Source organism: Triticum aestivum, chromosome 7D (genome assembly GCF_018294505.1).
Source record: "Triticum aestivum cultivar Chinese Spring chromosome 7D, IWGSC CS RefSeq v2.1, whole genome shotgun sequence".
Taxonomy (NCBI): domain Eukaryota; kingdom Viridiplantae; phylum Streptophyta; class Magnoliopsida; order Poales; family Poaceae; genus Triticum; species Triticum aestivum.
Window position 1 is genome coordinate 331546204 of NC_057814.1, and position 72089 is coordinate 331618292.

Sequence of the window (72089 nt, forward strand, 5' to 3'; positions counted from 1 at the left end):
GTTATACCGGGATTATGTTCCTTGAGTTTGCGTTCCTTACGCGGTTGGGTGATTTATGGGACCCCCTTGACAGTCCGCCTTGAATAAAACTCCTCCAGCAAGGCCCAACCTTGGTTTTACCATTTCCCACCTAAGCCTTTCCCCCGGGTTTTTGCGAGCTCGAGGGTCATCTTATTTTAACCCCCCCCCCCCCGGGCCAGTGCTCCTTCGAGTGTTGGTCCGAACTGAGTAGACTGCGGGGCCCCCTCTTGGAAACTCGAGGTCTGGTTTTACTCGTAGGATGTCTCATCCGGTGTTGCCCTGAGAACGAGATATGTGCAGCTCCTATCGGGATTTGTCGGCACATCGGGCAGCTTTGCTGGTCTTGTTTTACCATTGTCGAAATGTCTTGTAAACCGGGATTCCGAGACTGATCGGGTCTTTCCGGGAGAAGGTTTATCCTTCGTTGACCGTGAGAGCTTATGATGGGCTAAGTTGGGACACCCCTGCAGGGTATTATCTTTCGAAAGTCGTGCGCGCGGTTATGAGGCAGATGGGAATTTGTTAATGTCCGGTTGTAGAGAACTTGTCACTTGACCTAGTTAAAATACATCAACTGCGTGTGTAGCCGTGATGGTCTCTTCTCGGCGGAGTCCGGGAAGTGAACACGGTTTGAGTTATGAATGACGTAAGTAGGAGTTCAGGATCACTTCTTGGTCATTGCTAGATGACGACCGTTCCGTTGCTTCTCTTCTCGCTCTCTTTTGCGTATGTTAGCCACCATATATGCTTATTGCCGCTGCAGTTCCACCTCATTACACCTTCCTTTCCTATGAGCTTAAATAGTCTTGATTTCGCGGGTGTGAGATTGCTGAGTCCTCGTGACTCACAGATTCTACCAAAACAGTTGCAGGTGCCGATGATACCAGTGCAGATGATGGGGTCGATCTCAAGTGGGAGTTCGACGAGGAACGTGGTCGTTACTATGTGTCTTTTCCTGATGATCGGTAGTGGAGCCCAGTTGGGACGATCGGGGATCTAGCATTTGGGGTTGTCTTATTTTCATCTGGATTTTGACCGTAGTCGGTCTATGTGTGTATTTTGGATGATGTATGATTTATATTTATGTATTGTGTGAAGTGGCGATTGTAAGCCAACTCTTTATCCCATTCTTATTCATTACATGGGATTGTGTGAAGATGACCCTTCTTGCGACAAAACCACTATGCGGTTATGCCTCTAAGTCGTGCCTCGACACGTGGGAGATATAGCCGCATAGTGGGCGTTACACGGCCATCGCCCTCTCTTTGGAGAGGTTGTGTTGCGTGTTTAGTCCTTGTTGCCTCTTGCCTCCCTTTCTTCATGTCGAGCTTGTGTGTGTTGTCTCATGGGTTAGCTCTTTGGTGTGTCCGTTCGCTTGAAGGTTGCTTTGCAAAGGCCCTTTTCTTCTCTGTTTTTGAAACTTGCATTTTCCCGGGCCCACGGTACTACCGCGGCTTGCCACGGTACTCCCGCAGGAGCTGCGCATGGTACTACCGCACCCAGCACGGCAGTAATTTTTTACTACCGCCCACGGTGCGGTACTTCCGCCCGGACGGTACTACCACGATGACACGCGGTACTACCGCGTAGTCACGAGCGTGTGGGGGTTAAGAGCGGGCAGGGGAGCTCCAACTCCCCCATACCCATTCAACTCTTTTTTCCCCACGTCGTCTCTCTCTCCTACCCAAGAACGGCGCCGGAGAACCTCGCCGGATCTCCGTCTCCGGCCGCTCTCCTCGCATTCCGTCCGGTGGGATCATTCCCCACCACATCCTCTTGCCATGGAACAACGTTTCTCCCGAAATCCCTCTCTCTTTTGTTCGTTCTTTCTCTTCTAGGTTTTTGGGGAGATGCATGTTGTTCTTGAGATTTTAGGCCAAATCTTTGCAAGAGTAGGATGTAGGAGAGTAGTGATGCATAGAGATGGTACTTGGTATGTTGCCCCTTGGTAGATTTGATCAACCGTAGTACCGCTTCATTGTCACGGTTGTGCTCAGATCCGTTTGTGGTTCGGATCTGGCCCCGTGCGGTACTACCGCACCACTCGTGCGGTACTACCGCTCCTGAGAGGAGCGGTACTACCGCGCGAGGCGCGGCACTAAAATTTTACTTCCGCTCCAAGGCGCGGTACTACCGTGCCATCCTGGCGCGGTACTATCGTGACTAGGAGCGGTACTAAAATTTTAGTTCCGCGCATACATGCGGTACTACCGTTGGTGTCAAATCTCTCACGTGGCAATTACGCAATGCTAGTTCTACTTGTTTCACCTGTTTTGCTGTGGTCTTTGCATTGATCCTTCTCGCTTCTCTTGCGTGGTTTTGTGTTTTTGTGTCGTAGGTGGTGGCTCCGGTGCCCATGCACGCCATTCCAATCCTAGCCGTGACACGGGCTCCAAGCGTTTGCGCAACAAAGATGAAGCTCCAGAGGGCTCCAATGCCCCCCAACGCAGGACCAAGACCACCGCCACCAAGAACAAGGAACCCTCCATGGGCATGGATGAGATACCACTTGCGGAGTTTGTCACTCGAAGGAAGATCAACCCCTATGTGAATCCTCGTGCCAACTTCAGAGGGAATGATCTGTTCTGGACCAAGCAGCAGAATCTCATTTATCTGGATGTGATCAAGGCCAAGCAGAACATATATGTGGACGTGCACTGGATTGACATGAATCATATGAGGCAGGATAAGCATCGTGCCTATATTGGTGAGGCTTTGGATCTGGTGGAGCAGTTTGGCATTGAGGATGTGATCTCTTTCCACCTGGACTTTAACCCTGAGATTGTGGCTCAGTTCTTTGCTTCGGTACACTTTCATCCTGTTGAGGAATGGACAATGACCTGGATGACCAACGGACAGCGGATGACTGCTACATGGAAGGACTTCATGGATTTGCTTCAGGTTCCTGATGAGGGGCTCAACACGCCCGTTGGTGTACGCCCTCATGCCAATCCCGAGTCAGCCAACAAGAACAAGCTTCAACCCTACTATGTTGAGAAGTTGCTTCCCAGTGGCAAGAAGGCATGGGTGCTGAACTCATTCCTTGACATCATGTATCGCATCTTCTGCAACTCCCTCTTGCCATGCATTGGTGACAAGGACAAGGTGCATGCCTATCTTGTGGATATGATGCTCATTTGTGAGGAGGCGCGCCATTCTCAGACGCAACCACTTGATGTCTCACATATCATGTGGTGCGAGCTTCAGTTTGCGGTGTTCAACCGTAAGGTACCCATCTATGGACCTTACCTGTTTCTGTTGATCTCGAAGACTTGGGAGAAGTTGTATCCCGATGATGAGTTTCTTGCCCCTGACTGGACTCGTCATGAGCCCATCAAGCTCCGTGTCAAGACCCAGTGGGCCAGCACTACTACCCGTGCTGAGGCAGCGGCTGCTCAGATGGATGTGGATAAGGATGAGATTGAGGAGGAGGACGCTGAAAAGGACAGCTCTGTTGGCTACTCGCCTTCATCTTCTGAGCCTTCTTGGGCTAAGAAGTTGAAGAACAAGATGAAGGCTTTGTTCTGCATGCAGGCCAAGGGCCAGTACCGGTCTCATGTTGCTCAGAAGGAGAGTCGCCGTCGCGACAAGAGGATCTTGAGGACGTTTGGCAAGGAGGCATCCAGCGGGTCAGAGAAGCATATCACTCCAGAGGCAGCTTGGATGGCCAAGCAGGGCTACAAGTGGACTGATTCTGAGGAGGAGCAGGAGGAGACCATTCCCACTGCCGAGACCGACGAGGAGCGCGACGAGTGATCGTCTCAGCCTGAGCTACCACCTGTGTCATAGGTGTCTGTAACACCCACGATGCGGCTATATCTCCCACGTGTCGAGGCACGACTTAGAGGCATAACCGCATTGTGGTTTAGTCGCAAGAAGGGTCATCTTCACACAATCCCATGTAATGAACAAGAATGGGATAAAGAGTTGGCTTACAATCGCCACTTCACACAATACATAAATAAATCATACATCAATCAGAGTACACACATAGGTCCGACTACAGAACCAAAAGAAAAGAAGACAACCCCAAATGCTAGATCCCTGATCGTCCCAACTGGGCTCCACTACTGATCAACAGGAAACGAAACATAGTAACGACCAAGGTCCTCGTCGAACTCCCACTTGAGCTCAGTTGCGTCACCTGCACTGGTATCGTCGGTACCTGCAACTGTTTTGGTATAATCTGTGAGTCACGAGGACTCAGCAATCTCACACCCGCAAGATCAAGACTATTTAAGCTTATGGGTAGGAAAGCGTAGTGAGGTGGAGCTGCAGCAAGCAATAAGCATGTATGGTGGCTAACATACGCAAATAAGAGTGAGAAGAGGAGCAACGGAACGGTCGTCAACTAGTAATGATCAAGAAGTGATCCTGAACTCCTACTTACGTCAAACATAACCCCAAAAGCCGTGTTCACTTGCCGAACTCCGCCGAAAAGAGACCATCACGGCTACACACGCGGTTGATGCGTTTTACTTAAGTCAAGTGTCAAGTTCTCCACGACTCCCAAGGGAAAAGAAATAGGTGATAGGCAAATGGTAAAACCAAGGTTGGGCCTTGCTGGAGGAGTTTTATTCAAAGCGAACTGTCAAGGGGGTCCCATAAATCACCCAACCGCGTAAGGGACGCAAAATCAAGGAACATAACACCGGTATGACGGAAACTAGGGCGGCAAGAGTGGAACAAAACACCAGGCATAAGGCCGAGCCTTCCACCCTTTACCAAGTATATAGATGCATTAATTAAATAAGAGATATTATGATATCCCAACATATCCATGTTCCAACATGGGACAAACTTCATCTTCACCTGCAACTAGCAACGCTATAAGAGGGGCTGAGCAAAAGCAGTAACATAGCCAAACAACGGTTTGCTAGGAAAGGTGGGTTAGAGGCTTGACATGGCAATATGGGAGGCATGATATAACAAGTGGTAGGTAGCGCAACATAGCGATAGAGCGAACAACTAGCAAGCAAAGATAGAAGTGATTTCGAGGGTATGGTCATGTTGCCTGAGATCCCGCTAGGAAGAAGAACGAGTCCATGAAGAAGACAAACGGATGTAGTCGAACGAATCCTCACAACTCCGGAACGAAACCGAAGGTAACGAGAGAAGCAACCCGGAAAGAAACAAACAACATAGTAAACAACCACCACATACACATGGCATGATGCACAAACAAGTATGATGCATGTCCGGTTTAATGAGGCATGGCATGGCAAAGTGCAACAAACAACACTACAAATTAAGTGGAGCTCAATATGCAACGAGTTGCATATTGACGAAACACCACATCAATTATTTAGTTCTCTCTCGGTTATGTACCCAACAATATTAAATGTTGATTAACATGGCAAGAGGTGAGGCATAATAAAACTACCTATCTAGGCAAGTTTAAATGAGGCCGGAACAACAAACAACAATTCCGGAAAATCCCCACATGCATATTTTAGATTTGGTACTGTTCTGCCATAACACAATTTTAATGTTGTTAAACAGCAAAATAAAGTGCACCAAGTTAATCTATGCATTTTTCTACCCCATTTACATACAAAGTTTATTAAATTCCGAGTTACGGTTATTAAGCTATGAAATAAATCATTTTAACATGGCATTCGAGCAAATTTAAACAAACAGCATTATAAACATGGATGAGAGTGGAATATTATGAAACTAGATGAAATTCTAAGCATTTTACATATATAAATCATTTTAATCCGATGCACGGTTGATGAGTTATTATATGCATGAAGACTAGGGACTTTTGTGCAAATCTATAAATCCTGGATAATTACTAAATTCGCGGAGACAAGAAAAAAAACATCACCCATGGGCTCGGCCCAGGTCGGTGGAGAGGGAGGCCTGCAAGGGCACGCTGGGCCGCGGTCAACGGGCGAAGGCGAGATGAAGGGCGAGCTGGGCCTTGGCGCTTCTCTACGCTGGCGCCAGATCGGGTCAATGACGGGGAGGCCCTCGTTCTGTCGCTCGAAGCAGAGGAAGCCAGCAGGCGCGGGACTTGCGGTCGAGACGAACAGGAGGGGCGGCGAGGACGACGCTGTTCACCGGCGGGACAACGGCGAGGGCGGAGCAAGGAGGCGGCGACAGGGCGATGCAGGCGCGGCAACAGGGCGATGCATGGGAGCGGCAACGTCAAGCCTCCTGGATCCGCGCAACGAGGAGGAAGACTGGGCGCGGGCGAGCTCGTGCCCGAGCGCCTGCAGATGGCGCGGCGGCGGAGCTTGCTACAGGGTCGGCCATGGTGACGAGCAGCGATGGGGTTCGTGCGGGGAGGGTCGAGGAGGAGGCCTCGGGCGCTCGCTGCTGGAGAAACTCCTTCTCATGTTCGAGCAAACAGAGAGGGAGAGATGTGAGGTGAGGGAGAAAGACAGGGAAGGAGAGGAGCTGGACGAGGCCGGTCCTTGCCGTGGTCGATGGAGGGCGAGGTCGCCAGCAGCAGGTCGAGCTCCTGCTTGAGGAAGGAGGCGCGCGAGGTGGTGCTTCGGCACGGGAGTTCGAGGCAGCGGGGTCGACGTGCTCGGGAACGAGGGCGCCATGGGAGGAGCACGAGAGGAACTCGGGGTAGGAGGCGCGTTGGAGCAAGGGCTGGAGGGCTCCTGGTGCTCCGGTGGCTTGTGGTGACAGGGGGAATCGGGCGAGCGGTGCTGGTAGGATGGATCGAGGGAGGAGGCTACATGGTGGAGGCCGAGAGGAATTTTGGATTGGGGGCTCGGGCATCTGGAACGAGGAGGAGGGAGAGCGCTGGTTGGGTGAATCGGGCAAGGGAGATCCCGAGGGGGATTCGGTGGAGTGGCGGCGGCGAGGAGGATCCCTAGAAATCAGGGATTTGGTCTCGGGTTAGACTAATATATATAGCAGATGAATGTAGGTTAGGGGATATTTGGTCCCTCCGATTTAAATCGGACGGTCAAGAAAAATAAGCTAGGAGAGTCCAACGAAGAAAACGATGATGTTTTATAGATGTTAGGGGATGATCCGGACCCATCGGTAACAACAACCCGGGTCGGGTTCGGGACAATTTTCGGACGCGCGCGAGGGGTGGTCTGAGAGGGGTCGACAAAGACAAAGTGTCTGACAAAAGGCCCCGAAGAAGACAAGAGAGAAAACAAGGAGCAACGTTGCAAGTGTGGTTGGTCTCGAAACGGTCAACGATAGCAAGGGGGGACGCGGCAACTATGAGCGGATGCAAGTTTTAAAAACAATGACGGCAACGATGCAATGCGAATGATGCTATGATGAATGAAACAAACAAAAATAACAAGCGGCAACAATGCAAAACATGGAAAGCGTCTGGAGCGTCGGTCTCGGGGCGTTACAGTGTCCTCTCTGCCTTTTTGGTGTCTCGATGTCAAAGGGGGAGAGAGTGTAGGATTTGCGCGTCGGGTGTCGTGTCGTCTTGTTGCTTTGCTTTCATTTTGTTCCGTTTGAACCGCGTTTGCTTTGGTTTGGTTTGTGCTTGTGAGACCTTTCTATCATATGGTGTAAGACATATGCACTCTAGCATACCTTCTTGAGCCTGTGCTATCTTGTGCCTCTTTACTTTATGCTCGTAGTTATTATCTTGCTTAGTGTTAGCTTTATCTTTACAAGATATGCCTTGACTATAAAATATAGGGGGAGTGTTGATCCTAGTATGTGTGTCGTGCAGTCCAAAGCACTTCTCTATATATAACACATCTAGGGGGAGTCCGTCTATATTTTATAGTTGTGGGGTTTTCCCATGTTCTTTTTATCTCCCTTTGTGCAAATCCCGTATTGTCATCAATCCACCAAAAAAGGGGGAGATTGTAAGGGCATATTTATCCCTTAGTTGTTTTGGTGATTGATGACAATGCTTTTGCGGACTAATCGTGTGCATTGAGTATTTCAAACATATCTTGACTAGGCACAAGACGATTTGATGCCCCTCGAAGACTATTGAAGACGGCGTTTCTCTACGTTTCTTTTCGGTGGATTTGAGTCGTAGGAAAGCCGTACTATTAAGAGGGGGTCCGCTTTGGAAAGGTTTGGGTGGAATCATCACGTACACGTTACTCCTTTTGCACCCCCTTTCCTTTGGCTCTTTGGAGCATCCTCCGTCTCTCCGTGTCTTTGCAAAATGAAGGACTTCTAGTGTTGCTGTTCTGAGGCACGCCGTAGTACTGCTCCTCGGAGCGGTAGTACCGCGGGGCCTTGCGGTAGTACCGGCTGTAGGCGCGGTAGTACCGCAGGTACTCACGGTAGTACCGCTCCTTGGGAGCGGTAGTACCGTGTCCTCTAGCCAGGCTCAGCCGCTTGAGCGGCTTTAGGGGCGGATGTAATTTTTTACATCCGCGCCCTACGCGGTAGTACCGCCCCATGGGTGCGGTAGTACCATGAGCCCTGGCCTGGCACAGCAACATGAGCGGAAGTAGGGGCGGATGTAATTTTTTACATCCGCGCCCTACGCAGTAGTACCACTCCAGGCATGCGGTACTACCGTGTCGGATTTTTGCACAGATCCCAACTCAGCGGAAGTTGCCACGGATGTATTTTTATATGTCTGTGCCTTCCCAAATCTGGACTATCCCTGCCTTGCGGTAGTACCGCAAGGGGGAGCGGTAGTACCGCGCTAGCGGTTCTACCGCCCTCTGCTTCATCGCATCAGGGCTTCTTTGGAGTCTACTGCATGGGCGGTAGTACCGCAATGTCTTGCGGTAGTACCGTGTGCCCTAGCGGTAGTACCGCGTCTCCGGTGCGGTAGTACCGCGCTTTTCAGGCTAAGTTGGTGGATAACGGTTGGATTTGTTCTTCCACTATATAAAGGGAGTCTTCTTCTCCGAGTTGACCACCTCTTCCACCCCCAAGCTTCATTGTTGCTCCAAGCTCCATTTTCGCCCGATCTCTCTCCCTAGCCAATCAAACTTGTTGATTCTTTAGGGATTGGTTGAGAAGGCCTCGATCTACACTTCCACCAAGAGAAATTTGATTCCCCCCACTAATCCTTTGCGGATCTTGTTACTCTTGGGTGTTTGAGCACCCTAGACGGTTGAGGTCACCGTGGAGCCACATTCCATTGTGGTGAAACTTTGTGGTGTCGTTGGGAGCCTCCAATTAAGTTGTGGAGATTTCCCCAACCTTGTTTGTAAAGGTCCGGTTGCTGCCTCCAAGGGCACCAATAGTGGAATCACGGCATCTCGCATTGTGTGAGGGCGTGAGGAGAATACGGTGGCCCTAGTGGCTTCTTGGGGAGCATTGTGTCTCCACACCGCTCCAAAGGAGACGTACTTCCCCTCAAAAGGAAGGCGGTAACACATCTGCGTCTTCACCGGCTCCACTCTTGGTTATCTCGTGCATTTACTTGTGCAAGCTTGTTTGTGTTACATTCCTTGCTTGCTTGTGTGCTTGTTGTTGTTGCATCATATAGGTTGCTCACCTAGTTGCATATCTAGACAACCTACTTTAATGCAAAGTTTAAATTGGTAAAGAAAAGCTAAAAATTGTTAGTTGCCTATTCACGCCCCCCCCCCTCCTAGTCAACTATATCGATCCTTTCATCAGTGATGGGCATTTATGTCTTATCATGTCGGACTGCTCCCTAGGCTATAAATAGCCGCCCCCTACAACCACTAGTTGGTTGGCTGCTCCGAGAGAAACTGACACTTGTCATTGAGAGTATCCCATCCTCCGAGGACTTTGAGCGAAAATCATCAAGTGAGGAAAACCCAAACCCAAACACTAACAAACCCAAAGTGATTGAGCATCACTGAAGAGATTGTTCCTATGTGGAACCGACGCTTGTTACCTTAGAGGATTGTGCATCCTCTAGACGGTTAGGTGTCATGGTCTAGAGCATCCAAGAGGAAATTGTGGATCGCGGAGTGACCGAGTTTGTGAAGGTTTGGAAGTCACCTGAAGACTTACCACGAGTGATTGGGCGAGGTCTGTGTGACCTTAGATCAAGGAGAATACGGTGAGGACTGTGTGTCCTCGGGTTTAAATACCTAACCGCTCCAACCAGACATACGACTGTCATAGCAGTTGGAACTGGTCTACCAAATCATTGTCTTCACCGAGCTACTGGTTCTATTTCCTCAACCCTTTCATTTCCTCATTCAGATACTGTTGTACTTGATTGTTACTGTTTTAAGACTTTGACTGAAGACTTTCACAATTTCCTCAATCCTATTTCTTCAGTCAGTTTGTCTTCAGCCTGCTTATCCTGTGTTTACGCTACTTGTACTCTGTGTTTGTTTTCATTTCATCATGATGATTGTGCTACTGCTCTGGTATGCCTACATCTGAGTACTTATTCCGCTCCTAGTTGTTCGTGACTTAGAAATTTCCTCACCCTGAAATTCCTCAGTGACGAATTTGTAAAAATCGCCTATTCACCCCCCTCTAGTCGATATAACGCACTTTCAGGAGTGGCGCTAGATGCACTTACACAGTCATCTTCCAGAATATAGCTAATCTGCCACTACTACCATCACTTCCCTTTGCCAACATATGCGGCATGCTCAACATCATCCTAAACTTTTCCGTTCTCTTCTTATCGAGCTTGGCCTCCGACAAAAATAAAATATCAGGGTCCTCCTTATGGAGATCCAGAAGACCATGAAAAGTCGGCCTATTCCCCATTCCCTCGCAGTTCCAAGCTACAATCTTCATTGGGGATTGCATGGCCGACTCAGCAGCCTTGCTTTAGCGTCATTAGTTGAGTTTCCGAATCCCTCCGTCACTGCCCCACTATTCTTCACCTCTGTTGAGTGCACAATATCCACTCCATTAAGTTTATCTTCCCCTCTCATCCCGTCCCACGACAAATCACTCAGTTCTGATTTCTCCAACTCATCCCCTATTATCCCCTTATTCTTTTCTTCCACGTGCCTTGTCCAGACTCGTTTCCCCCCAAGTCCAATTGTTTACGTGCCCCCTCGTCATTGCTCAGTTCATTTCTATCTTTACCATTATCTAACTTCAGAGGGCTGGTAACCGCAAGATCATCACCACAAGTGGCTTGCTTGTTCACACTGGCACCCAAACCATTTTCTCTGTGCCATGAGAGACTAGCTTCCACTGTCCGACGAACTCCCATCAAAGCCCAACTTGTAATTATGAGTACCTCGACCTCCCAGACTATAGATCCAGCTACTACTCTTCCACTCGTAACCTCCTGACCAACCATCATCTTCAAAGCTTCTCTGCATTACTGGAACAAACTTTAGCCATGGTCCAAATTCCTGATCTTCTCTCTTGAGCACTACAACACATGCCTTTTCCGCATAACTGGTGCGGCCACATGTCTAGCGGAAAGCATGTAAAACCTTTTATTCGAAGGCACACCATTTTCCTTCATACCCTCATTTTTCCTTCTTATTCCTCTTTGCAGATCTCCTTTTACTATATTATCCTTGTGTGTCACCATGTCCCAAACAATGCAATTACCATGTGCCACATTCTCCTCATCGGTTATGCATTTGTGTAATACTGAGCCTCCTCCAAGTGATCTCCTAGAATCCTCTTTGAAACCTAACAATGAACTGATGTGCCTCACGCAAAGTATCATTTGAAAGCCATCAATTCACACCTCCCTTCCACAAAGGGGAATACCAACCTCCGGAATCGAAGAGTACGCCACACCCTTTTTCATGTACAATGTCATAATTCGTTAGACACAGTTGATCCAAACTCAGGATTCAAGAAAAGAACTCCCCTAGCAAAAATGAAGAACAGCCCCCACTAATACATCGCCTAGCACACGTCCTACCATCAAATGTGACACAAGATTCAAACTCCATGAATCTCATCTGGGGCCTGTACACACCACGATACACTCATTTCAGTTTTCATTACCATATCTTCAGTCGAGGCCACCTTAACGAGAATAGGTAGCGATCCCCCAATCATGGCTACCGTTGGAAGAGGGGCCGAGTATCTTGGCCAGGAACCAAAATCATGTTTCCCGTCCTTGCCCTTCACAAATTTCTCCTCATAGGCCACCCGCTGGTCATTGGAAGTATGGACAATTTGCCGAGCCCTCGCCTTCAAACTATCCATCACCCGTCAGATACATACCAACGCTCCCGAACACTATACCTTAACGAAGAGCAAGCTCTCAAGTCCCTTGAGGCCACCATTGCCGATACAACCTCCGCCCATCACCACCGCCTCCGCTTCCACCTCCACCCAAGCCCCTCACCCAACACGCTTGGCTAAGTATTTGGATTTCTGAAGGAATTGAAGGGAAATAAGTGATATGGAAAGAAATTTGGAAAGAGACACTACTAGGGAAAACCCTAGTAGTAGCGCAGGTTTAATGCCCACTAGTAGCGCGGGCAGTCGCGCTACCAATAAGGTGCTACAGCTATTACTTAGGAGTAGCGCGTGCGACAAGCGCTACTGCTAAGACACATAGCGGCAGCGCTTGTTCTGTCCCGCGGTGCTACTAATCTAGCTAGTTGTAGCGTGTTTACTATCCATCTCTACTAGTACTCTTTTTTTCATTTTTAGTGTATTTATACGCCGTTATACAAATTTTGGTATAATACCAATTATGAGGTTTATATCATTATGTCCATAACAGTGTGTCAAATGAAGGTGGAGTAGGTTCAAGTGGAGGCAATATGTGGTGCATGTCAAAAGTATACTACTAATCCAAACTTGATCTAGTTTGGACTAGTACTACTTTCGATGTGCACCACATGTTGCCTCCACTTGAATCTAATCCGCCAGCACAAGCTATTTAATCATCATCATAGTCATTACCACCAACAGTATTTATTTAATCACCATAGTCATAGTGTAGCACATCATCATCTTCAAACTCATTCTAGCTAGCTAATCACCACCAACACTAGATGCGGTAGCTATCTAATCACCACCAACACTAGCTAATAATAATCATCATAGTCATTACCACCAACACTAGCTATTTAATCATCATACTCATAGTGTAGCACATCATCATCTTCAAACTCATTTCTAGCTAGCTAATCACTCCTGCTGCTCTCTTTCAGGTAAAATAACATAAAACATGTGTAGCTCTCCTCCTTCATCAAGTTGGAGCATGCAGATGAACCTGTCTCCTAATCGTGGGCTGCGCTTCTCATTGCTACCCCTAGTACTTCTCTGTGCTCCTCCATCACAAATTTGGTCCAGTCTTTCACTATTAAGACTTCCTCGCTCTTAGAAATCCTGAATGCACTAAAGTGCATTGTAGGATATCTTGGCCGTAAGCTAACAATACTCATGGTACCATTAGTCTCGATCCCATGAGGCACAACATTCATCGGGAGTCCCTGTTAAAGAACATCGTATAGTAACATACTTAGCAATGAAGTTTAGCTTAAAAAATAATGTATGCAAAAGATGCACTGAGGACAAATAGTAAAAATCTTACCATCTTTCCTAAATAGATGTGACCGTAGTTCATTACGAACACTATTGGTCGCACGTTTTCAGTACTAACATTTCTAAGTGCAAGAAGAAAATTTGTCTTGACAGTATCAAGATCCTCAAGCCATGAAACATAATGACTTAGCTCCTCGCAGTTTAGTTCAGCCCCGGGACAGTAGTAGGTCCTGTCTACCAAGCGCTGGACATGTTTGCTTGAACCGAAATAAGCTGACAATAGAAATTAGTTGTCAACTATTTTTGAATAAACAATATCAAAGACATAAATATGGTTGAGAAACTCACATAATGGTATAACTGGAGGCGTCTGCACATCGACCCAGATGTCGGTATTACCTTCAATATCATCTTCCGGACGAATATCAAAGGTGATAACCATATCAGGCTCAAATGCATAAGTCCTGCATAGTGCTCGTCAAGTTTTGCATCCAAAATAGGTGTAGTCGTCTGCGTTGTATAATTTTGCGTGGAAAATATAACCATGCTCAGTCTTCAAGTAAACTTTCTTTACCTCCATAGTACGACTGAAACCTATCTTATCCAAGACAAAAACTCTTGCATGGCAGGGGATACGCTAGTAGAATAGTAAAAAAATTAAATTATAAGTTGAAGGAAATGAAGCAGATGTCATGCTTAATTACGAAAAAAGATTTGTCGTTGACTTACTGTATCCACTTCGAAGTTCACGTCCAGCTTGATGCTGAAGCGCCTATCATCATCTAGGAAGATTCTGTCGCACAGGCCGCGCTCGTCTTCGCAGTATTTGCAAATACCGAAATCATTTTCGTTGTCAGACATTTCCTATGTTCATAGTTGAAACATTAATTGAAAATCGATCGAAGACAACTCCAGGATACTCAAAATATTTTATAGGATCATATTGACATGAGCATTCAATAAGCAAAACCAAATCATAAAATAAATAAGTATTCAAATTAGCATGCATTCAATAAGCAAAAGTAAATCATCTCATGCGTCCGTACATCGTCGAAATTATCACTAATACATCTCGAATAGTATCATACATATAACATCACTAATACAACTAAAACCCTAGCGCACGACGGGTATCGGCACGGGCGGTGGACACCCAAAAAGAAGGAACCATCACAGGATCATAGCTCCAGTGAGATCCCTGGAGAACCTGCCAGGTATTGGAGAACTTGTGCTCCAACGCAAACAAGTAGCGACGGACGTGCGCGTCCTCCTCACTGACACGGTGACGCACCACCTCCGCTGGGTCCTCGAGCCTCTAGACCGTCACTGACCCACGCGACCGCCACCAAAGAAGGTTTGGGTCAACGACAGGCTGGCTCCTCACCAACCTGCGCCCCCCGGTAGGTAGCGCCTCCCAGTACCACCCCGGCGGAGCCTAGTCCCGGACATGGCCCATCTGGTGACGCAGGTGTCCTCCGTCGACTCGACGACGAGGATGCGGGATAGGCATCGTCGACGTCGATGCGCGAAAAATTGCTTTAACTAAAAAAATAACAACAAATGTGACATGTTCAACTAGTTCTATTAATTTAACTAGTTCTTACGATTAAATCTAGTCAATTAATTCTATACCTAATAAAATGAATAATGACATAAAAAAGGCCTATGCTTTGCAGGAACGTTGACTCCTTCCCGGTGCGGCAAATTCCGGGCACTCGATATGTCCTAGTTTGTAGCACAAGTCATGCCGAAATTCACGGAAAATTTCGGCATGACTTTTGCTAAAAAGTGGACAAATCGAGAATCTGAAATTTACCGGAACGGAAATGAATCAACATTCCGGCAAAACATAGGCCACTCGGCTTCATTTCCTGGAAACAACAAAGCCACTTGGGCACAATCGAACCACTTCAATAATGGAATATGCAAATGAACATCAATGACATATATCATATAACATATGCAAATGAAATTACTGTTTAGGCATTTTCATAAAAATTTGCCCTAGCTAATTTCCTAAAAAAATTGCTAATCATTTTTCCTAAATGCTAAAAAATGCCTACTGCCTTAAACAAATCTAGGGTTCATATGAACACCTAGGGTTCATATGAACATCAACACAGCATCAACACATATATAAATTGCCCTAGCAGAGAGAGAGAGGAGGGTAGGGGAGAGGAGAGGCACAGCCTTACGGTGACTGCGGCGAGGGAGGGGTAGGCGGCGTCGAGGTCGGGGTCGGGGGCGGCGTCGAATCCGGGGTCGGGGGCTGCGTTGAGGCGGGAGAGCGCGCGGCGGCCAACGGGCGACGGCGGCGGCGACAGCGAAGGAGTTGTGATTCGGAAGAAGTGGCCGTTGGGGAAAACGAATCAAGCGGTTTAGTCAGAAGTAGCAGTAGCGCGTTTCAGGAAGTGCGCTACTGCTAACATAGCTACAGCGCGTTCCTGGATACGCGCTACTGCTATACCATTCTCTTTTTTCCACTTTTTCATTTATTTTTCTTTACATTTTATTTTTTTCCTTTCATCTTTTTGTATTTCTTTCATTTTCATTTACTTTTCTATTTGATTTCTATTTAATTTTATTTTTACTTTAGCAGTAGCACCTCTCAGCGTAAACGCACTGCTACAAAGCAAATAGCGGTAGCGCGGTTTAGCGAAGATCGCTACTACTATGTGCAGCCTATCGGCTAAGCCGTGGGAATTTTAGTAGTAGCGCTTTTGTACTCGGGCGCGCTACTACTATAACTGTATCTGTAGCGCGGTTTACAACACCGCGCTGCTGCTAATTAGCATCAGCGTGCGTTTTTAGCCCGCGCTGCTGCTAATCTACTGCTATAACTATATCTGTAACACGGTTTACAACACCGCGCTGCTGCTAATTAGCACCAACGTGCGTTTTTAGCCCGTGCTGCTGCTAATGTTCTGTGTATAAGGTTTTCCCTGCGAGAGATTGAAAAGAGGAAGACATAGTATGGAAAATAGAGAGATTAAAAAGAGGAAGACGTAGAAAGGACGGGAGCGAGTAAGTCGATCAGTACAAACAATTGACCACGTGCTAGTAGAAGATTAGATCCTCGTACACCAAACAATCCCTAATTAGTAGTGCGTCCTCAAATTTGTAAAGGTATGGTTCAAAATTAAAAGAGGATGATTGAGGAAACAGGAAGCTGAGATGAAGGATGGAGCTAGAATCCAGAAAGAAAAAAAATAGAATCAGGAGGAAGAAACCACAGCATGGCTCGTGTAGATTAGGCTCGGGCTATAAGAGAAGAGCCTCAAATCATCAGAATCAAGGGACACTGGTTTGTTTGGTACTAATGATTGGCTATTTTATAGGAGATGCCTGACCACTTCTAGTCTTGGATACTTGGATAGAGGAAGTATTAAAAAACACTAGGTGTTAACATATATAGTAGAATTCTGGCATTACAACATATAGCGGCAAGAAAATACTACAGACAAATGATACTAGGTCCACTAGGACAATGGGAAACACGGGGATACAGTCGTCTAGACACGCGGCAGTTGCATCAGACCATTTTGTGGCTCAAACAGTTTCTAATCGTCACCAAACGTGGTCTTCTTCCCTGCAAGGCATAATGTACAAGGAAAGAGTTAGTTAGCAAATCTATACAACTCCCGAGAAAGAACCAACCAAAGTTTGCACGCTAGTCTTTTCCATGCTATACCGACAATTTTCTAGCATGCATCAAACAAGTTATATTTTTGTTACTCGAGGGACTGGTTTCTTACCGGCGCTAGCTGTGCCAGCACTCTGTCTGCTCTGAAAGCCTCGGCCGCCTCCTCTGCCGCCATCACGGCCACCAGACCGGCCAAACCTGCCGCCACCATCACGGCCACCAGACCGGCCAAACCTGCCACCGCCATCACGACCACCAGACCGGCCGAACCTGCCACCGCCAGAGCGGCCACCATCTCTGCCACCAGATCGACCACCAACGCCACCAAATTGACCCTTAGGCTTAGCTTCAGCAACATACAAGTTGCAGCCACCTAGGTCAGATCCACTAAGCGCAAGTGCTTTCGAAAAGGAACTCTCATCAGTAAAATCCATGTAAGCTATCCTGCAGAATTCACGTAAAACATACACAAATACACTATTAGGATATAATTCACTTAGGACAAGACCAGGTTCTTCATTTTAATTCACTTAGGATATAATGTTTAGAGAAGATTTGCGCTGAAGTATCCCTTGATTTATCAAAGTTACATCAAGAGAGTATAATTTGTCAATTTACAAACGCTATAAGGATAAGACCAGGTTGTTTATTTTAATTATATCAAAACGACAGGACCCTTGTAACAAATATGTTGATGCTTGCCTAGTGTTCTTGTTAAGGATACAATGTTTAGAGAAGGTTTAGCGCTGAAGTACCCTTTGCTTGCACCATTCTCATAATCCATCGGAACTGAGACACGTGTGATTTCTCCACATTTAGAGAAGTGTTCTTGAAGAGAGCTCCGAATCTAGAATTCACAATGAGGAACTCAGAGAAGGTAGGCACACAATTGCCTAGAAAAATGTGAGACAAGATAACCAAGAAATTACAGCATCCTCCTGTTGAGATGAATCAAAACCCTTGACAAATACTGAGAGGCTGGGACCTCCACTTGGTTTTCCAAAAGATCCACCATCCCTGCAGTCACACAAAAATTTAAACATACAAAGAAATAAAGCTTTCAGAGCAATTCAAATAAATGTTTAATTTCAAGTGATCATATTCACAGTACCTGGTGCGAGGAGCGCTCGCACCTCTTTCAGCAGCCATGTCAAGTCTCACAGGACGGCCCATTAGATCTCCACCATTCAACGAATCAAGCGCCTGAAGAAAAGAAACGGAGATTTATTAGCGGAAGTAATGTGTCTACTTTGTTGCTGAAGTGGTATACAAACTTGGATATCTAGAATCAACTGGTACCCGTGTGGTTGAAAATGTACCATATTTCTGTCAGAAACAACCAGTACTTGAAAACAGAATGTCTCGTTATAGCAGTGAAAACTCTAGAACTGAGAAATCACACATATAACTAGATACTAAAGCACTATAGATTAAGGGCAAAGAAGCGTATCTACTAAGGTACGTACATAAATTCTAAAACTAACATAAAGAGGAACTGATGTCAAATACTGCCTCCGTCACATATTAATTGACACTCAAACAGATGTATCTAGCACTGAAATACGTCAACTAATATGAGCTGAGGGAGTAAAACAGAAACATTTACCTTCTGAGCATCTTCAGCCGTAGCAAACTCAACATGACCAAATCCCTTGGGATGGCCATCTTCATGGGTAGCCAGGCGAACATCAACGACCTCTCCAATTTGTGCAAAAAATTGCTTCCTGTAAACAGAAACAAGAACATTAACAATTATGAATGTTGAAAGAATAATGATGAACATATCTGCTGCAGGGAACTTACACTTGATCATACTCAATATTGAAGGAAAGGTTCCCCATCCAAAGGGTCTTCGACCCTGTTGCCTGACCTTTGTTGCTAGCAGGAGTATTAGGCTGTAAAATATATCAAAACATACATCACATGTACATGAAAGGCTACAGGATAAAATCAGGTGCACAGGTTATACCTCTTCCTTCTGTGATTTTGTGGCAGTTGTAACTTCCTGCAAAGTTTCACACAAAAACATGTCATTAGGGCAGTCATGCCAATTCAGATGGAAACTTGGAAGAACAGAAAAATTAAGATAAGAGATAAAATAAAAATATGAGAAATCACTGGACTCCTTCCTTTTAGCAGCTGGACGGCAGCATACTATTATGCTACATATCTATTCTCGACATTCTAAATTTTCTGAAATCCCCAGCTTACCTTTTTAGGCTCATCATCAGAGCTTTCATCAGAACTGTCATCATCACTGCTGCTGTCCTTTTTGGCAGACTTAGGAGCAACCTTCGCAGCATCCTGTGGAGGGAAAATGTGTAAACAACGGATTAATAATCTACAAAGTTAGTGACGTAAAATGAATAGAAACAAGCAGTAGAACCTTCTGCTTTTTCTGGGGAGGCTCTTCATCACTCTCATCACTGTCTGAGGAATCACTGGACTCCTCCTTCCTTTTAGCAGCTGCAGGAGCTATCTTGGTGGCCTGTGCGGCTTTCTTTGATTTCTCCTACAAAGTTTGAGAAAATATGTCAATAAAATTTATGAAACAACCAATGAAGACTTCAAAAACATAATTACTGCATACCTCATCCTCAGATTCACTCTCCGACTCAGAACTGTCTGAAGAATCTACCTTCTTGGCAGCAGCAGCAGGAGTCTTGGCAGGAACATCCTAAAGACATATTCAGTCACAGCACTGCAAACATGCATAGAAGAGAACCACACGTGCACTAACCTCATCTGAGCTATCATCTGAGTCACTCTCGGAGCTGTCAGATTCGATGACTGGTGTTCTCTTTACCAGAGCAGCAGGTTTCTGGGAAATGAAGAGACCAGCATTAAGTCAGCTAAGAAACTAACCATAACCACGAGAATAGAATAAATATCCTACTATGGCCTGGCAAAATATATTTCGAAGTGAAAATAGTCGAATTTACTTGTTTCAATAACTTCAAAATTAAACTAACAAGTGCAAGAAAAAAACTTAAAAGGTGAAATATTCACCTCGTCATCATCGGACTCATCCTCAGAACTGGAAGAGCTGCTCTCAGGCTTGCCTTTCTTCGAGCCGTTGCTGGCAGCTGGGGTCACAGGTTTAGCAGAAGGCTTCTTTGCAGGTTCCTTAATTAACAGGAAAAAGAAGATAATTAGGATGCGTTAAATGGAGACATCTTTTGAGTTGGGACGGTGAAGTTATACCTCGTCAAAGGAGGAATCGTCGCTGCTATCATCTGAAGACTCGTGTTTGACAGGCTTTGCAGTCTTCTTAGGAACCTGATAATGCAGAGCTCAGTAGCGGATGTACTAGTGCTGAAGCATGGATCGTGAATACAGACAAAAAATCATAAAAGGGTAGTAGTATTCCCTAGAAATACACGCACTAGTATAATACAGTATATATCTGTCACGGAGCAATTAGCTTCCAAAGGATTACTACTCTGACACTAGAGAATTGCCGATGGCCACCTGATGTTAAAAAATTATTGCAAAGAACCTATGCCACGTCCAGAAATTAGTACTACATCGCACTGAACATTAACCATGATACACGAAATGTTGACCAAACAAGCACACATGAGCAGAACAGAGAGGAAACAGCAAAAGTAGGAAGCGCGCAAAGATGGCAATACCTCCTCCTCCTCGGACTCGGATGACTCCTCCTCGGAGCTGCTGCTCTCAACCTTCTTGGGCGGCGGCTGCTTCTTGGCCTTCTTGGCGGCCTCTTTGGGCCCGGGCACCGCCTTTGCCGGCGCAGCCTTCTGTTTCTTTGCGCTTACAGCCTTCTCGATCTCGTCATCGGCTTCGCGCTTCTTCCCGGCCTTCCCCTTGGTAAGGACGGCCGCCGGCGCCACGACAGTAGGGGCCGCGGACTTCTTGCTTGACTTGCCCATGGACCGCTGGCGGCGTAGAGGCAAGGAGGGAGTGTAGGGGAGCGGAGTGCTAGGGTTTTAGAGAGGGTTTGCGAGACGTGGCGGCGGAGGTGTTTTATAGCCTCGAGTGCGAGCTAGGTTTGGCACTGCTTGGGCTGCTGTGAGGGCTTTTGCGATTCTTGCTTCTCTTAAGGAAGTAGCCCATGAGAGAGCATTTTGCGAGTGCCCCTAATGGGAAGCTCCTGTGTTGGGCGCACACAGCAGCTCTCTTGGGCCGGCCCGCGAAACTTCGAAACTGCAAAAAGCTTACAAAACTTCGAAAAGAAAGCTGGTCTCCATGAATCGAACTCGGCTAGTTGATTAACCAGAAGAACCATTGTGCACTAGCAATACATCATAGCGCCAGAAATATATGAACAAGCGGGGCCGCGTTATTCATTGCATAATGCTGTCTGTTGTATCACTTAGATTTTCGAATTATTTGGAAAAATATCGTGAATTTGAAAAAACTTCATCATTTTTGAAGGAAAGTTCACAAACTTTAAAAATATTCATCGATTTTAAAAAAAGAGTTCATCAATTTGGAAAAAAGTCATCAGATTTGAAAAAGGTTCATCAAGTTTGAAAAAAAGTTCATTGATTTTATAAAAGTTCACAACTTTGAAAAATATTGTCAAAATTGAAGAGTGCATTGATTTTGAAAAAAAAATCATCGGATTTGAAAACAGGTTCATCGATTCTGAAAAACATTCATAAAAAATTTCAAAAAGATCATTGAATTTGAAAAAAGTTCATCGACTTTGAAAAAAAGTTCACCAATTTGGGAAAAAGTTCAACAATTTTGAAGAAAAGTTCACTTCAAAAAGTTCATCTATTTTCAAAAGAAGTTCATCGATTTTGAAAATAGTTCATGTAATTTGAAAAAATATCATAAAATTTGAGAAGGGAGAAAATAAAACAAAAGAACGGAAAAATAAAACGAAAAAGGAACTAGAGAAAAGAAAAAGACAAAAAGGGAAAGGACAAAAAGTAAAGAAATCTATACCTACTATTAAAGAAAGGTGATATTCTTGGTTTCGTCCCGTTTTGATGATTTTATATTTAATATATAAACAAGGTGGTACTAAATTGGGGAGCTCATGACAACGCTCCATCTGCCTGACCTTCGAAAATCAAACCAAGCCGGCCCACCTCAGGGCAAGGCGCGGGCGACTTGGGCTTTGGCCCAACAATTTTCTCTTTTTTTTGGCAAAAAGTAATTGCACGTACGAAGACTTGAACCGGCGACCTTCTGTTCAGTACCTGGCCAAGTCCACCAGTACGGTGATGCTCTGATCCTTGGAAAAGAGGGCCGATTCACTGTTTTAATAGTACCGCCTCGAACTTTAACATTCAATCATCCTAATTTAAATATGTCTTCGAGTTTCTTTGATATCAATAATAAGGAGAGCTTGCAGAGCGGGGTTTCAAACAGCCCGAGAGAGAAATAAGGAAGGAAGAGAATGAATCCTTCCATGCCATGATTGAGACCCCGGGAAGGAAAGGAATTAAATGCTAAATGCCCAGAGCCTTGCATGGCGCCATGAATGAGCCCGGAAGGAAAGGAATCAGTACGATGAGAGAGAATAAATTAGAGCGTTGTATATGGTATGAATGAGCCATGAAGTCTCCGGATCTGCGCAAATTAATGCACAAATTAGTTCATTCATTATATTTGATTAATTGATGTTCAATAGGTACGGTAATGTAGGTTGTAGTAGCTCTATTTTTTCTGAAATTCCAATTATACCAATGTATTTGTTAGAATAAAATATGTAAAACAATATCCTACTTAAGTATATTTAGATGATTTTTTTAGATTACTTTTTTTATCAACTTAGGATATATTTTTATCAACTTAAAATCATGGGGAAAATCACGCCCTAAAATCATGGGAAATATTTATGCATTAATAGACAAGACCTGAGTTAACCAAGTGAGCTAGCACATGTTCCTTAACAGACAAGATGCCTTTCTATACATTACTAAAGGCTGCTTGCATGGCCTTTTTTAATCAAATCGTTAGGCCTATTTGAACATCAAATAATACTGTAGTTGTTAGGCTTTTCTGCGTCGCGAGCCACATGAGAAAAACATAATCACCGGTCCAGTATGCTAAAAAAATCGATATTTCATGTGAAATAAACCCAACTTCCTCCTTTAAGACAATTCCCACCCGTTTATATAGGTTAGCAAGTTGACTGTAATATCAATAAGACACTTAGAAAATGGGAAGGTGACAACGGACGAGAGGGTGATTAAACTCATGATGAAACCAAGGATTGATTTGGGACTTGGTGCACGCTGCAAAGAGGGACACGTGGGCTAAAAGAATTAACTTACTAGGAAGGATTGTGTGTGTAGGCTGGAAGGAACATGCAAGGAAGGAAACATGGATGTGTGTGGTTGTGTGTCCATGTCGTGCGCCGAGGATTACCTTTTTCTTTCTGAACATTGGTGACTCTCTGCCGCCTGTCATTGTTCGGATGTCGTGTTACTGGTAGGCATTTTGGTGTAGCGACATTGACAAAAATGCTAGCCAATTTATTTTACCCGTTGCAACGCACGGGCATAAGAAAAGAAACAGTTTGGGGCACGGATGAAGAAGCCGAATACTCCGCACGAACTATTTTCGTCCCACCACTTTCATCCGGGTTTTTTTCAACTGGTTTTTTCGTCCATCCCACCACCCCAACCCCACGCACGAAAAAAAACACCCCGCACGAAACACCCTTCCTCTCGATCCCCTCCCATCGCCGCCTCCGTCGTCTCTCGACCCCCTCGAGTAAACGGCACCGCGGTTGTCTCTCGAGCCCCTCAATATCGTCGCGCCACCGTCGTCTCTTGATCCCCCAAGATCGCCGCAGCCGACCTCACATAGAAGGCGCCGCCGGATCTCTTGGGATCTCGCTGCCGCCGACGTACGGGATCACCTCCACGGTACTGGATCGCCGCCGCCGCGGACGTAAGGGGTCACTTCAGCGGAAATCCCATGAGGAGACGCGCTCGGGCTGTCCCCGGGCCGGCGAGGGGAATGATTTCCTGGTGCGTGCTTTGCTCCCCTTCGAACCAAATCGAACCCAATAGAGAAAACACACACGCACATCTCCTTTTGGTCGTGGTCCCTGAGGTTGTGTAGTGATTGCCGCAGCCGCTAGAGGGGAAAGAGCAGAGGATCCGGGAGAAACAGCCCGAGGAGCCAGAGAACACGGCTACCATCCTTTACATCGGCCACATCCCCCATGGCTTCTACGAGGACCACTTTGCAAGGTTCGTCTTTGTCAGCAGAGCTTAGAGAAGCGCAGGGTGTGTGAGGGGTCTGGTCCTGATGCCGACTTTGTTGGTTTGGTTGATTTCCGCAGGTTTCTGCGAGCATCTTACTTGTTGTTTGGTGGTATATTTAGACAAGAAAGTCCAAGTATTATGGATTTATTGTGTTTGAGAACCCTGAGGTAAGCACGTGCGTTGGGATATATCAGATTATCAGGGCACACTATATGTTTGTTTTCTGCTTACAAATTCCTGGCATGTTCTTGGTGTATCAGGTGGCCAAGATTGTAGCTGATGAGATGAATAACCATCTCTTGTTTGAGCACACTCTGCAAATTGTGCCTATCCCACTGGAGAAAGATCATGCTAAATTGTAATCACTGCAACTATGCTTCTTAATTCTGTTTATTTTTGCTTTTTGATTACGGAAACATAGCCTTCATCTTCTGCTTAGGACTACATGTTAATTACCACCCAATGAGGTTAATATTGTATATTCTTGGGCAAATGATGTCTACTTTGTGTTTCTCTGTCATGGAATACTGTTTACAATGATAAACCCTCCCAACAGGCTACAAAGACTTGCTTAATACTACCAGGCTATTTGTTCCCACTGCATTGCACAGCTCGTTTTATGCCTGTTCATTTTTGCAAATAGAAAGGAAGTAATGATGCGAGCTCATTGTGGTAACGAATATTGGTGTTAATACTTTGATGTAGGGTGGAACCCTATACGGCCGATCTTTCACGAAAGGAGCGGATCCCGCGAAGAACACGAAGAACACGGGGAAGAACGGAGAGAAATCATAAGGGGAAACACTCAAGAACAAGTCCAATCACACATCCACTAGACAATCAAACACACAAGATCCACAAGGTACATGAACAACAAAGGGAAAGATACAAGGTAAGGTTCATCTCCATGAGGAGGTCTTGAATCCACGAGGGGATCTTCCCGTGAGGGGTCTTGAATCCAAGGTGGATCTTCTCCGTAGAGGGGCCGCGGTCTCTCTCGTGGAGTAGATCCGATATGGATGAGCAAAGCTCTATCTCTAATGAGCTACTACTTTGCTAACCCTAGAAAGGAGGTGGAGGTGGTCTATTTATAGTCTTAGCCACGAAGGGGTAAGTGGGAGAGGGATACAAGGCCAAAGGCCCGTGGCTGCGCACAGGCAGAGCGGTAGTACCGCTTGGGAGGGCGGTAGTACCGCTTGTAAGCGGTAGTGCCGCTTGGACTGGGCGGTAGTACCGGACCCGGGTCGCTCGAGCACAGGAGTTTGTCGGGTTGAGCGGTAGTAGAGCGGAAGTTCGACGGTAGTGCCGCTTGGGGGCCTCTAGCGGTAGTACCGCTTGGTTTGGGCGGTAGTACCACTCGTCCTGGGTCTTCTTCCTCCTTCTCTTCCATGCTTCCCTCGCGGACGGTGTAGTCGTTCCTTGGCGCTTGCACTCCTCCTCGACATCCGTGAAGCTCCAGCAATACCTATGCATGCACACGGGAGAAGTGTCAAGTAGTATACCATCCTTAAAGGGGTCAAGTGAACACGTGTAAAGGAGAAGATTCACCTTTATGTATGAGAAGTAGATGTCGCACGTGTCACTTGCCGAACGGACTCTTGACATGGTGATGTCCATAGGATGCTCCGCATCATCCCCTCCCCCTTGGGAAAGATCCGACCTCGGATCGAAAACCAAATCACCATGGGAAAGAGATGGCGTCGCCATGTAGGAGTGGTCGATCACCAAGTTCTCATCATCTTGAAGCTTGAAGTGGGCACTCTCCAATGTCGCACCGTCTCGTGATTCCTTCAAAAGGAGCAAGGAGAACAAGCACTTGGAAAAACAAATGCAGTTAGCGTTAGTGAAAAACCAAGCATTCAAGAGGTGATGCACCAAACAAGTGTTGTCATCAAGCGTAGCATATGGTTTGACAAAGGATTGTGACATGGCATGTAAGTATATGAATTGAGCACAATCAAGGACAACATGGAAACAAGTATGCAAATGGGAGGTAGAGAGGCAAATATGTTTGACAAGAGAATAAGCATCTACCTCAAGGTCATATCAAGCGTTCACAAATTGCTCAATGAAAGGTCTATGGTAGGCATATGAATCATTCACAACACCAAAGAAAATGAGATGTCTAAACACATAGGTCAAGTGCAAGACAATCCGAGCATAATGTGCATAGGGCGTAGTGAACATAGTGTGGCACTCAACACAATAGAAAGAGCAATTGTTCAACATGTGTGAGGCAATCAAGGCAAGCATGTAGCAATCAATGGGACATGGCATATGTGAAGAATTGACAGTGTTGCGACCAATCATGTGAGAGGAGCAAGTAATCCAACAATTGGATGCAACACACAAGGCATATATATCATGATGCATGGAACGGTGAAAATGACAAGTCGAAGCAAGATCTCTAATATGTGTGCAATCAAGTGGTCCAAGATGAACAATAAGTCTCATGGTACAAGCAACACAAGTAGTATGATCCACAATATCCATGCTCATGGTTTGGAGGTTCTCAAAAGAGAAGGATATCACCTTGAAAGCATGTCCTTGTGCGTTCTTCACAATGCCGAAACACAAGCAAAAGCGGTGTAGAAGCGAGTCGTGGTAGGATGTATGAGGCTCGCTCTCAAGAGCTCGAATGGTCAACTCACGTGAAGCGGAAGTCGACACAAAGTCCAAGTATCCTACACATGCACAAAAGAAAGTAAAGAATGTATGCATTTGGTAGATAAACACATCATCCATCATGATGGTTCTCTTCTCTTGCACATAACCATTAGAAGCACAAGTGCATGAATAATATGATGCAACAATGGCAATATTCATGTCACTAAGTATATGGTGCAAAGAGGTAAGACAAGCATGCTTCACAAGAAATATGTCAAAATCTCCAAATATATGTGAGAATGCTATGGGGGCAATCTCATGAGCAAGACTATAATCATTGTTGCACTCAATACATGGCAAGTCATCTAGCATGAGAGATGCAACACATGGAGATATATGACAAGAAGCAATAACAATCATGTGCAAAGCATGTAGATGGTTGACATCAACCGCATGAAACGAGCAAGTATGAATCATGGGTGATGCAACAAGGCAAGCAAACATAGTAATCAAGTCATGCAAACTAGTGGAGCGAAGATGCAACACACTAGGTGAAATCATGTTAATCATGTCATGTGAGCAAATAATAGGCATAGACAATGCACATGACATATCGCAAGCATGAACACAAAGCAAGATCATAGTATAATCATAGGCATGGGGTACCAAGCAAACATGGCAATAACAAGTGATATCTCCACCAAGCTTGCAAATACACATATACATATGAGAATCAATCATCAAGTGTAATGCAAAGCATGGGTCACAAATGCATGGCAAAGGCATAGGAATGAGCATATCATGCAAAGTGAACATGGCAAGATGGGCATATAATATGTAATGGACAATAACCCATAGCCAAGTGAGGGCAATGTAGAAGAGATGCGCGAAGACTTCGCGTGAAGAGAGCGGTGGGAAAGGCAATCCATGGGATCCCAAGTCATCATTGCTCTCTAGAGCTCGTTTTGTCAACTCGTGGGATTGCGAAGTTGACAAGTATTCATGGGTACCTACACAAAAGGGACACAAACCAAAGAAATTGTGCGCGTGGTAAATGTACACATCATCCATCATGATGTGCATGTGCACGTGAGAGTTAGCACAAGATAAGCATCGCTCAAAGAAATTTGATGCATGGTATAAGAACATGTCATCCATCATGAAAGAATAGTTATTGTGTATGACACGATGGGGATGCAAATTAAGCATAGAAGTATATGGCACATCAATAGCATGTTTATTCATGGGAAGCATATTGTGCCCATAAGTATGAGGATCATGCAATGGATGGGATGAATCAAAATCTCCTAAAATGTATGAGGAAACTATGGGGGTCTCCTCATGAGCAAAAATGGAAACATCATATCGAGAAAATGGACAACATCCAAAACAATGCATATCCGAAGCTAGGTGGTCATGGCATGGCATATGAGATAGATGATGCAAAGGAAGCATATCAATGTCATCACAAGAAAAACAAATGCCAATAACCATGGGCTTGTCATCTATGCCATATGTGCAAATTGGGTTTATTTTAATGGCATATGCATAGTCACTATGAAGAGATTGCAAATATGACATATGATTGATCTCATGCATAGCATATGAAAAGTCAAGCGGAATGTCAAACATGATGTGACCTAGAGAATTGTCACAAGAAATCCTATGTAACATGGCATCACAACTAATAGACTCCACATGACAATCATCAAACTCATCATAAATGGGTAAATCATCGCATGGGGAAATCATACTAGAATGAAGCATGGTAATAGGTTGATCAACATCATGCAAGCAATCAATGTCAAGAATGTCTACTAGTGGGACTAGAGCATCACCTTCACCTATGTTACCTTGTTCATTCCACTCAAGTGGTGTAGGTGAGGTGGGAAAGACCAAATGGTGGTCATCATCATCAACTTGATGGAACCATGTGGGGGGTGCATCATGTTCCACCATGGCCATCGTCTTGTCCAAAGGAAGGACGAAGTCATCGCGAGTCGGCGCGTCATCATATATGGGACCTAGCACCAAATGAGAAGACACAATAGAGGTAGAGGTCAAGTTGTTAGAAGTGCAAATGGCCTCACGAGACCTATCAACTATCACACTCTCTCTATGTGGTGGTTCACTCACGCCCTCAAGGTAGGTGCACTCAATCTCACATACGGTGGAGTCACTCATCTCACTCAAGTGGTGGGGGTTGTGGCTCTCCTCACATGGGAATTGGGGAAACTCATCATAGATGGGGCTAGTGGTGAACTTGCTCTCACTCTCAATATGGTGGCACAAGTCGCTCAGGTCATCATACGTCGTCGTGGTCGAAGTGAAATACTCAACCATCTCATCGCCGTCACCATGGATGAAGGCCGAAGATGGCGCATCATCACTCTCCTCCATGACCGAAGGGGAAATCCCATGCTCGATCATCTCGTCATCATCGCCGTTGATGAAGGCCGAAGATGGCACATCATCACTCTTGCCTCCTAAGATGGAAGCATCATCCTTGCTCGCCACCTTGTCGCTCGCCTCCAAAGCTTGGTCCTTGAAGGTCTCCGTAGTCGTAGTCGTCGCCACACCGTCTTGAAAAAGAGTCGAAGAAGACTCGGCACCATCAATGCCACAAAGAGGGATGGCGGTGAAGTCAAACTTGTGAGCGTCGTCTTGGAGCTCGTCGGGCTTGGACATCTTGGTGGTACTAGCCTCATGCTCGTCGTCTTTGAGCTTGGTCTTCGAGAAGTTTGTTTGGGGTGGAGAAGCCTTGGCCTTCATGAGTTCTTGTTCCGCCTTGAGAGCACCAATGTAGTTGTCGTCGAGGGACTTGTAGTTCTCGAGGAAGATAGTATTGGAGATGTCGTTGTTCAATCCCATCATGAAGTGGAACTTCATTGACATGGGGTCGTCCATGCCGGCTCGTCGCAAGGCAATCTTCATCTCCTTGAAGTACTCGTCGGTGGACTTGGATCCTTGGATGGTGTTCTCCAATTGGCGAAGAAGTTGTTCCATGTAGGTTGGAGGCACAAACTCTCGTCGCAAAGCTCTCTTCGTCTTGGGCCAACTCATGTCGTAGATCTCCGAAGGTGTGTGAAGCCACCATGTCGAGGCGTAGTCGTGGAAGTTTCTTGTGGAGCACTTCACTTGATCTTCGGGAGGAACTTGATGTAGCTTGAGGTAGTCGTCCGTTAGGCGCTCCCACTCGAGATACTCCTCGGGTTCTTGAGTCCCATAGAAAGGAATCTTGTGGTCGGTGTCGAGGTCGTAGTAGCTCGTGGAAGTCGTGGACTTGAGCTTGGGGAGCTTCTCTTGATTGTAGTCTTGAGGTACTTGTGGGCGAAGATGCTGTATGTCCGTAGGCGAAGATTCCTTATAGTTGCTTGGCGGAGATGCCAAGGGAAATGGTGAAGTCGTTGAGCGGTTGTTGGTGATGAGCTCTTGACCTTCACGTTCTTGTTGGTGATGGTGTCGATGCCGATGTGATCTTGCCGGAGATGGTAGCTTGGAAGGGTGTGCACTAGAGCGTCTTCTCGAAGATGAGGAAGATCTCTTGTAGGACTTGATGAGGACCTTGAGCTCCTTCATTTGATCATCCATCTTGGCGTCGTTGGAGTTGTTCGTGGCATCGAACTCGTCGTTGTTGTTGTAGACCGAAGGTGAAATGCCTTGCCTATCCATCACAAGACTCGAACAAATATGAGTGGGGGAAAGAGAAGAACTATACCAAATGTACCTTGACCGATGTTGAAGATGGATCAATGATCACTCAATGTGTAACAAGGAAATAGCACAATTGGTACCAATTCTTGTCGGTTTCTCACACCTACACAAATAAGGCTTATGGTGGAGCTTGGTGAGGATAGTGGCACAAAAATTTGATGCAGAATGTTAGCAAGAGTCAATAATGTTGAAAGAGATTCACAAATTCGCAAGTGAAACAAGTAGACCAATAGCAAAGAATGGCACACGGAAACACACACACGGATAGATAAATGGGGTCGTGCAACCAAGGAATGAGCACAAAATGTGGAGTCCACGAAAAATGCTCGTGTTGCACAACTCAAGGGAGACGCTAGCACGATTGCTCTATAGGCGGATACGACACTTGTGCACAACCTATGATATGCAAAATGGATAAACTTCTATCCCAAGTATACTATATATGTATGGTTCCCGATGTTTCTATCAAGATGATCCAAGATGATCGGATATGACAATCTTATATGCAATGTGGTATGATGCTATGGCACTTGCTTACAAGCTTCTTTGCTCTTTCTCTTTTGCTTAAAAGCTTATTCTTATTTTTTTTGTATATATGGCCACTTTGCGAAATGCACAAACCAAGATAGCAATTGTGTATATGCGGGAACAATCTTGTGACACAAGGGATGATATGATGATACCAATATGATATGGTATGTATGCAATGGAAGGGTGGATCACTAATGTGCACAAGTAACGTTGCCGGCAATACTCAAATGGCTAGTCTCGATAGGCAAGTGACGCAAAATGGGCTAAGGGGTTATCAATGCAATTGCAAGGGGAATATACAATGGTGTCGTCAAAGTTACCGTCCTTTGCGATGATGAGTGGCGGTGTTCTTGATGTAGATACCAAGATGATGGATACGCGTCCCTAAGTAGCCGAAACACCTTAGGAAACGGAAAAACCGCGAACTCAAAATCTCCAATGACAAATGTCAAATGGTGGTAGCGGGAAAGCGGTGGTGGTTGCGGAAACTCAATGGTATTGCGGGAATGCAATGATGGGTTTTGAGACGCAATGCGGAAGTGGGGGTTATGGTAGTGGATTATACACGGTGTCGTAGTTGGAAGCACGGTCCCTAAGTAGCCGAAACACCTTAGGAGACACAACTCACAACACAAACAAAATTGGTTAAGTTGCGATGGCGGAAGTGTATGGTGGTGGTTGATGAAGAAGCAATCGTCCCTGAGTAGCCGAAACACCTTAGGAGACTCAAATCACTGCTCAAACAACCTCAAATGTGACGGGGAACAAAAATGGTTAGGTTGCGGAAGTCGGTGTTGGTTATGCGGAGGATGTGGTGGAAGCCCTAGGCAAAGATGCCAAAGTTCCAAAAAAAATTATGGGGTCAAATGGTGATGGAACCTATCCAGGTGGATGGGGGATGTCCATAGCTACTCAACGAGCTAAAGAACGCGAAAATCGGACTCCGGATGTGGAAGTTATGGCCGAAATGGTGAAACTCGGAACGCTGAAACTGGGAGGGACGGTAGTACCGCTGGAGAGGGCGGTAGTACCGCTTGTGTTGCTCAAGCGGTAGTACCTCTAGGGGGGCGGTAGTACCGCTGGTGTCGGGATTTTTCGCAGATCGAATCGGGGCGCGATTTTGGGGCGGAAATGGATGATTTCGGGGTCAAAATTGGAGAGATTTCGTGGATAAAAGATGGGGAAACTTGGGGAAATGCTAGATCCACTCGAAACCAAGCAAATCCATGGATCAAAATCAACAAAACATCATCAAAACCAACAAATCACAAAAAAATTGGGGCTATTTTTGGTGGGGATTTTCGAATTTAGGACGAAATCAAGCAAAAGAAGGCTAGAAAACGAGGGGGGAGGCTCCGAAATCGTGATCAACGTGGCTCATGATACCAAGATGATGTAGGGTGGAACCCTATACGGTCGATCTTTCACGAAAGGAGCGGATCCCGCGAAGAACACGAAGAACACGGGGAAGAACTAAGAGAAATCATAAGGGGAAACACTCAAGAACAAGTCCAATCACACATCCACTAGACAATCAAACACACAAGATCCACAAGGTACATGAACAACAAAGGGAAAGACACATGGTAAGGTTCATCTCCATGAGGAGGTCTTGAATCCACGAGGGGATCTTCCCGTGAGGGGTCTTGAATCCAAGGTGGATCTTCTCCGTAGAGGGGCCGCGGTCTCTCTCGTGGAGTAGATCCGATATGGATGAGCAAAGCTCTATCTCTAATGAGCTACTACTTTGCTAACCCTAGAAAGGAGGTGGAGGTGGTCTATTTATAGTCTTAGCCATGAAGGGGTAAGTGGGAGAGGGATACAAGGCCAAAGGCCCGTGGCTGCGCACAGGCAGAGCGGTAGTACCGCTTGGGAGGGCGGTAGTACCGCTTGTAAGCGGTAGTGCCGCTTGGACTGGGCGGTAGTACCGGACCCGGGTCGCTCGAGCACAGGAGTTTGTCGGGTTGAGCGGCAGTAGAGCGGAAGTTCGGCGGTAGTGCCGCTTGGGGGCCTCTAGCGGTAGTACCGCTTGGTTTGGGCGGTAGTACCGCTCGTCCTGGGTCTTCTTCCTCCTTCTCTTCCATGCTTCCCTCGCGGATGGTGTAGTCGTTTCTTGGCGCTTGCACTCCTCCTCAACATCCGTGAAGCTCCGACAATACCTATGAATGCACACGGGAGAAGTGTCAAGTAGTATACCATCCTTGAAGGGGTCAAGTGAACACGTGTAAAGGAGAAGATTCACCTTTATGTATGAGAAGTAGATGTTGCACGTGTCACCTGCCGAACGGACTCTTGACATGGTGATGTCCATAGGATGCTCCGCATCATACTTGCTGATTGCTTTTTGCAAAATGTAAGTCATCTTAGAAATATATATCAATAGGCATAATGAGTGATATGTGAATGTCAAAACTAGATTATGAAGTCAAGGATGTGTGACAGTAATATGAGTTGGTATATATACCACTGCATCGATAAGTGCATCACTGAAGCATTGGTGGTAAGCTCTTGCAAGAACTTGCAAGCTTCTGGTGTTAAATTTCATTTGCGTGCATGTATTTATTCTTGAATCCTTGTTCTTTTTGTGTACTTTATACAGAGGTTGCAGTAACTCTTACAGCACTATAGTTTTCTTTCCCTGTACTTTGTAACATATAGCTCTACATAGTTACTGTTTTGGCATTTTGATTAAAATGAGAACATAATTCTTATGATCTACAATGTCCATATCATGTATCACTTCTAGATGGAAAGGTGTGCGGAAGGGATTTGTACCAGTTAATCGGGTAGCAATTGAACGGAATGCAAAACTTTTGTTGCTAACTACAGCTGGAATGCAAAATTTTATGATGCATATTAATATAAGTTGTTTTGTGTTACTAGGATAAAACAGTAGAAGAGCACCAGAGGATGCTTGAAGGAATTGTAAAGCAGGATGAGAAGTGTCGCAAAAGTATCAAGGCTGCTGGCATCGGTTACAAGTGTCCAGCCCTTGTAACACTTGATGTTGTTCATTGATTTATAAATTTATCTTACTTCATCAGATTTGAATTAGCTCAGCAATTTGCCACATAATTTTAATTGTATTAGGCAAACTTCATTTGTTGACCTGGAACAGAAGGCATGCAATTGTAGTGTTCTAGAGCCAAATTTGCCATGTGTTACTGTGCAGGTCCTTGATATTTATAGTACGGGTTGTTTAGTCTTATCTACATTTGCTTATAGAAATAATTTATGTATTAGCACCAAGGTTCATCCTAGGCTTTGCTTAAACATATTTTGAGTTGTGCTTTAATTGTTTTTTGTTTCATGCCATATGTGGAGTTACTCTCTGGACATAAGTTGTACCGAATAAATAGTTCATAATTGATCACTACATTAGCTCCCTGTAATCTCATGTAAAAATGCAGCTCCATGACCCGCTTGAAAGAGAAGAGAGGGGTTGCCTCCCGTCTGTCTCATCCCATCCCCTTGTGCCAGCCATGAAGTAGAGGAGGGAGAGCAGAGAGGAGCGCGGTGGCAATGCGCCGATGCTGGCCGGTTGTCAGTCAAGGGGTCTCTGCATCTCTGATGGTCAGCTCACTGTGGTGGTCGGCCATGGAATAATTGTGAGGGAGAGCACCCCTTTAGCGCCTCTCCGGATAGTTCTTCCTTCCCCTACCTCCGGTCAACAGTTCTAGATTCTCGTCAAAGGCCGGTGCTTCAGCCTCATTGCCGTGGATGGAAAAGTCTGCCTTGTCACGACGACCACACGCAGGTACACACATAGTCATACTAAGATCGTTATTGATTTATCCACATAGTTTCATGTCCAGATCAATGTTTTTTGGGGGAAGTACTGTTGATTTATTTTATTCAGCGCCACGAGTGTTCAATGTTGATTTTGAGGGCAGTTTTAGGTGTTTTAGTGTGCTAGCAAGGGGGCACAGTAGATCTGTCATCATTTTTTAGAAAAGGTTGAAAGATGTTTAGCGTGGGCTGTATATTTTCAAGGGCAAGTGCTTCTCTGAAGATGCTTCAGCTCCATTTTGGTTTACCCGTCATTCAGTGGCAAATCACTAATTCCTCACGGGCTGCAGATGATGAGTACTCGCATTTTTTGTCTTACAGACTTTGTCAGACTATGATGGGTGCACGGCAATTTTGGGTCTGACCGATTTCATCCGGGAGATAATCAGATAAGAGGACACTTGACCCCCAACTAACCACACCTAGCTTAGCTTCACAAGCCCCCATTAACTAATCACTCACTCAACTCGTAGCTTGGTGTCGTTCTGAATGATTCCATATCCGTTATGTAGATTCAACTGGATGCTCTTTCTTGATCCCTAAATTGTGCCCTACCCCTACCAAATTATTAGCAACTATGTACTCGATTCATGGAATCTGTCGAATGTATGCACCTTTTCCTTGCATATCTTACTAGAGGCATCATTTTTTAAGTTAGTATTCATTCCGTGATACGCTACAAATTACCATTCATTTTGAGCTAGCAAAATATTTGTTTATATAGCTTGCTTTCATCTAATTTAAGATTTAATTTCCTCAATGTAAATTCTCAAATATGCGGGCAACATGCACCTCAAGATAGGTAAGCAAGAGAAGGACCAGTTCATAATCATCTTATTTGTTCTTCTTGGACTATCATTGTTACTTGTAGTTTGCCTCTGCTGCCATGTGGTAACATGCAGCCATCAAGGGCTTTGCCGTGTTGACCGTCAAGAAGCACTAGGTTGATAGCAGGCAAGGCGTCCAGAGTGATGTTGCTCAAGGGGTGAGGTTGCCAAATGGTGCGGTGACACTAGCTCGCTGGCCAAGCAGACTATATTCTGGACTATTTACACATCATAGACTAAAATTGCCACGAATTATTCGACTTCTTTCTGGACTCACATCATTCTTTTGTTCGTCTTGTATTTATTCTATAGTTAAGTACAATAGTTTCAGATTCTTTTACAATTGCTTCATGATTTACCCTATCTGCAAAAATCTTCTAAGTTGCTGCTGAAGGAAGAAGACATGGGGTCGGGAAAATGTTAAGATTGACTTGATGTGTGGTAAGGAAAATCCAGTCGAAAAGTTTTTGATGCTTGAACATTCATTACTTAGTTATTCTTTTAGGTATGCATAATCTTCCAAGTTATAATCAGTTCCTTTTATTTCGGCACCACATAATGACCATTCTGTAGCATTAAGTTCTTCTGGTTAGTAATTAATACTCCCTTCCCATATGGATATGCATGATGGTTGTTCAATTTTTGGGATAGCTTACCAGGCTTATGCCTTGAAAATTGAGCTTCCTCCATGATTATGCATCTGGTCTCAATAGAATTGTTATTTCGCCAAAATTCAGATGCAAAGAGGAGTTCCCAATAATAGATGAACATACCAGCCTACTGGCCCATAAGCAATGTAGATTATCAATGGGTAAGCCATAGTCAGAGCCGAGCTGGTGGCTGAAGAAAGCCTGCAGATAGCTACCATCAATGTCACTTAAGTAAATAGCCAAGATCTTGCACGTGGTCGTTGTTTTCGAAGCCTTATCTGCAATTGAGAATATACGGCGAGAAGACGTAGGTGCACGATACATTGGATACTACAAAGTACACACGTTTTTACAAACGACATGGCAGAATATCTATACCATAATGGAAGCAAAGCACCCTATATCCATGAAAATAAATAGTATACGGATTCAGACGTCAAGGAAGAAAATGAGACATTAACATTTGATGAAGATTCAACTTCTTGATAGAAAGTAGGGGTGCTTATGAGGGGTGCTGCTATAAGGGGATGGTGGTAATCAGAAAAAATGCATGCGTGAAATAACTACCTCATAAAAGAGTTAATTGGTTTCGATGTAGGAAAATCCGCAGGCTGGTTAAGCTTTGATGTATAAATAGTAGGAATCCAATTGGGTTGGAAAGAGGACGAAATCTACTTTCCAACAAAAAAAGAATTACCCAATTCGGAGTCCGTATGAAAAAGTTGTTGGCGTTTTGAGTCAGGTATGTCTGTGCAGTCCGAATCTGAATCCAGAACGTGAGAGACTTGGACTCTATCTTCTCTTGGCCCAAAAGTGACGTGAGAGGACTTTTTGAACAGAACCTAAACTTCTCCTTTTGCCTTATCTTCATATATGGATTGTACAAATGTCCCATACACAGGCAATTAGACAAAACATAAAAGTGTGTGAAGTATTTTTGTTCTGGATAACATAAATAGATTATTGAATAGTTTGCACTAGAAATCACCTGACAAATATGCATGTATGCAATATTTTTGATCGTATCCAAGGTAGTCATTTCCTCATCAACTTCGCTCTGTATAAATGTTCTTGCTGAGGTTATTCAATGGCCTAAGTTTTCTAAACAATGTTGACTTGATATTACACTAAAATCTCGAGAATACTTGATGGACCAAGGTAAGTTGATGCGGAGTATCCCAAGGTCATCCCCATGGACCTACCTACGTTTCCCACGACACCACTTGGACCTATGACAAGAGCCCGAGCAAAGGGTATCGAAGATAAGGTGAACTCGCTCCTTTCCGAACTACCACTTTCTATGCATGAGACATGGTTGCTACCTCAAGCGGAAACACTATGTGTGATCAGGTACTTGGAGGAAAGCCACGGAACATCTACATCCAACGGACAAGACGACGAGGACATCAAGCGTGAAGGACAAGAAGAAGAGCTGCCACGAAAGCTACAACCACCGGACGACCGGTCGGGACCGATCGTCCGACGCCTGAAGCCCAACCTGTCCAAGACCCAGCCAACTTAAGCTACATCGAGCAGACATCCGGCCTCACCTTCCAGCCAGCGGACGATCGGCCAGGACCGGACATCCGACACCACTCCACCCGAGCCGAAATTAGTGGAAGTGCGAAGCCACCGGACGTCCGACGTCACCTTCACAGAATGGAAATAGCGGAAGTCCGGCGAACACCGGACGACCGGAAGCCCGTGAGCCATCGGACGACCGGTCCCCAGCGGACGTTCGGTACCTGTCTGCGTACAGAGATCGGGCCCGAGGCACGTGTATCCCTCTCCCACTTACCCCTTCGTGGACCTAGACTATATATACTCCTCCACCTCCTCCTGGTTAGGGTTAGCGTTGTGATAGCTCATTTGTGAGATAGAGCCTCGCTCATCCATACGGATCTACTCCTCGAGAGAGACCGCGGCCCCTCTTCGGAGAAGATCCACGTTGGATTCAACACCTCCTCACGGAGAAGACCCCCATCAAGACCTCCTCACGGAGAAGATCCGGTTACCTTTGTATCGTCCTTTGCTGATCGTGGATCTTGTATCTCCTCTCGTGTTTCGAGGATCTAGCATATGTGTGACTATATTTTGTTGGTTTGAGTGATTCTCTCGTGTTTTTACTCGTGTTTCCCCTCGTGTTCTTCGTGTTCCTAGTTGGGATCTGCTCCTTTCATGAAAGATCGGCCATCTAGGATTCCACCCTACATCATCTTGGTATCATGAGCCACGTTGATCACGATTTCGGAGCTTCCCCTCTTCGTTTTATAGCTTGATTTTGTTGTGTTCTTCCCCAATTTCGAAAATCCCCACCAAAAATAGCCCCAATTTTTTTAGATTTGTTGGTGTGATGAAGTTTTGTTGGATTTGATCCATGGATTTGCTTTGCCACGAGTGGATCTAGCTTTTTCCCTTTGTTTTATCCATTTCCATCCACAAAATCGCTCGGATTTGACCAATTTTGTCACCTCCACCTCGAACCCTAGCTGTTCATCCCATGCCCGAAATCGCACAGGCACCGGATGTCCGCGAGCTACCGGACGTCCGACGACCGGACGACCGCTCCACCACCGGGCGTCTGACGTTTCCTGACTAAACTGAAAAAGTTCAGTTCGGCCACCACAACCTCTCCACCTCCACCTCCGCATACGCACCCCGATACCACCATTGCTTTTCGCAACCACCATAGCTCAACCGCTACGCACTCTGACACAATTTGGACACATTTGGTTTTGAGAATTTGAGTTGTGGTTCATCGTTTCCTAGGTTGTTTCGGCTAACTAGGAACGGTTCGACATCGACATCACCGCCACTCATCTTCGTCAAGGACTCGACGTCAACCACTTCGACAATTTTGACACCATCAACCGTAAGCAAGGACGGTAATCTCGACGACATCTTTGTCTACTCCTTGCCATTACATTGATAACCCCATAACCCATTTTGCGTAATTTTCCCATCGAGACCAGCCTTTGAGTATTGCCGGCAACGTGACTTGTGCACATTAGTGATCATACTTCCCATAGCATACATACCATATCATCGTGGTGCATATCTTGGTATCATCTCTTGTGTCACAAAGTTGCCATCGCATATACAATTGCTATCTTGGTTCGTGAAGTTTTGCATGAGAAAAGAGCTCCAAAGAGAAAGAGCCAACCAAGATTTTAAGCAAAGAGGAAAGATAAGCAAAGAGCTTATAAGCAAGAACCATAGCATCATACTACATTAAGATTGTCATACTCAATCATCTTGGATCATATCATTGGAATACCATACATATAACATACTTGGGATAGAAGTTGTTGCATTTTTGCTTAGTAGGTTATGCACAAGTTTCGTATCCGCCTATTGTGCAATCGTGCTAGCGTCTCTCTAGTGTTGTGCAACAAGAGCATTTTCGTGGTTTCCACATTTTGGCTCATTCCTTGGTTGCACGACCCCACTTATCTATTTGCGTGTGTCTTTCCGTGTACCATATCTTGCTATTGGTCTACTTGTTGCATTTGCACATTTGTGAATCTTTTCCAACATTACCGAAGCTCACTAACAATTGCATCAAATTTTGTGCCACCATCCTAACCAAGCTCCACTATAAGCTTTTACTTGTGTAGGTGTGAGAAACCGACAAGAATTGGTACCAATTGTGCTATTTCCTTGTTTCACATTTGAGTGATCATTGATCCATCTTGAACATCGGTCAAGGTACATTTGGTATAAGTTCTTCTCTTTGTACCACTCACATATTTGCTTGAAATGATGGATAGGCCAAGTACTTCTACCAACCCACTCTTCATCGAGCAAGACGAGGACATGTCCTCCTACGTTACAAAGATCCACCTCTTTGGTGTAGAACGAGCTATACATCAAGAGCAACAAGCAATGAGCGACCACATCGACCATCTCGCCACCGACTTGCGACTCTCCGAGCAACGTGCAAGAGACTACTTCGACAACAAGCTCGACGAACAAAAGCAAGAGAGCAATGCAAGAATGGACGAGATTCGTGCCTTGTTGGTCAACCGCTCTTCTACCTCTTCATCCTACTCAAGACGGAGCCGCTCAAGTTGACACTCCGACGACACTATCTCCGGCTCAAATACCCCGACATCGAACACTCTTCGTCGTGCCACGCGTCAAGATCATCAAGCAAACCGCAATCCTCTACACGACTACTATCGGGGATATACCCCGCGGTATGACCCGGCTGGAGATATGACCCGGTTGGGACTTGGTGTTTCATTGGTAAGCCGGCAGATGTTAAGTCGGATGTTAAGCCGGCAGATGGTAAGTCAGATGGTAAGCCGGCAGACGTTAAGCCAGATGTTAAGCCGACAGATGTTAAGCCAGATGGTAAGTCAGATGGTAAGTCGGCAGACGTTAAGCCAGATGTTAAGCCGGCAGATGTTAAGCCAGACAGTCAGACTGTAACAGAATCGCCTAGAGTTAATAAGCCCGAGATGTTAAGAAGCCCATGGTAAGACGTCAGAATAGGTTAAGTCCTAATCCGAGTTTGACTCTACATGTAACCCACTGCTATCTCTTGAGCACTGCGTTGGTTTTCCCCTTGAAGAGGAAAGGGTGATGTAGCAAAGTAGCGTAAGTATTTCCCTCAGTTTTTGAGAACCAAGGTATGAATCCAGTAGGAGACTACACGCAAGTCGCCTCGTACCTACACATACAAATAAGAACCTTGCAACCAACGTGATAAAGGGGTTGTCAATCCCTTCACGGCCACTTGCAAAACTGAGATCTGATAGAGATAATAAGATAAATATTTTTGGTATTTTTATGATATAGATTGAAAGTAAAGATTGCAAAGTAAAATAGATTAGAAACTTATATGATGGAGAATAGACCCGGGGGTCATAGGTTTCACTAGTGGCTTCTCTCAAGATAGCATAAGTATTACGGTGGGTGAACAAATTACTGTCGAGCAATTGATAGAAAAGTGCATAGTTATGAGAATATCTAGGCATGATCATGTATATAGGCATCACGCCCGCGACAAGTAGACCGAAACGATTCTGCATCTACTACTATTACTCCACACATCGACCACTGTCCAACATGCATCTAGAGTATTAAGTTCATAAGAACAGAGTAACACATTAGGCAATATGACATGATGTAGAGGAATAAACTCAAGCAATATGATATAAACCCCATCCTTTTATCCTCGATGGCAACAATACAATACGTGTCGTTTCCCCTGCTGTCACTGGGATCGAGCAACGCAAGATTGAACCCAAAGCTAAGCACTTCTCCCATTGCAAGAAAGATCAATATAGTAGGCCAAACCAAACTGATAATTCGAAGAGACTTGCAAAGATAACAAATCATACATAAAAGAATTCAGAGAAGATTCAAATATTGTTCATAGATAATCTTGATCATAAACCCACAATTCATTGGATCTCGACAAACACACCGCAAAAAGAATTACATCGAATAGATCTCCAAGAAGATCGAGGAGAACTTTGTATTGAGATCCAAAGAGAGAGAAGAAGCCATCTAGCTAATAACTATGGACCCGAAGGTCTGTGGTAAACTACTCACACATCATCGGAGAGGCCATGGTGTTGATGTAGAAGCCCTCCGTGATCGATTCCCCCTTCGGCGGAGCACCGGAAAAGGCCCCAAGATGGGATCTCATGGGTACAGAAGGTTGCGGCGGTGGAAATAGGGTTTTGTTTTGCTCCTGGATGTTTTCGGGGTATATGGGTATATATAGGAGGAAGAAGTAGGTCGGTGGAGCTGCGAGGGGCCCACGAGGGTGGGGGCGCGCCCAGGGGGGCAGGCGCGCCTCCCTGCCTCGTGGCTTCCTCGCTTCTTTCTTGACGTCCACTCCAAGTCCTCTAGATCACGTTTGTTCCGAAAATCACTCTCCCGAAGGTTTCATTTCGTTTGGATTCCGTTTGATATTCCTTTTCTGCGAAACACTGAAATAGGCAAAAAAACAGCAATTTGCACGGGGCCTTCGGTTAATAGGTTAGTCTCAAAAATAATATAAAAGTGTATAATAAAGCCCATTAAACATCCAAAACAGATAATATAATAGCATGGAACAATAAAAAATTATAGATACGTTGGAGACGTATCAAGCATCCCCGAGCTTAATTCCTGCTCGTCCTCGAGTAGGTAAATGATAAAAACAGAATTTTTGATGTGGAATGCTTCCTAACATAATTTTGCAATATAATTTTCTTTATTGTAGCATGAATGTTCAGATCCGAGAGATTCAAGATAAAAATTTAATGTTGACATAAAAATAATAATACTTCAAGCATTCTAACTAAGCAATTATGTCTTCTCAAAATAACATGGCTAAAGCTAGTTCATCCCTACAAAATCATATTGTTTGGTCATGCTCCATTTTCGTCACACAAGAATGCTCTCATCATGCACAACTCCGATGACAAGCCAAGCAATTGTTTCATACTTTAGTAATCTCAAACTTTTTTCAACTTTCACGCAATACATGAGCGTGAGCCATGGATATAGCACTATGGGTGGAATAGAGTATGATGATGGGGGTTGTGTGGAGAAGACAAAAAAGGAGAAAGTCTCACATTGGCGCGGCTAATCAACGGGCTAGGGAGATGTCAATGCAAGGAGTAGGGATTGCCATGCAACGGATGCACTAGAGCTATAAATGTATGAAAGCTCAACAAAAGAAACTAAGTGGGTGTGCATCCAACTTGCTTGCTCACGAAGACCTAGGGCCTTTGAGGAAGCCCATTGTTGGAATATACAAGCCAAGTTCTATAATGAAAAATTCCCACTAGTATATGAAAGTGACAAAACAAGAGACTCTCTATCATGAAGATCATGGTGCTACTTTGAAGCACAAGTGTGGAAAAAAGGATAGTAGCATTGTCCCTTTTTATTTCTTTTCTCTTTTTTTTGGGCCTTTCTTTTTTTGGCCTTTTTTTTGGGACAATGCTCTATTAATGATGATCATCAAACTTCTATTTATTTACAACTCAATGATTACAACTTGATACTAGAACAAAATATAACTCTATATGAATGCCTCCGGCGGTGTACTGGGATGGGCAATGAATCAAGAGTGACATGTATGATAAATTATGCATGGCGGCTTTGCCAGAAATACGATGTCAACTACATGATCATGCAAGGCAATATGACAATGATGAAGCATGTCATAATAAATGAAACGGTGGAAAGTTGCATGGCAATATATCTCGGAATGGCTATGGAAATGCCATAATAGGTAGGTATGGTGGCTGTTTTGAGGAAGATATAAGGAGGTTTATGTGTGATAGAGTGTATCGTATCACGGGGTTTGGATGCACCGGCGAAGTTTGCACCAACTCTCAAGGTGAGAAAGGGCAATGCACGATACCGAAGAGGCTAGCAATGATGGAAAGGTGAGAGTGCGTATAATCCATGGACTCAACATTAGTCATAAAGAACTCACATACTTATTGCAAAAATCTACAAGTCATAAAAACCAAGCACTACGCGCATGCTCCTAGGGGGATAGATTGATAGGAAAAGACCATCGCTTGTCCCCGACCACCACTCATAAGGAAGACAATCAAAGAACACCTCATGTTTCAAATTTGTTACACAACGTTTACCATACGTGCATGCTACGGGACTTGCAAACTTCAACACAAGTATTTCTCAAATTCACAACTACTCAACTAGCATGACTCTAATATTACCATCTTCATATCTCAAAACAATCATCAAGTATCAAACTTCTCATAGTATTCAATGCACTTTTTATGAAAGTTTTTATTATACCTATCTTGGATGCCTATCATATTAGGACTAATTTTATAGCCAAAGGAAACTACCATGCTGTTCTAAAAGACTCTCAAAATAATATAAGTGAAGCATGAGAGATCAATAATTTCTATAAAATAAAACCACCACCGTGCTCTAAAAGATATAAGTGAAGCACTAGAGCAAAATTATCTAGCTCAAAAGATATAAGTGAAGCACATAGAGTATTCTAATAAATTCTGATTCATGTGTATCTCTCCCAAAAGGTGTGTACAGCAAGGATGATTGTGGTAAACTAAAAACAAAGACTCAAATCATACAAGACGCTCCAAGCAAAACACATATCATGTGGTGAATAAAAATATAGCCTCAAGTAATGTTACCGATAGACGAAGACGAAAGAGGGAATGCCTTCCGGGGCATCCCCAAGCTTAGGCTTTTGGTTGTCCTTTGATTTTACCTTGGGGTGCCTTGGTCATCCCGAAGCTTAGTCTCTTGCCACTCCTCATTCCATAATCCATCAAATCTTTACCCAAAACTTGAAAACTTCACAACACAAAACTCAACAGAAAATCTCATGAGCTCTGTTTGCGAAATAAAACAAATTACCACTTTAAGGTACTGTAATGAACTCATTATTTATTTATATTGGTGTTAAACCTACTGTATTCCAACTTCTCTATGGTTCATAACCTCCGATACTAGCCATAGATTCATCAAAATAAGCAAACAACACACGAAAAACAGAATCTGTCAAAAACAGAACAGTCTGTAGTAATCTGTATCAAACGCAAACTTTATGTAACTTAAAAATTCTACCAAAATAGGAAGACCTAGATAGTTTGTTTATTGATCTACTGCAATTGGAATCAGTATTTTATCAGGTTCTGGTGATTTTCAACAATTATTTTCGTGAGCAGAAAGTTTCTGATTTTTTCAGCAAGATCAAATAACTATCATCCAAGAAGATCCTATAGGTTTTACTTTGCACAAACACTAATTAAAACATAAAACCACATCTAACCAGAGGCTAGATCAATTATTTATTGAATAACAGCAAGGAAAAATATTGGGTTGTCTCCCAACAAGCGCTTTTCTTTAAAGCCTTTTATCTAGGCATTGATAATTTTAATGATGCTCACATGAAAGACAAGAATTGAAGCACAAAGAGAGCATCATAAAACATGTGACAAACACACTTAAGTCTAATATACTTCCTATTCATAGGTATTTTATAAGCAAACAAATTATCAAGGCGAACAAAAACTAGCATATGCAAGGAAGAAGAAAGGAACAATAGCAATCTCAACATAACGAGAGGTAATTTTGTAACATGAAAATTTCTACAACCATATTTTCCTTTCTCATAATAATTACATGTAGGATCATAATCAAATTCAACAATATAGCTATCACATACAATATTCTCAACATGATCCACATGCATGTAAAGTTGACACTCTTCCAAAATAGTGGGATTAACATTAACTAAAATCATGACCTCTCCAAACCCACTTTTATCAAAAAATTCACAAGATTGAACATTCTCCAAATATGTGGGATCTAAAGTTGACACTCTTCCAAACCCACTTTCAATATTATTGCAAACACTATTATCAATGTCATATTCATCATGGGGCTTAAATAAATTTTCAAGATCATAAGAAGAATCACCCCAATCATGATCATTGCAACAAATAGTAGACATAGCAAAACTAGCATCCCCAAGCTTAGGGTTTTGCATATTATAATCACAATTGACATTAATAGAATTTATACTATCATCATTGCAATCATGCTTCAAAGATCCATCGTGAATCACTCCATAAAGTACGTCATCACAATTTTCAGATTCACGAATTTCAAGCAAAACTTCATAAAGATAATCTAGTGCACAAAACTCACTAGCAATTGGTTCATCATAATTGGATCTCTTAAAAAGATTAGCAAGCGGATGAGGATCCATAGATCTTAGGTTCTCTGTTTAGTAATAAATAAATAACTATTCAACCAAACGAGCAAACGAGCCAAGTAAGACATCAAAGCAAACGAAAAGACGAACAGAAGTAGGTTGAATAAAACGGCAAAGGTGAAGTGGGGGAGAGGAAAACGAGAAGCAAATGGCAAATAATGTAATGCGAGGGATAAGAGTTTGTGATGGGTACTTGGTATGTCTTGACTTGTGCGTAGACTCCCCGGCAACGGCGCCAGAAATCCTTCTTGCTACCTCTTGAGCACTGCGTTGGTTTTTCCCTTGAAGAGGGAAGGGTGATGCAGCAAAGTAGCGTAAGTATTTCCCTCAGTTTTTGAGAACCAAGGTATCAATCCAGTAGGAGACTACACGCAAGTCGCCTCGTACCTACACAAACAAATAAGAACCTTGCAACCAACGCGATAAAGGGGTTGTCAATCCCTTCACGGCCACTTGCAAAACTGAGATCTGATAGAGATAATAAGATAAATATTTTTGGTACTTTTATGATATAGATTGAAAGTAAAGATTGCAAAGTAAAATAGATTGGAAACTTATATGATGGAGAATGGACCCGGGGGCCATAGGTTTCACTAGTGGCTTCTCTCAAGATAGCATAAGTATTACGGTGGGTGAACAAATTACTGTCGAGCAATTGATAGAAAAGTGCATAGTTATGAGAATATCTAGGCATGATCATGTATATAGGCATCACGTCCGTGACAAGTAGACCGAAACGATTCTGCATCTACTACTATTACTCCACACATCGACCGCTATCCAGCATGCATCTAGAGTATTAAGTTCATAAGAACAGAGTAACGCATTAGGCAAGATGACATGATGTAGAGGAATAAACTCAAGCAATATGATATAAACCCCATCTTTTTATCCTCGATGGCAACAATACAATACGTGTTGTTTCCCCTACTGTCACTAGGATCGAGCAACGCAAGATTGAACCCAAAGCTAAGCACTTCTCCCATTGCAAGAAAGATCAATCTAGTAGGCCAAGCCAAACTGATAATTGGAAGAGACTTGCAAAGATAACAAATCATACATAAAAGAATTCAGAGAGGATTCAAATATTGTTCATAGATAATCTTGATCATAAACCCACAATTCATCGGATCTCGACAAACACACCGCAAAAAGAATTACATCGAATAGATCCCTAGAAGATCGAGGAGAACTTTGTATTGAGATCCAAAGAGAGAGAAGAAGACATCTAGCTAATAACTATGGAACCGAAGGTCTGTGGTAAACTACTCACACATCATCGGAGAGGCCATGGTGTTGATGTAGAAGCCCTCCGTGATCGATTCCCCCTCCGGCGGAGCGCCGAACAAGGCCCCAACATGGGATCTCATGGGTACAGAAGGTTGCGGCGGTGGAAATAGGGTTTCGTGGTGCTCCTGGATGTTTTCGGGGTATATGGGTATATATAGAAGGAAGAAATAGGTCGGTGGAGCTGCGAGGGGCCCACGAGGGTGGGGGCGCGCCCAGGGGGGCAGGAGCGCCTCCCTGCCTCGTGGCTTCCTTGGTTCTTTCTTGATGTCCACTCCAAGTCCTCTGGATCACGTTTGTTCCAAAAATCACTCTCCCGAAGGTTTCATTCCGTTTGGATTCTGTTTGATATTCCTTTTCTGCGAAACACTGAAATAGGAAAAAAACAGTAATTTGCACTGGGCGTTCGGTTAATAGGTTAGTCCAAAAAATAATATAAAAGTGTATAATAAAGTCCATTAAACATCCAAAACAGATAATATAATAGCATGGAACAATAAAAAATTATAGATACGTTGGAGACGTATCACCCGCCCCTTCAACTTATATAAGGAGGGGCGGGGCACCCCAAGAGGGAGAGGTAAGAAACGAAATAATCGTTAAGGCTAGACACAACTAGGAGAGCCGGTTTACGGCGACTCCCTCATGATCATAATGAGACCTAGCCACAAACAGCATGTAGGGTTGTTACCGGATGATGTTTCCCGGGGCCCGAAGCTGTCTAAACCCTTGTCTTGTGTTGCGTCTCTCGATTCCGATATACCCCTCTCAAGCTACCACATAGACGCGTTGGCCTCACGACTAAGTCCTCGCACTAGGACATCTGCCGTGACAAATCCACGACAGTTGGCGCCCACCATGGGGCTGCGCACGATGGTGGTGAGTTCTTGGAGGGATCTTTCCAGGATCAAGAAGCTCACAATTTCTTTTCTGATGAAGAAGAGCCGGCATGGAACAATCACGCAAGATAACTTGGGTTCGCACAACCTCGAGCGGAGCCGGTGGTGTTCATGGTATTAAGATCAGAGTCATGATTAAACTTCAGAGCCGTCAGTTTCTTCCCTCTCGGATATGAGACGTATACTTCAGAGCTGTGGTCAAGTCGCTGTAATCTTTGTTTTCCTCCAACCGACAAAACAATGGGAAAGCACATCTGCTTCATACGAACCAGCAGTAGCAGTCGTACTACTTCAATTAGTACTCTGCCACGTGAGGGCCAAGTTGATCCACAACTCCAAATATTTTATTGGCCTAAAATTACTACATGAGGAGTCAGACAATTCATCACGGTACTAGTTGTTGCTAGTACGCAAGTGGTCAGGAGGAAAAAGACCGTGGATCAGTGAAGTAAAAAAAGCGGGGGGCACGACCCGGAGAAGGACTTGGATGTTGACCCGGGTTTCTCCTCTACCGCTGTGGTCCGCGCTTTGCCTGGCGAGTCCGCCCTCGACTCGCGTGGCCTCAAGCTACCGTCAATGCTTGCTTATGCTGATGAGTTGCCTTTGTCAGATGGTTTCCCCCTGCACTACGCCTCTCGTTGCTCGGCCTCGCACGCGTTGAGCCGCCGCCACTGCCCAGCTGCCTCCGCCATGGTTTTTTAACCCGCCATCTGAGAGTTGCCACCCGCCGAGAGTCGCCGCCCCCACGGCCTCAAGTTGCATCTTCAGATGTTTTGCTGAGCGACCTACTCCGAACGGTCGTCACTCTTGCGCTGAGCGGCCCTGCTGGTGCGGCCACGACCTTGCTTCAAACCCGCCACCACGGATCACGCGTCACCTCCTCCGGTCGTCGCTGAGCTGCTAGTCGCTTGACCCGCCTCGGCTGCTCCTCTTGCCGTGAGTCCCTCCTCCATCACCAACGTTTGCCACTTCGGCCTCGCTGTGACTCGCCGCTAGAGCGTCTCGGAGTCGGCCACGGCCTCGCCTTCGTCACTTCAAGTTGCCGCTGGCCTATGGGTTACCTGACTCCGACTCTTCCTCGCTACCGCGGGCCTGCCGGCGCGTTTCCATCCCGCCTCCGTCAGGAACTCTGAGCCGCCGGCTGCCTTGGCTTCACGCCTCCCTGAGCCGCCGACCTCCACGGTGAGTGGCTGCCCCGGCTCTCCATGAGCTGACCCGCCACCCAGTCCCACGGCTGAGCCGCCGCTGCTTTTGCTCCCGAGCGCTCGCGTCGTCCACGCTGTCGCCAGGCCCTGACTCCGTCGCCTCGGGCCTCCCTGGCCGTGCTCTGCTCCCATGGTGGCCGGGTCAAACAGTCGCTTCGTGCCAAACCGAGTCGCCCGCTCCGGACTTCACCTTTGCCACAACCCGCCGGCCTCCAAGCCGCTATGGCCTCACGTCGCTCCTCCATTGAGCCGCCCGTCGCGCTGTCCCTGCCTCCTACTGAAGCCACCGCGGCCCTGAGCCTGTTCCAGGTCGCCACCGCGGCCTTGCGAGTTGTCGCCCGCTGTCGGGTCCCCTGTACGCGCCAAGTCGCCGCAACCCCTTCGTTCAGCCTATGCGGTTTCGTCTGCGTGCCCGTAAGTCTCGGCTCCAGTGGAGTGAGCCGCCGCGAACTAAACCGTCGCCCTGGCAGGGTCACCCCCGACGTGCCGGCCTCAAGCCGGCGCCCCTGAGCTGCCTCCACCATGGTTCACCACTGCCGCCAGGGCTCCCTGCACCGCCCACACTCCGCCGCGGTCCCGCTTTCAGCCGCTGCCACGCTGAGCCAAGCCGCCGCCGCCGCGGTTGCTGTCTTGAGCCGCCCTCCGCTTCTGACTGCCGCCCGGCCGCGGCCCCGCTATACCGGTGCCTCTCCAACCCGCCGCTAGTCGAACAACCGTTTTAGAACTGCTTCAAGTTGCTGTCTCGCCTACTCTGAGCCACCCGGGTCAGCCGGCCGTCTCAACCGTGGTTTGCCACAACCGCGAATTGCCAAGCTCGTCACGAGTCGCCTTGCCGGCTCTCCCCGCGGACTTGACTCTAAGCCGCCCGCGCCGTGAGTCGCCATTTTCCGCTGCTCGCCTCCACATTTACTGAGGCTTCGACAAGATCCAAACCGTCCAGACTGCTCACTTTGACTGCGGCCTGCTTCGAGCCGGCCCCGCGCGGACCTCGCGGGCAGCTTCGGCCGCCGCAGTGAGCCGCCAAGACCACCGCGGCCCCGCCTCCGCGGGCATCCGCTGAATCGCCGACATCGCTGAGCCACACCAGTTGGAGCTTCTGCTGCTTCAACCCGCTGCCTGGCTGCGGGCCACCTCACCCTTGCTGCTCCGCGCAGGCACCCCTGCCTTCGCCGTCCCGGCCTCGTGCTGTTTCTGTGGCCGACCCCATTCTTTGTCTCTGCGGCGTCTCCACCCCGAACGGTTCGCCACGCTGCCCGGGTTGACTTCGCTGCCGCACTCACTGCAGTTCGCTGCCATAAAAGCATCGGCTTGGGTTCGTTTCTACCGCGACCCGCCTGCGTGTGCCAGACTCTAGCTCTGCTCCCTCCCCGATAGTTGTGAATGGGCGCCTGAAGGAAAATTAAAAGGAAAAGTATCCATATGCTCATGTGTGATCTGGATGAAAAAAGGGGGTCGGGTGCTTATGTGACAGCCGGCTGACTGAAATAACCCGTGACCCGGAGGTGATCTACGGGCATGGACACCAGCGGGGAACAAAAGACTATTTGCTCAGTCTACGTTCGTCCGACAAAAATACCAGGTGCTTTCCGCCTTATCTATTTTTCAATATATATTCATTTTAAAAGCAATTACTCTGGCTCGCGATGTTTTTGATGCAGGACAATTGCTCACTGCAAGAGCGATGACCGTGTCATGGAAATATAGCTTGCACCACCATTATCATGCGCTGGCGTCTGACTGTGCCATAATGCTCAACGAACACCGGATATTTCAATGGAAGGGCACACAAGTTGCCACTACTACGGTTGTCTAAACTTCAACAACCCGCTGGGATGAAACATTGGCCGGACTACTGACACAAATCATACAGGGTCATTTTTAACCCGCCGAGCTTCAACATATTACAGCGTTCTGCTATCCAACTATATGTCGGTTTATATCACGGTCAAATATGGAGAATCTCAAGACAACTCCTCGCGTCGTCTTAAGACTCGGGGGCTACAATGACATGACTCGGCAGAATTGGCCAGTATTAGTGAATCAAGAACTCTGGGTCATTGGAGGAAAAAAATAACCCGGCCCTGGAGACTACTGCTATATTGATGAAAATTTAAAAGGTCGTTAGAAAATTTCCGGCTCAAAATAAAGAATTCCGGTTTAAAATCTGGTTCAAGGGAAATATGTTTTCTCGCAAAAGCTTTGAAGCTCTCAATATCCGGTTTAAAACTCCGGTTCAAAAAGAATCCATCTCTCGCAGGTTCGAGTTCTCAGGAAAAATTAGAGGTTGCCAAGAGAACTTACTGCCATGATGCGCGGTTCAAACATGGGTATCATGCCTTATTGGCTTACCTTATTGGTCGCTTGGGGGCTTCCTATTCAAACATAGGTGTATTCACCAAAGAGAACATAGCGTTACCACCCTCTTGACCGAATATGTCACTTGGGGGCTTCCTGTTCAAACATAGGTGTATTCACCAAAGAGAACATAGCGTTACTACCCTCTTGATCGGCGCAATACCACACTTATGGTCACTTGGGGGCTTCCTGATCGTATTCGAATCATAGCTGTGAATATCCCTCTTGATCGGCACAATGCCACATTTATGGTCACTCGGGGGCTTCCTGATCGTATTCGAATCATAGCTGTGAATACCCCTCTTGATCGGCGCAATGCCACACTTATGGTCACTTGGGGGCTTCCTGATCGTATTTGAATCATAACTGTGAATATCCCTCTTGATCGGCGCAATGCCACATTTATGGTCACTTGGGGGCTTCCTGATCGTATTCGAATCATAGCTGTGAATATCCCTCTTGATGGCTCAATGCCACCAACCACTTGGGGGCTTCCTGCTCATATTTGAAGCATAGCTATAAATATCCCTCTTGGTCCGGCTCATACGCCATGGGTTATTACCCTTACTCTGTTATCACGCACATACATCATCATACATAGCATCATGCACTGCATCATCATTGCATCATCATATGCATGGATATACTGGTTTATATTGCAGGAACCAGTTTTCAAACCAGGTTATATTATTCAAATCTTTAATAGCCAAAATGGCTGGATTTATTATGGTTATCCATAACCAGTATTATGATTGAGGTTTTCAAAGTCGCTTTAGCGCAATGGATATTATTTATAAATGGATAAGATTTATTCTACAATGCAAGGAATAGTCCCGGGTTGCTGCAGGTTTACGACCCGGCACTTGGGGGCTACATTATTCACGTTGAGATTACATCAAATATGCAAGTCCCATGACACTGCCAGCATGCGCCATGGCACTTGGGGGATAATGCAAAGTCATTTTTGCTCACCTTATTGAAGACCCGACTCTTCACACTATAATGAGCCGGCCCTTCGGGGCTACTAATTACTCCTGTCAAAAATTCAAGGTACACAAGCCTTAATCCATTATATTGAAAGGTCTACTACTCAGTTGGTAGAGTACAAAATCTCTTAACCTTGTGGACGTGGGTTCGAGCCCCATAATTTATATGATCATATCTACAAAGTACATGCTCATTATTACATAATGACCCGGCCCTTGGGGGCTACACTGGTTGAAGTTTTCATGAGTATAAGGCAATTACAAGTCCCAGGTTGCTGCAAGCATGACAACCCGGCACCACTACAAAAAAAAATACACTTCCGTGATGATACGTGTTTGTCACAGTAGGTCGCGTTTTTTGTCATGCATGTACATCCATGACAAATTTATGACAAAATCAAGATAGTCATACCTGTGCTGTCGTAGAAGTGTTCCATGACATTACCAAAATTATCATCACGGAAGTGTCCACTTCCATGACGATAAATCGCACGTCACAGAAGTGCTTTCGTCAAGGGTGACCGACACGTGGCATCCACCGTAACGGAACGCCGTTAAGCTATCGGGTCGGGTTTTGGATCCGATAACCCGTTAACAGCCCCGACCAATGGGGATTTTCCACGTGTAAAATCATCATTGGCTGGAGGAAACACGTGTCGGCTCACCGTTGGGACAGATGTCATCCGCTCATTGGACCGAAGGCGCCTATAATACGGCGACACGTGGCACGGCCCAACAGAGGCCCATTCCTGTGAAAAGGCTGGCCCGTTTGACTTGGTCAAAAGGTGGCGGCCCGGCCCACGGAAAGCCTGTTAACGGCATGTTCACATATAGCCCATTTACAGCCCGCTAACCCAGGGCCCGTTACGCCCTATCCGAATTAGGCCCAGTAGCGTCATCTGGGCCATCCAATATGATTCAGCCCGTTTTAACTTCCGGCCCATGTGTGGCCCATGACTTCTTTCGGCCCATATGAGGACCTTTGTAACACTTGGCCCATTAACGGCCCGTGGTGAAACTGGCCCGTAATGAACAGTGTATCACTTTATACCCATTAACGGCCCGTTATTCCATTGGGCCGTTTCCAGCCCAAGTTATCTTTCGGCCTTCTCAGGGCCCATTGATTCTTGGGCTCATTTGTAGCATTCAGTTACATACGGCCCGTTACAGTCATTTTCTGCTTGTGGGCCAAATTCAGCCCGTCGTTACAGTCGGCCCGTTTGCGGACCGTTAATACGTTGGGCCGTTTTCATGTCAAAAAAACCCGTTGGGCTGTTTTCATAGAGTTATCAAATACGGCCTATTAACGGCCCGTTATGGTCCACGAATAGTATGGCCCATGATTGGCAAAATGATGATACGCCCCGTAGAAGGCCCATGGATCCTACGGCCCGTATGAGGCCCATGGATAGTACGGCCCGTAGAAGGCCCATGGATCGTACGACCCGTAGAAGGCCCATGGACCCTACGGCCCGTAGAAGGCCCATGGACCCTAAGGCCCGTATAGAAGGCCGATGGATCCTACGGCCGGACGAAGGCCCATGGATCATACGGCCTGCAGGAGGCCCATGGTTACAACAGTCCGTGTGTTGCCATGATTATTTTGGCCTAGTTACCAAAAATAGGCTATTGTGGCCACTAGAAAAAAACAGAAAAAGAACTGCAGTGACTACAAGCAAACAACTAAACAAGACAATAAGGAAATAAATAAGCAAGCAATTAACGCTAGCCTATTACCGCTATTACACATATTACATCCACTGGGCATCAAAGTTCGCCACCAGTGCAAATATAGGGAACAAAGCAGCACATTACATACACTAGCCGTCAAAATTGGCCACCAGTTCAAATAAATGCGGCAGCAAAACAAGAGCATAACTGAAACAACTTCAGAAGAGCTCAAGAAACGTTATCCTGGGTATCCACCATGCTGGCAATAAGCTTAGCAAGCTGATTAGCTTTGTCCTGTTTGGCGCTAAAATCCTCCAACGCTTGCTGTTGCACCAGAAAGTATGCATCTGAATGCTCCAGGGACTTCCGCAGTCCTTCTGCTTCTTGTCGCAGCACAACTGATTGATGTCTTTCAGCTTGTAGTTGAGACTCAAGAAACCGAACTGATTCAGACAGTGAGTTTGAATAGCTTGTGCAAGCGGTAGTGGCCAGTAACTCAAACACTAAACCAAGACAGGACTTTGGGGTTGTCTCGCTGTCTTCAAGATAGTCTTCCTTAGCTGTTTTATCAGCTTTGTTGGAGACCAACAAGGATGTGTCACTATCCTGAACCTTATCTGCATTACTTCCTTTACCATTGCTTAATAAGGCACTCTTCCCCAATATTCTGTCAGCATTCTAAAAGAAGAAACAAGCAGACACATAACAAGTTTAGCGTGTACTAGTATATGAAACTCATTTCGGTGAACCAGTTCATTAGTAAGGTGGACAGGATTAAACTACCAAGTCTTCTATTGCCAAGTACTAGTACATAATAAAAGCATCAAACAAACATATATCTATGTCCTATGGTCACTGCATTGTCTTGCCAAATCAAAATAGAGACACGGTTCAAATCATATCAGTTCAAGACAAAGCAGCAGTGAAAGAATACAAAGCGTGGGAAACTACACGGCACAACAAGATTTCAGATGGGTACCACGGGTCTACATGTACAACAACACTATTGGCTCTGTTGTGATGCTAGTAATGTGCATGATATGAAAGTCAACTGTATACACAATTGAAATTGAAATCAACAGAGCTATTGATAAGATCAAACCTATTAAAGAAACATACGTGAACATACCTGCTGTGCCATTGGAGTTTCGATTGGAACCTTCAATTTAAAAATAAGTTTGTATGAGTAAATATAGCGATACAAGAGCAAAGCAATCATAGTTAAAAAAGGCGCGCCTAAGCGAGCGCTTAAGCGCGCCTAGGCTCTAGGCGTTGGCAAAACGCATTGCGCATAACTATGCATAATCTGTGCATAACTGCGCATAAGCATGCGCTTTGGTCAGTAAAGCGCAAGGCGGTGGCAAAACGCACAATTAATGCCTAGCGCTTTTTTGAACTATGATAGCAATGGAATCTTAAATTAGAACAGTTGTTCTTCAGGTTTAGGCACTTGTTCTACATGAACAGAGTATAGTAAGACGCAAGAATATAATACTAAAAAATAGAAAATGACCTCATAGACCTTACCACATTCTTGGTTCGGGACCAGTACAGAACAAGGCGTTCCCAGTCATCGTCCAGTAAATGTGTCTCAGGAGAACGTAAGGGAATTTGATGAGTTTCTTTGCCGGTGAAGTACGTTTTCTTCAGGTAATTCCGATACTGCCACCAAGCATTCTTGAAGATAGCAGAGGTATTAGCACAGGTTACCTCATCCTGAGTTTCCAAATCGGTTCTTCTCTATAGAGAAAAATGGGAAAATTTGCTGTATTATAACCATCATGGAGGTAGGATGTATGGGACGAAGCAAAGTAATTGCCATGAATAACATTACTTACACATAACTCATGGACAAACACCTGCAACTGGCATTTTCCTTCATCTTCAGTATAATATTTCCAAGATGGGAAGATACGCACATACGATTTAACTACATCAAATGCGATAGATGCTAAACTATGACTAGCTGGTTGTGCTTCCTCCACAGGAATAGGCGTACTAACTAGTGGTGTTGGGGTTCGCCGTGATAGTACTGGCCCTTTGGGCACTGGAGCTGCCTTACTAACTGCTCTTGTTTGGGAGCTCTGTGGTGGAGATGGTGTTGTGTCAACAGGAACTGGGTTACTATCGGCTGGGGTTGGGGTTAGATTGGGTGAAGCTGGTTCTCTGTCCATCGCAGTAGTGGTACAATCTACGAGAGTTTGGGTTATGTGTGGTAGGGCTGGTTCTTGTGCATGTACAACCGGCGTGCTATCTCCACCAAGAGGTAGCACTGTTTTATTTGAAGACCGTGTTTTTAGTCCGCTAGATACTGGCATCACCCGCTCCAATTCAAATGGCTGATAAACAGGAAACATAGTTGAATGTACAGACATTGTATGAGAGACAGATGCAATAGATAGTGTGGAAAAAAGAGGGCATGAAATAGTTGACATGTATATTGTTTAACTAAAACGGATAGCATGACATAATTTCACATATATGATGTCTATCTAAACTGGATAGCATAGCATAACATAATTCAAAGATATGATGAACAACTAAACATGATCGCATGACATAATTCACCTACATGTTATCTAAGTAATCAGGATCGCATCATTTAATTCTGATGTCTGAACTAAGAACATGGTGTTGAATATTGTGTATATGATGTCTAAACTATGCAATGCAAGACACCGTATGCATGATATGAGCAGTATAACCGTGCCAAGTTAGAGCATACACCTCAGTGGGGGAATAGGACTGGTCATCTGTCTCTGAATCCATCTCTGAGGAGCTATCGGGACCCAACAAGAGATCTGCTTCGACAGGTAGCACTGTCTGCTCTAAAGGCCTTGTTTTCACTCCAGATTTTTCCATCTCCCACCCAAATGGCTGATTCACAAGAAGAGTAGTTTAATGTACAAACATTGTCGACAAATGGAAATGTAATGAAGAAAATGATGGGCAAGATATCATTCAAATATATGATGCCTGGTTAAACAGGATGGCATTGCACATTTCACATATATTATGGCTGGCTAAAAGACATGAGACTGCATAATTCCCATATATGATATAGAAACTAAACAGGTGGCATTACAGAACATGTCTAAACTAAGCAGATGACATATATGATGTCAAAAGTAAGCACTGCAAGGCAACATATGCATGATATGACTAACATCATCATGCCAAGGTAGAGCAAACACCTTGGGGGTAAATAGGAGTGGTCAGCGGCGTCTGAATCCGCCTCAGAACAGATATCTTCCTCTGGATTACAATCTGGAGAGGGGTGGGGAGGGTTTGCCATTGAACCCACCATGGAGCGATGTCTGCATGACATTGTATTGCCGCGCAAAACTCTTCTCTTTTTCTCTACATGTTCAGCATGACTGTGTACAATATCTGACATGCATACGAAAAAAATATGGTGAGATTATGTAAGGAGAGCATGCAGAAATTTAGAGTGATGGTAACAACCAGTGGATCGACGTTTTTCCGTTGAACCAAAATAGCCCTAATGGATCGATGTGAATGTATAGTAATAAGTGATGCAACAAGTGTACAACCTCTTTGCCGTAGCCGTGTCGACCTCAACATCATTAGGTTGGTCGCTGAAGCAGTTGAGGCAGAGGTGGCCGTCGGAGGTGTGGAGGGAGATCTGAGGAATCTGTAGACGGCGTCCAGGGCACTGCTCTGTTGTGATGGATCGTTCTGTCGTTGGAGCAGCTCCGGTGAGCCGTAAGACATGAAGGCTGAAGTAACACAAGACATACATCGTCAATCTCAAGTGGGATTCTAATAGCATCTCCAATAGATGATGTAAAATGGATGTAAAATTAACATCACCAAAAACCACCTGACTACAACAGATGAGGTAAAAACTGTTGACTCTGAACTTAACTGTCGAAACTGAAATTTACTGTGGAATCTGAATGCTACTGTCGAAACTGAACGCAATGGTAGCAGAGAGGCACTTGACATGTAGTTTAGGGAGGGCCTGCAGTTCATCTTCAACCTGCACCCCCCTGAGCCGCCAGCCACCACCGACCGAACCGCCGGCCCCAGCGCCGCCTCGCCACCCCGAAATAACTCGCCACCGCCGCCCCGGCCAGCCCTCTAGGCCCCCCGCCCCCCACCCTGAACCCTAAGGTAGATAGTGGGGTACCTCTCCGGCGAGCCCCGTCCCCGCTGCGGGTGGTTCTTCCTTAACTCCGGCGAGCCCCCCAACCCCTGAAAATCGACTGACCCAAAAGTCGATTCAGTCGACTGAAGTGTGGCTTAATCGGAGCAGAGCAACAGCACGAGCGAGGGGAAGAGCAGCAGCAGCAGCTGGGCGAGCGAGCGATCGAGCGAGAGCAGGAGCAGCAGCAGCAGCGCGAGCGAGCGAGCGAGAGCCGGAGCAGCAGTAGCAGATCCGGCTGGTATGGACGTCACCGCCGAAGGGGCCTCGCACTAGGGGAGAGCCGCCGTGGAGATGTCGCCCGCGGCGCCGGCTTCAAGGTAGCCGCTCCATGGGGGTGCGGGATGGAGCATCGTGGCACCAGGAGGTCGAGTTAAGGAGAAGGTGCGATCCGATGAGTGTACAACCTCTTTGGTGACGCCGAGTAGGCCTCGGCTTCATCCGAGGAGTCGGTGAGGATGTTGCGGTTCCGGTGGAGCAGGTTAAGGCGGCGCTGTGGGGATAGAGCAGCCGCGATAGACGAGGCGATCGTCGGAGCAGCTCCTTGGAGGTGGAGGACGGGACGGCTGAACCGGCGGGACGGCGAGATGGACGACGGATCCTCATCCGGGGAGGTGGACGAGGGACGTCGAGCTGTTGCGGTGGATGACGTCGTCGGGGAAGAGGCTCCGGCTGGGCAGCGGTGACGTGGCGGACGGAGGAGGGTGGGGTTTCGCGGCTGGAGCGGAGAGGTTATGGCGGCCTGGGATTTCGAATGGGACGCGCTTGTCCAAAATGTAGGGTGTGTTACAAAAGTACCCCCCACCAATTTGAACTAGCGGCCCTTTCGGCTCAGGGTTAGAAGGGGATTTCGCGTGTCGGGATTTGGCAGCTGGAGGGAGTTTTCGCGCGCGTTGTAATTTCGGGATAGCAAGGCGCGGGTTGTGAAGGCGCCAGTTTTGGGAGCACGATATCTGAATTTTCGGGATATAACAAGACGTGGGTTGAATTTTAGGGACAAGCCTAACGTGTAGTAATATTGTACTTGTACGTACCAAATCAATTCGCACTTCCCTCAACCAAAAGGAAAATGAAAAAAATAAAACTATTCACACCACACAAAGAGAGAGTCTTGCCCCGTTTTACTATACAAATGCTATTCAAAGCTACTCCCTCCTTCCATCTATATAGGGCCTAATGCGTTTTTTGATGCTAACTTTGACCAAATATTAGAGCAATGATATATGACATGCAACTTACACAAAGCACACCATTAAATTCATCTGTGAAAGGTTCTTTCAATGGTATAATTTTCACATTGTGCATGTCATGTACTATTAATCTTGTCAATAGTCAAAGGCGGTCTTAAAAATCTCATTACGCCCTATATAGATGGAAGGAGGGAGTATGAATCCATGTTATGTCCGATTAAATTTTTTCGCTTGCTGTATAATGCATGTAACCTACTCATACCAACATTTTAGTGCATTCCAAATGTCTATACTACTGCTGCAATTCGAACTAAATTTGAATTCGTTTCTCTATTTCAATAAGAATCTACAATCATGATTGTTGCCAACTTCAACCATCATAGTTTCCTTGCTATCCGCCAGATATAAATCGGCCGGCCTATAATGCGGGATGGCAGGCACACCATCATCAACAACTCCGTTTTTTATAAGAGTAGAGATAAAATATATTAAATGTAGTATAACATGTTCATAACCACACCATGTGTATCACCGTTATATATATTCACACATGCGTCGGTTTGAAACACTATGATAAATTCTTCAAATATCCGAATTCGCTTTTTATAATGAAGTATATATGATCTCTATTCATCTTTTACACCCACACAACCCTCTTATCTTTGTAGCTAGCGCGAACTTTCTCTTGTGCATGCACACGCCCGCATCCCTCTCACCCTCCCTCAACATTCTCTAGCTCCATCGCGCAAAGTCGTCTTTTCACTTTAGGTCGTTCACCCACGGTGTGTGTAGGCCCCCCAGCTCCTTCTTTACGGCACACATCGATCGATATGCCTCTGTAGCCAGGTGTGCCTAGCACAAACACAAGCTTCCCCTCTTCTCTTGTCACCGTCCATGCCTCACTCCCACCACTCTTTTCATCGTTCTCATACTCGCACACTCCTCCCCCTCGATATAGTATGCCTCTCGTACCACCTCCTACATGCATCCCTCTCTCTCTATCCTTCTCCTCGTGCCTCATTTGCTTCTAACACACACATGCATGTATACCGATCGATCTCCCAACATATACCTAGATCGACTTTAACTACCCCCCATCGATCGATGTACCTCACAAGTTATGTCTCTCCTTTCTCTAACAAAGGACGATTGATCTTCCTATGTAGTTACGTCTGCTTACTACAGCCACATCGTCCCCCCTCATCATTCATGCATGCCTCCTGACCCGTCTCTCACACGCACGTGCACAGACAACAAGCAGCCATCTCCTCTCTTATTGATATTGCGGGCGTGCCCTCCGTTTGTCTAGCAAGCCTATCCCACCATTTGTTAGAAGCAAATCCACTACCACCCCCTCCAACACTCTAGCTCTGTCTCTCTCCCAACCTTATTCCTCTCCTGCACATATGCATGGATGCCGATCGATCTCCCTTAATACATGAGGCAGATCGATCTCCTTAATACATGAGGTAGGCCTCTCTCCTCCTCCACACATATACCAACCATTGTACCTCTATAGTTAATTGGGCCTCCCTCTTCCCCCACCACACACCGATAGTCAAGCGCTGCAGGTAGGTATCCATGCCACAGAGACAAACTGCACATGTCCCATCTCACGTTCCAGTAGGCCAACCACTCTATATCTTTGACGTGGGCACACACAAATTCGATGGCACTCTTTATCGATCGCGCGCGCACACACACACATCATCCCTCTCTTCGATTCTATGGACACCTCAAGCCGATGATACCTCCACTCTCTTCTCGTGGATCGCCCCCTCTATATATATGTTATATCCAGGACTCTATTTCACACACATTGCATATGTTACATTTTTTGATTGACCCCCCCCCCCAAAAAAAACTCTCAAGAACCCACACACTATATCTCCCTGGGTTTGTATCTCTCTCACACAACCCCACGTAGGTGGTGTACGTATACAAGAAGAGAATAGGTGCACCATGCACGTACTCACGCTTCGTGCCCAGCCACACCCGCGCGGGTACACGGTGGAGCTCATTTCTTTACGAAATGGCAGCCCACGTGCTAATTTGAACGCCTGTAGCGGTTGTTTACCTAGGGAGGTCGTGTACCACGCGTGCACGAAACAAAGTTCGACTTGACGCGTTGCCACGTTATTTTAAATAAAGTTATAGCGCTCAATGGCACGTACACAGAATATAAAACGATTTTTATGGAGAAAAAGGTAGTCCGCTCACTATATACAATGGAGCCTGCCTGCCTGGTTTGTCGCTCTTCAGAGTATCTCACACAAGGCTGCGGTGGCCTCTACCTCTCTCACCATTGGTCACTGATCCGGCCGCATCCCATTCGCCGGGGGAAAGGGAGTGCGGTCGCCTCTCTCTCTCACCATTGGTCACTGATCCGGCCGCATCCCGTCCGCCGGGGGAAAGGGAGTGCGGTGGCCTCTCTCTCTCTCACCGTTGGTCACTGATCCGGCCGCATCCCGTCCACCGGGGGAAAGGGAGTGCGGTGGCCTCTCTCTCTCTCTCTCACCATTGGTCACTGATCCGGCCGCATCCCGTCCGCCGGGGGAAAGGGAGGAAGTGCATCGTTTCTCCGTTTGATGGCGCCGAGGCAGCACGTCCCGATCTGCGGTACACGCCGTTCTCTCTGACCAAGCTCCGGCGCGGCAGGGCCTACGCCACCTGCTCGCAGATCCCGCCCGCCGCCGCTCACCTAGTTACATCCCGACGACCTCCAGGTATCCCCTCTGGCCTTGCTCCACTGCCCGTCTTCCCACGTCGCTGCATGTGGATCTTCCATAGTTCTTTGCCCAAAACATAGCTTGTCCGGCGTACTTTCCATATTGCATTCTCGTCCTCACACCGTTTTAGACAAACACAACCGTGTTGTTATCTTCCCTTAGGACAAGGAATATGCTTCTTTTTTGTCGTCGCATGTGTCATCAACTGTTATTGGCCAGTAATTGTTTCCTTTCTACTCGTTGCTATTGCGACCTTTTGGTGAACTGCACAAATCACTTTTTTCTTAAGAGTGTTTTGTGCAGTTGTACTAAAATGTCACACGGGCAACGTCTCTACATTTCAGTGCGACTGCACAAAGGGAGATTGGTTTTGCTCTATCCTCCTCATCCAACTCCGAGCCTAATCTTCTCCAACTAGTTAGTCTTAAGAGAGACTGCAAAGGTGACCGGCTTCTATTTGTGTGTTTATTGTTTCATCAGCAGTCCTCTATTATCGTAATCACACTTAATATCTTTGGAACAGGGACGCTCAGCTCTATTTTAGTGGAACTGCACAAAATGATCGGAATGTTGCATGCTCCAGACAGCTACTTTTTTTCCCAACATGCCTTGTTGATTTAGACAGAGCTGGGGGGACGTTGCTGCCAATGAAAGCATGGATCAATTTTAATTTAACACCTTCTCACAACTCTGTCTTCAGTTGTGATGTAATTATTAGCTCTGATCTGCTAATAATTGACATGCATTAGCAAGGAAGTTAGTTTTTTATTGTTTCCGAAAGAGCATCGATGGCAAGACACGCGAAACAAAAGCTGAAAGCTCACACCATTGTACAATTTCATGTCGCTGGAAAATTATTTGTATAGTACGTCAATTATGTAAACAAATGATGGAAGCTTGATAGCATTGCCAGAAGCCTCTTCATCATCCGGGTCCATGTGCCATGCACAAAATTATACTCCTTCGTTCCTAAATATTTGTCTTTTTACAAATTTCAAACGGGCATATTTTAGAGTGTAGATTCACTCATTTTGCTTCGTATGTGTACTCCCTCCGTTCCTAAATATTCTATTCGTCTTTCTAGAGATTTCAACAAGTGACTACATACGGAGCAAAATGAGTGAATCTACACTCTAAAATATGTCTATATACATCCGTATGTGCCAGTCCATTTGAAATCTCTAAAAAGACAAATATTTGAGTAGTCACTCGTTGAAATCTCTAGAAAGACAAATACTCCGGAGTATATTTAAGAACCGAGGGGGTAGTGCACAACCGCATGGGAGACTCAGCCCGGTCGTTGCGCCGCATTAATAGTGAGTAATGAGCAGTCAAATCATAAGCCCCACCTTTCCCACTGTAAGTTGCTCTGAAGAAGCAACCATCAATACGCTCTTCTTTGAATCCGCTCATACTACTCCATCCGTCACTGTTTATACAGCGCGCTTCAGAAAAAAGAAAAAAAATCTGTGGGACCAAGGCGACTAGCGATCGGCCTGAAAAATAGCATTGGTAGTTATAGCACGGCGTCTATTACTAGAGGGAATAATGCGTACACACATGCATGCAGTGCTTCCACCCCGGGTACACACATGCATGCACTTACTCCACTCCGTAGTAGTACAGTACATGGAGAGAAAATTGTGGACTTGATTGCGGTTACCACGCCCTAATTAATTGAGCATTAAACCAAACGCGTCTAAAGTCTCTCTGGTGGTGGAAATGCATTGAGAGAAATGCATCATAATGAAGCGCGCCCTGTAAACTGTGACGGAGGGAGGAGTAGTATGAAGGTGCAAAACCAAGTACGCGTATGGCCAGTCGGTCAACGCACCTCCTCTTGGCATATCACTGACATGTGGGACAGGAGTGTGAGCAAACCGATCTCAATTGACGGCAAAGAGCCAACCCGCCGTTCCTTGAGAGAGACGAGGAGCGAGAACACACAGACGGGCTCGCACGGAGGCCAAGATATATTCGAGCATGGTTGGTTGATCGATATCATTCATTACATGTTGGGCTGCCGTTTTCCGCCCTTCTCCGGAATAAACGTGTACTTTATCAGAGATAAAAAATAAGAGTACAGACGCTCCACCATGCGGTTCTAGTAGTAGTACTACTCGTACTACTGCGCTTGGCTCTTCGCCTCTTCGTGAAGTCGAACAATGATGGTACTCCGCATGTTGGGTACTACAGTGTATGCCTCTGACAATCTGACACCGAATGGACTGATGCATGTCCACCGAGGGTAGGTTGCATTAGTCAAAAGGCGTAAGCGAGCTTCACCTTGTCCTGCAAGCTTCTCCTCGTTCTGCGAGTTGACGGGACACACCAAAAAGTAGTGCTAGTCCATACTCCCTCCTTTCCGGTTAATATGGCTTAATCTTTTTTGCGGGTAAATGAGAGAGCTTTATTCATATATAAGCATTCTTAGGACGATCAGCCAAGACACTGGTCACTAGGAAGCGAGGTACCCCGCAAAAAAAGAAGTAGGAAGCGAGGTGTTTCATCAAGCCAGCTCTCGGCCACATTCAAAGTGCAGCAAGCACGGTTCGCACGAAGATGCGCCGCAAGGTTTGCTGACCTGTTTACTTTGCGCTTGGCTGTTCGCCTATTCGGGAAGTCGAACAATAATAGCACTAGTAGTATAGTGTATGCTTCTGGCAATCTGACACCGAATTAACTGTTGCACGTCCACCGCCTGAGCGAGGGAGAGCTTGCATTAGTCAAAAGTTTCTCCTTGTCCTGCGAGCCACCGCGCGCAAGCTTCTCCCGTCCTGCAACCTTCTCCTCGTTCGGCAAGTTGACGGGACACAGCAAAGTAATGCTAGTCCATACTGCCTCCTCTCCGGTTAATATTGTCTTAATTTCAAACGAGATAAATACACTGTCTGTCACTGTATATTTGTAAAAATACGGTCAGTGGACTTCATAATACGCTCATTGCGCTCAATATATATATTTTCCGGTGTTTATACGGTCACTAGCTCACCCTGACTGAGTATGTGTGTGCATGCACGTGTAGGTTGAGCACTTGAGCGTGACCGTGTGTGTTCCGTCGTGTGCTCGGACATGCATGCATTAGGGCGTCGCGCGCGTTTTTGCGTCCATGTGTACGTGTGACTGTTGCATACACGTAGGGGGAGTACGTGTAGGGGCCACTAAGGAGCAGTCAAATCACACAGTAAGTTAGTCGGAAGAAGCAACCATCATTTCACTCTTGAATGACACGTACGCAATATAAAATGGTTGATATGGAGAGAAAAAGAAAACCACTATATATACACTAGCAGGAGCCTAAGCTACAAGCCTGCTTGCTTAGGTTGCTCTCTTCACAAGCATAGAACGACGGGCCTGATCCCGCAGCTGGGGGAAGGGAACAATGTTCTGCGTAGACGCGGTCGACATCGGCGAGGGAGAAAACCCACAGTCGGTGCGTCCCAATCGGGGGTCACCGCGGTATGGGCCGATGCCGCGTCCCAACCGCCCTTCTAGCTACAGCCCGACGTCCCAGGTAGTCCATCTTCCTTTTGGAGCCGGCTTGCTCCACTGCCGTAGCTCCATCTCCATGTCGATCTTTCTCTACTTCTACCGGCTTCTACTTGTGATGAGTTTATGTCTCATGAACTAGTGCCAGTACTATTATTCTAATCACACTTCTTCAATATCTTTGCCATCAGGGATGCTCAGGTCGATTTTAGTGGAACTGCACAAAAGCATCGTATGATCCGAGGGTGCCAGCCGTCTTTCCTTCGACAGGTTCTACCTGGCCAGGAAATTAAATCATGTTTAGGGTTTAGGGTTTAAGTCGTAGTGACCCCATCAGTAGTTTTTCTTTCGTACACGCTCTCACAACTTTTTTCTTTAGTTGTGAAGTAAATATTGGCTATGATCTGTGAATCATTGAGATGCATCAGCATGCGTGTTAGTTTTCCTTTGTATTTGATGGAATGTTGTAACGGGGCAACCTTGGAATAGGAATGAAAATGGAGTGGAAAGTTTCCGTTTTTCCGGAGAAAAAATGGAAACGGAGAGAAACCAACGTTTCGTTTCGTTGGATCGCGCCATCGAGCAAAACCAACGTTTAAATCACGTCTGTCGTGTTCGTGTCTCACCCTCCTCCACGGCTCGACCCCACACGGTCGCTCGGCATGCCACTCACCGCAAACCGAGTATACGATAACTTTCCCGCCTGCTTGTCGATGGATCGCGCCATGGAGTACTAGCACTACTGGAAGAGATTGACGAGTTGGGGGAGGACAGCTAGCTGTAGCACGGACTCCCAAGAACTTTTTACATGCATGTTGTAGCCGGCTATTGCGACCTTTGAACGCGGAGCAGCCGCGTGCACCCGGAAGCGGCGCGGGCGACGCTCTCTCGGCCGGCGCGCCGCTTCAATGCCGGCGCCAGTGAGAGGTCGCGTCCGCTCTGGCCGGGCATGAATGCGGCACTGACCGTTTCGGGCGGGAAGCACGCGCGGGTGATGAAGAGGGTTCGGGTTGGTCAGGACCGGCCGTGGCAGCGGTCCGGACGTGCGCAAACAAGAGATGTTGTACGTTAATATTGCTGCGTATATAATTAACAACGTAAATAATGTGCCAGTTGGACAAATATGATTGGAGATGGAGATGGAAATGGAATTTTACGTAAACACGGATATGCATGTCTATGTCTATGTGTGTGTGCGCGACGACTCTCGCGACCTGGAAGCGGGGGCGTGTTTTTGATCGAGTTTTCTTTCTTGGTACGTTAGAAAAATTGTCCGCCAGTTTTCGTTTCTTTTTTCCGGGAACGCGCGTATTCTATTTAAAACCACTGCTATGGAGAGATTTTTTTACTCCATTATAGCCTCTTGTTTGATAGAGTTTCTCGCGTCTCGCTCTCTCACCCTCTCCATATCAAAACAAGATGACAGTGTCCACTCTATCTCTCTCCTCACCGGTGGTCACAGATCCGGCCGAATCCCGTCCGCTGCGGGAGGTGAGGAGGTGCAGCGTTGACGTTGTCGCCGTCGGCGACGGAGGAAGCCGATGCGCACCGTCCTCTCGGAGCCGGCGCTGGCGCGGACGAAGATCCTCCGCGCCCTTGTTCGCTGCCGTCGTGTGGGCAGATCCCGCCCGCCCGCCTAAACGACATCTCGCCCACCTGAGGTATAACTTCTTGTACTGGTCCAGCTCCCCAGGTCGCTGCGTGCGGGTTTTCTTCTATGCGACTACTCCCCAGCTCCCCATGCATAGTAGCTAGGGTTCGTCGGCTGGTCCAACATCACCTACTAGTACTATTATAGAGGAAATGCCACTCGAAAAGTTGTCCTGATTTATGCCTCGGTGGAGGTATACATGTTGTTTCGACAAAAAGTACATGGTGGTTGTGCGGTCATTGTCCATATGGTGGTAGTACTATCACTGGTTAAATGAAGAAATGCTTTTTTTCTCGGGTATCCTGGTTTAGTTCCCATCAAGATAATTATGATGCTTCTGTTTGTTGGTGTACTTTTCATTAATTCTTATTGACAATTGAGATGTCGTTGCTAACCCTTTTTTATATTTTTGGAAACAGCGATGCGTGTCTCCATACCCGGGCATGTCTTCCTCAATTTTAGTGGAACTGCACAAAATTGGATGGCCATTGTTGTTCCGCCTCACTGTCCTCTGCCACGTGGTTCTTCCTTCCTCGAGCTTGATTACTGAGAAGAAACAGACCACAGTGAGGATTTGTCGAACTTCATAGGTGCCTCACCCAAACTTGATGCCAAATGGATGATGCATCACCACGATGACCTATCGATGCTCATGGTTGCGCCTCATGGTTGCGTCGGCTGGTGAAGCTGATCGATTTTCAATGAAAAACAACCTGTCTTCCATCAGTGCTCTTTGCTTGTTACGCACAAAGATGATATCCTTCGTCAGTTCACCTTGGTTGCGTTGGAGACGCAGTCGTCTTTCACGTTGGTGCAATTTTATCACACAATTGGCTATGAACCAAATGTTTCCTCGAAGAAGGATCGACGTTGGTACTAAGAGCATAAGTTTTGTATTGATTTCTAAGCCTTCTCACAACTTTGTCTCCAGCTCCCCTGTAATTTTATTTGTCCAGCTATTAACTTTGATTTAAAAAATGGTGTGGACTAAAAACCCGGATGGACGTAGTAGCCCTCCATTTTTATTTACTCCGCATATTAGATTTGACTGAAGTCAAACTTTGTAATACTCTCAAACCTTTCCGATAATTGAAATTAAAATTCTTTATTTGTACACACTCTCACACGTTTCCGATAATTTGGCGCATGTGTGGTTGTTCACTTAAGGGAGGGTAGTGTACCACACGTGAAGGACAGGAAGTGCGACCAGGACGCGTGGGCGTGGATCGTTAGTTCATCGGAAGTAGTACTAGTTTTCTTCACTGTACATTAAATAAAGAGTTTCGTTTCGTACTTACACAATTTAAAACGATTGTTATGGAGAGAATAAGAAAACCACTCCACTATATATTAGTCGTATACACGAGAGTACTATATGGACGCAGCTTCATTGACTTAGTGCACCTGCCTTTGGATTTATGACAGGTGGGCCCAAAATGTGGCTGGCTCACCTGTCATACAGCCAAAAGCAGGTGCAGTGAAGGCACCGGAGCTCAGTCCGTACTACAGTAGTATATATATAAGCGGGAGCCTCAGCGCTTGTTCGCTAGGGTTTGCACTCTCCACACGCTCGCCGCACTACATATATGTTACACGCTGGAGGCTCAGCGTTCATTTGCTAGGGTTTGCTATATTCACAGTCTCTCACCCTCTCTTCACCAGATCTAAACAAGACTGCGTTGGCCTCTTGTCTCTCTCTCCCCCCTCACAGCTGGTGAAGGAGGCGTCCGTATCCCGTCGCACCGGGAAGGGGAGGAGGTGCAGCGTTCACTCTATCGCCTTCGGCGAGGGAGGCAATCCACTGCCGGCTGCGCTGTTCTCTTTCACCCAGCGCCTGTGCGGGAGGGCCACCGACCCCTTCTTCCTCGCTGCCGTACGTAGTGTGGGCAGATCCGGCCTCCCGCCGCACGCCTTGCCACATCCCGACGACCCTAAGGTATAAGTTTCTTTGAAACCGTCGTTGCTCTAGCTGCATGTGGATCTTTTTCGATCTGTAGTCGAATCTAGGTCTTGGTTCAAAGAGGAAAGAAGGGTGCGGTGGGCTGGAGCAAGAATCTAGGACGTGGTTCAATGAGGAAAGGAGGGGCGGAAAGTAGTATAGACTGGCTATCCAGCCGCTTTGTAGGTCGAAAAGGGAAAAAGGGGGTAACCCAGTACACACATCTGTAAGGAACCGATCTCTTTGTTGAAAAGGGAAAGAAACTGGGGGGTCGGGTAGTTTGTGCAGGACTAGATTTGCTGCCCTCACATAGGAAGAAGGTTCAAAGAGAACAAATATGGGACCAGCGCATATATGCTGCTTGGCTACATACTCTGCATCACCCATTTATACGTGTGGACGCACATGGTGCTGGCATGTCCCATACAGCTATTTTGCTGTTGTTAATCTAAGAATGCCGCCGGAAAATTGAAGCAATGCCACTGTTAAAAGTAAATTACATTTTTTAACGAATGTTGTTTCAAGAGAATGTCTCTGTTAATATGAATCAATGCAACCGTTTTAGAAATGCTACTGTCCTACTTTGTTTTCCATCCAAGATAAGTTAGATGCTTCTTTCTGTCACCGTTTGTTTCATCCTCCTTTATCGGCAAGTAATTGTTTCCTTTTTTGCCTCTGTTAAAACAGGGCTATCGATTCAACTTGTTGCTATTGCGACATTTTGCTTCGCTACTCGAAACACTTATGTTTTAAGAGTGTTTTGTGCAGTTCAACTTGAATGTCACACCGGTGACTTTGCTTAATTTTGGTGGAACTGCACAAAAGGAGATCGAGATTCGTATTTTACCTTTGTCGGTCTCATGAAAGGTCAGTACAGGCCTTCATCCACATGATTGTGCAGTGTGCTTTGAGATGTTGTGCTACTTGTATTGGTACTGTTTTAAATAAATGTTGAATTGAAGCTATTGTATTGCTGTCTTTTCCCATTAAGTAGTGAACAAAAATGGGACCAACCCAGACATGATGCTTGTTGCTTTGTTACAACAAACTCTGCATCACCCCCTTTATAAGTAGATGGAAGCACATACTGTTGTTGCGCCCACTCTCCCCTGGAACTGTTTATGCTTTTCGTTAATCTAATGCCGCTGGTAAAATTAAGCAATGCCACTCTCAGAATTAATTAACTACTGAATCTTAGTTCAAAACTGCAACACTTGTTAGGAATGGTACTATCCTGCTTTGTAGTTCTTTCTACATGTTTAACCAAGGTATTGTTAAGATAATGTCTCTGTTAAAATGAATCAGTTGCATTGTTTTAGGAATGGTACTTTTCTGCTTTGTCGTTCTTTATACATGTTGAAACAAGGCATTGTTAAGATAATGTCTCAGTCAATATGAATGAATCACACTGATGGAGAATTGCTACTCTCCTGCTTTGTTTCCCATTAAGATAAAGTAGATCAGTAGATGCTTTTCTTCTGGGAGTACAAGTCATCAACCGTTATTTCTCAGTAATTGTTTCCCTTATACCTATTGTTGCTTACAGGGATATCAAAATTAAAGCTCGGTTTTATTCCGACTTCGATTTTAGTTGAACTGCACAAAAGGAGCCAATGTGTCCAAGGCAAACTGCTGCATTACTGGGTCCAGTTGGTCGTTCCACTTTGCAGAAAGAAGCAGTCACTGTTTGCGCTACATTACAGAAGGAATGACCGAGAAGCTTTACAGAGTATTATTAGACACCGGTGACATGACTAGTCTGCAGAGACCATTGGCAATTTAACAACACGTGGAGTGCCCTGGGCAAAAAGTGCCCAAACAAGTACAAGAAGCTACGACAGGACTCCACGATCATAGGCATTACATATTTTGAATGGGAAAAGCTTGTCAAAGTTTAATCATTGATGTTAGCAAGAAGACGTTAGTTTAATATATTGGAATTGGAAAACCTTGTCAAAATTTGCTCATTGATGTTAGCCAGAAGACATGCATTTGATATTTTTGAGTGGGACGCCCTTGCTGTGAGCAGCGTCGAGTGTTTTTTCCTATTCCTGTGTTCAGTTTAGAAGTAAATAGTTACTCTGCTGAGATATTCTTGTGTTAAGAGTTTGTTCTGAATATTGTCTATGTAATGCCAGGCCTTGTGTTTGATTGCAAAGTTGAGCTTGGAATGTTGTGGCATGCGGCATCACGAGCTGTTCACCGTGCCTCCTGAGAATAATGCTTCGTATTGTTTTGCATGTCGATCTAATGCCAGTGATTTGCTTGTTAAGAAGATCATCCTCTTCTGTTGTTTCCGTGCTTAAGAAGTTCATCGTCTGATGTTTCATTCATAGCCTATACGACAAGTCGGGTAGGTTAGACGTGAAACCATATGATCTTCCGACCAACTCATGATATTAGGCCGTGATTGGATCGTCGTTTTCCAACCAAAACCGCTTGTAAAACTGACGCTTGTAAATTAAAGCAGATGG

The 72089-nt window shown here is 45.7% G+C and overlaps 1 protein-coding gene and 1 pseudogene across 2 annotated transcripts; one reads left to right on the top strand and one right to left on the bottom strand.

Moving 5' to 3' along the window:
• Positions 1-16736: 16736 nt before the first annotated feature.
• Positions 16737-20975, bottom strand: LOC123170190 (nucleolin 1). 2 transcript variants are annotated; one of them, XM_044588021.1, is made up of 15 exons: positions 20632-20975; positions 20201-20275; positions 20006-20122; positions 19737-19817; positions 19587-19658; positions 19383-19508; positions 19208-19300; positions 18966-19001; positions 18800-18891; positions 18603-18720; positions 18108-18199; positions 17926-18013; positions 17752-17843; positions 17109-17440; positions 16737-16942 (listed from the first exon to the last, which is right to left on the bottom strand). In XM_044588021.1, exons 1-15 carry the CDS (start codon positions 20890-20892, stop codon positions 16914-16916), a joined length of 1704 nt encoding a protein of 567 aa, XP_044443956.1. In that variant the 5' UTR covers positions 20893-20975; the 3' UTR covers positions 16737-16913. The 2 variants fall into 2 exon arrangements, with proteins under 2 accessions (XP_044443956.1, XP_044443955.1); XM_044588020.1 differs by having other exon boundaries at positions 19587-19673; positions 20632-20974.
• A 1478-nt stretch (positions 20976-22453) lies between these two features.
• LOC123171095 (MKI67 FHA domain-interacting nucleolar phosphoprotein-like) lies at positions 22454-34065 on the top strand (annotated as a pseudogene).
• Positions 34066-72089: the final 38024 nt, after the last annotated feature.

Bases quoted from the DNA above. Each gene is read 5' to 3' on its own strand.
- LOC123170190 (XM_044588020.1), bottom strand. From the start codon at position 20,892: ATGGGCAAGTCAAGCAAGAAGTCCGCGGCCCCTACTGTCGTGGCGCCG. The intron at 19,509-19,586 runs GTATGCAGTAAT...CAAACTTTGTAG, and splicing joins AGAGTGAATCTGAGGATGAG to GAGAAATCAAAGAAAGCCGC. The intron at 18,892-18,965 runs GTATAACCTGTG...TATATTTTACAG, and splicing joins CAAAATCACAGAAGGAAGAG to CCTAATACTCCTGCTAGCAA.